The following is a 70,482-nucleotide window of genomic DNA, read 5'->3' on the forward strand; positions in this document are numbered from 1 at the left end:
TTAATTAATAATTAATACTAATTAACCATATTTTATGGTTATTATTTTGTGCTTTTGATTTTCTTCTCCATGTTCTTAAATGTTTGTGCTAATTTTAAATAAACATACTTTAAAAAAATTTACTTAATATTAATATCAATTATTTTTTTCATTTTAATTATATTCATATTTTAATGTTTGTGCTAATTTTAAATAAACATACTTTAAAAAAATTTACTTAATATTAATATCAATTATTTTTTTCATTTTAATTATATTCATATTTTAATTTATATGTAGCAAATAAGTCATCTCCACGTTTTTAAATGTTTGAGCTATTTTTTAAAAAAATACTATTAAATTTACTTAATATTAATATCAATTATTTTTTTCATTTTAATAACTTTCTTGGACTTTCATTTAAATTCTAAATTAAATTAATTATGTTAGTTATTGTTCTATTTCACCATCATTTGAATTCATTCAGTGAATTATTAAAAATAAATTTTAATATAATTAGATTTAAAAAAAACTTCAAAAAATTATATATATGAAGGACTCATGATAAAGTATGTGAGTGCTTTGAACAAAGAGTCATTCAAATAATTCTAAATTAAATATTGACAAATGAAAAATTAAAAAAATTAAAATAATCATTATTACTTTTAAATTAAATAAAACAATTTGAATTGAAAATAAAATTATATTTAATCAAAATTTTAAATTTATTTTGTCAAACTTCTGATATATCATTATTCCAAATTCTTATAATTTGTTTTGATCTATCTTTTTCCGAACAAAATGTTGTTTGATGGATTTGATCACGTTATGCAAAGATTAAAAATATTTTTACTATTAATTTATTTTTTAGTTATTTAGAATATGGGTTCACGTGCGGATGCACGTGCTTTTTTGCTAGTTTCTTGAAAAGGCTTAATGTTGGCATTCCCAATTGACAACACAATTGCCATTTGTGGTCCACACTTTGATGCATGATTGATAAATTTTTTTGAGTTCATTGCTTTCATTGAACACCAAAGAGTTATTTATTTATTAGGTTGAGTTACTTCCCTTTCTGTCTTTGCTCACCTCTAAATTTTAATTAGATTCTATACCTGGAAGAATAGTTGAAATAATTTTTAAACTAGCTAGATCCACTTAGTGCTTGGACTATAATTTTGGTCCCATCAGAGAAGTCAAAGGAAACAAAATGCCAAGAAGTTAATGAAATATTGTAACTTAGGAGAGGACCAATTATCTTGTTTAGCTTCATCTATTACATCCGACTTTCTTTCAGATCAATCTTGGAACTTACATCAAAGACGAGAACTCAGAGCTATCAGTTTTGGTGGATAGATCAGTAGGAGGATCTAGTATTGCTGATGGTGAATTGGAGATAATGCTCCACAGGTTCTACTCATTTTATCAGACTCCCGTGCTGTGATTTTTTACCGTTCCAAAATATTGAGATTGTCACAGGAATGAATCAAGGTGTTACTCTTACTTGTATGCTTACCTTTACTATTGTAACTTGAGATCATAGGAGATTGCTATATGACGATAGTAGAGGTGTTGCTGAGGCTCTAAATGAAACAGTCTGCGTCGAGGAGAAGTGCTTGGGTTTAACTGTAAGAGTACTGTCATGATGTTGAAAAAAGCTGAAGCATATAGTAGAATTTTGGTTGTAAATATTAACTAGCTACTATGAAGTTTAACCAATTACTGAATATCATTCTTAAAAAATTTAAGGTTAGTTTTCTGGTTTCACTTCAATCGAGAGTACATACTAAACCAGATCAAATTCTAAACTTCTTGCAGATCCAAGGGAAGTACTACGTCAGGATTGATCCACTTGGAGAGGGATCCAAGTGGCGCCGATCATTTGGACAGGAGATATATTCACCTTTTATTTTAGCTTTCTCCGAGCAGGTAACCTCAGAATCATTCTGTTCTTGTTTCTGTTGAGTCAATATTTATGACTATATTTCCTTTAACATATCGCAGGATGACGAGTGGACGAATTTCCCAACACCTACCTTTTCAGCAGTGGATCCTTCATACAGTCTTCCTAATAATGTTGCTATAATAACTCTCCAGGTAATTCTTCTCACAAATATGATGACTAAAGATTTTTTGTTTGTGTATATATGCCGGGGGCCCATTGGACACCACGATGGGTAGCGGGGCTTGACAAACAAGAAGTAGTGTGTAATATTTACCGTTAGTTGAACTCTTCTGGTGCTCAGGAGCTTGAAAATGGAAATGTTCTCTTTCGGTTGGCGCACTTGTACGAGGTTGTCATTCTTAAATCATTCAAGAATCTTTGTCATTCTCTCAACTCGACTATAGAAACTATTTTCTACGTTCGTCTCAGTTTTTCTTCCTTATTTTTGTTATCTTGTCATAGGTTGGAGAGGACAAGGACTTTTCGGTGATGGAAACCGTGGACTTGAAGAGAGTTTTTGCTAACAAGAAGGTGAGACAAACAACATGAACTTTATAACTCTTGTCAATTATTGTAATCAACCCCGTACAAACATTTAGCAGTTTGTATTGACTCTTATGACCTTATCAGATAAACGAAGTCAAGGAAATGAGTCTCTCAGCCAACCAAGAAAGAGAAGAAATGGAGAAAAAGAGGTTATCCTGGAAAGTGGAAGGCTCCAATATAAACCAAGGCACAGTATTGAGAGGGGGTCCTGTGGATCCTGTGAAGTTAGTGGTAGAACTTAGCCCAATGGAAATTCGAACATTCATAATTGAATTCAACTTGAATCTATCTGAAAATTGAGAGATAAGGTAAGTTGCTAAAGTTTTTGGCACATTTTGAACTCGTGAATCGATTTGATTATTACCATGTTTTATTCTAACTGAGCTCATATTTGAGGAAACACTCTCAGTTCCTGATCACCGAGGTTGTTCAATAAGAAGGCTTGGATAATGGGGTCACCTGTTCGAGCATCTAAATGTGAATATTGAAGGCTGCTAGCTACTGTTGCTGCTGCTGCTCGTCGGCTTAAAATGGGGTCTTTTTTCGGTAATGTTACTGTCTTAGTCAATTTCAGTGTTTTCCTTGATGTTCTCCTCGATGAACCGAAACTTAAAAATCAATGGGCTTGTGAATGATGATAAAATCAGCTCAAGATTTTATGTTAATGAAAACACTTTGATTTTGATGAGTATGCAAACTGTCTTGGTCGGCTGTTCCTAGTCCATGCAAAACTGGAACCCGTTGGCTACGAAAAAACAAAAATTCCCGATTTGTTGTTTTATGATTTATACAAATAAAACACTCGGAGATTTCAAGGATGGATTTGCTATCCTAAAAATGTTGTGTCTGATATCATCTGTGTGATAAAATATATCTCTGTATATCCCATAATGAATTGAAAGATCTTGACACATAAGATAACTTTGTATTTGTATGGCAAGACATGAAAAAGACCATAATTCCCCAACTGCAACCCAAAAAATCTAATCGAATTGATCAAACCAATAATTGCAGTACCCAACATTATTATAAAAAACTATCATGGGTCTCACGTCCTACAGACTCTACTCTAATGAGTTCTTGCAATCTGAATATAAAAATTGATAAATAATATGGCAGAGTATAATGTTCTATGATGATAGATTTTTTATTTGATAACCGAAAATGTAAAAGTACAATTTTTTAAAAAAAATTGTTAAAAAAAGCATAGCTGGAAAAAGTAGGTCTCTTGTGAGACGATCTTACAAATCTTTATCTATGAGACGGGTCAATTTTATCGGTATTCACAGTAAAAAGTAATAATTTTAGCATAAAAAGTAATACTTTTTCATGGATGACCCAAATAAGAGATCCGTCTCACAAAATACGATCCATGAGATCGTTTCACATAAGTTTTTGTTATCTGTAAAATTAATGAGCAGAAGAATTGAACAAGAAAGGATCAATGGATAAGGCTCGATGAAGAAACTTGCAACTGAAAACTCAATTCCATATCTACGTAATAGATTTTTTTAATAACTGATAAGCTACCTATTAATCCTCGTTCAACAAAATATTACTCGATCCAAATTGTTAGAAATATCCAATTCATGGCCTTATTGTTAAGCTAAATATTTATGGTTTCATCAAAAATTATAAATAGTTATGATACTTAAATTAAGAATTTCAAAATATATCCGATATAAATGTCACATTTTAATCGTGACGCCAGTATAAATGATTAGTTCATTTCCCAACATTTCCACTTCGGATGATCACATGAATGTTTATATAACTTATAGATAATTAGCATGAAGTACGTGCGATGCAGTAAGAACAATTATATAATAAAAATTATAAAATTTGATTTTATAAAAAAAAATTTGAATCATTTTGTTATTTATCTGGATTTAATCTCTTGTTATATTAGACGAATAAATTAATTAAGAACTTATATAAGTTACTTTCAAAATTGTTTCTCGAATTAATTTCAAGATGATGATTTTATGTTATATAATAAATTATAATGAGCATAATATTTAGAAAAAAATGAAATTAAGCAAATTTTAAAATATTATATTTCGAAACATAATGTATAAGGCATGATAATCTCAAAATCAATCAAATTATGAATTTTATCTTTAAATCTTTAATGCTTAAATCTTAAACATCTTAGTAGATGTTGCAAATACTAGCAAATTTTGTTTATTAAATTTATAAATTTGTCTGATATATAATTCTTTTTAAAAAATGCTATCAAAATCTTTAAATTTCTTATTATAGCAAAAGTATCTGAATTCTTCTAAGAGATTCATATGTTATGATATTATTAATATATTAATATTCATAATTGTTTATATAATTTTTTCTAAATAATTTATTAGACTCTTTACTTTCAATTCTTAAAAAACCATAAAATATATTAGCATTAAACTTCATATTATTATATCATTATATAATTATCTTGTTATTCTACTATTGCATATATCTTCTTATGATAATATAATTTATTAATTAATTAAAAATTACAATAAAAATATAATTACAACATTGCATTAAAATCATAAAATAATATGTAGAGAGACAATTAAAAAAATAAAAATATTTAAATGTAATATAAGTTACATTTTACTCTTGAAATGATATAAATTATTACAATCAGTGTATATTGTAGTGATAATTCATTAGCATTTGTTAGACTATTAATTATATATTAGGTGGGATAATTAGATTACTAACTAATTATATATTAAGTAGAATAAATATAAAATTTTGATACTTCATTTTGCCCTTACAACAATTATAATTTTACATATATATCTTTATTGAGTTTTTGGATTTGTATTGATAATGTGTTCATTTTTATCTTTTGACAATTGAAAAACATGACTCATTATCCACACTTTTATATAGATATAGATTTAAAAAATGTATTTTTATTATAAAAAATATATCTTTTTTTAATGTATCATTGTTATTACATTTCCTATAAATTATATAGAAAATTTTCATTCAATTAATCTAACAATACACAATTTAAGGAGATAATGGAAAATTTACAATGAAAAACTATCAATTTTTTTATAATTTTTTTTTAAAAAGTATAATATATAAATATATATTTTTTAAATGTTTTTAAATTTATTATTTTTAATGACAAATATATTTTTAAATTCAAAAAACTATTCTTTAATATTTTTTCTAAGAATTATATATCAAGAAAATGTTAGTTCTCTAATGTATTTTTATTATCAAGTATATATTCAATTTTTACGTAACATTATTTTCAAAATTTCTTATGTTACAATTTTCCATTAAAATAATAAAAACATTACTATGATCTTCGTGTATTTAATGAGTTTAAAAAATAAATGCATTAATTAAATGAATAAGCAATTAATTAACTTCTAAAAATTTAATATCTCATATTTGACACTAAATTTATATATTTTTTTCATAAATGCTCATACAATTGATACAAACAATACATAATTTTTGTTTAAATTATTAAAATCACAATTAAAAAAATTATCCATCGTCTACACTTTTACAAGTATACATAGATGGTTATCTAGAATGTGTATTTCTTAATTCTGCTACCAATTATAATATCGAAATTTTATCGATTTACCAGTTTAAACCCCCAAAGTTAAATTTAAACAAAAGGATTTTAAAACTGGAATGAAAATCATAAAAGTTATAGTGCTTCGCTGCACAATTCTTCGGACTACATCAACAAAAACCAGAAAATAGGGGGGAAAAAAGAAGAAACATAAACTAAACGATGGATCAACTTAAACGAGCTTATGGAAGGCGATAGACACGAAAATGGCTGATTAAGGCAAATCTTGGTTCTGCAAATGATCGTCACTCGAGAAGCGGAACATGGCTCAAAATCCGAACAACTTCTGAACTTCAAGACATCAAACAGACTCACACCACCCCATGAAAGCCAGCCGACTCCAAAAGTACGGCCTTGATTTGATCCGGATGCAGGTCTTGGCCTTCTTTGCATTGCTGACAAATTTGAAACAACAAAATGGAATGAGTGACAAACGAAATAAGTTAAAGCCTTTAACGAAAATATGGCTACCTCAGCTCGAAAAACATCCAACGCAAACCCATTGAAGCAGCTGATAACAGCTTGCTGAATGTCGAGCCCAAGATTGTCCATGGCCCTCATAGTTGAGAGAAGAAGGCCGGGTCTGCGGCCACAGAACATATGGATGTTCACAGCTCTCCCTTCTCTTAGCCTAACCTCAACCTGCCGTGGTTTTAGAATTGTGCGTCAGTATGCTAGTGCTTCATAATTAAATTATGTTACATGTATGCATAGAGCAACCCTTTTTCTCATTTCTCGATACTTCATGAATGATGAATCAGATCTAAATCACCCAAGAGCTAGAAAAGGAAAATTTTGAAATGCTTTGGAATCAACGTAACAAAGCAAACTATTCATATGTACCCTTGCTGGTTGTCCCGTTGGGCTGGAAAGCGGACTAGCAAATGCACTTGGGCAAAGTTCCTCCTTAATATGGGTGGGAAAGCCGGGAGTCGTAGGCGTCAAAGGGTAGAAGCTAGTTGATGGTGCCATTGAAGAGCTACCAGGGATGGACTCAAGTTCATTATGGAGATCATTTATCTTTTGCAAAATTTCCTTCAAGTATTCAATTGCATCCCCAAGTATCGAAGCCCTGTCCATCTACCAACCAAGAGTATCAAAAGTATGTCATAGTCATTAAGCTGGTGAAGGGAAATTTATGTTATCAAGATATTCCATGACCTCGAGATGTAAAAACGTTCATGTATTTCAATCAAGAATTTTCTCAAAGAATGTCATTAGAAACAATGTTAGGCATAAACCTCCATTTTACTGTCTTCTGTTTTTTTTCTTCAAGTACTCGTTACTTAAAAAAATCCTATAACGACATATTCGTGGCGACTCAAACCCAAGACTTGTGTTTCGAAAAACAACAGGTCTTTCGCTGGGCCTTTTGGTTGGTTAAAACAGTGAAAAAAAATTACCAATAAAGTAATTGACAGTTTATGGTACAACATTAATCTCATTCTTTCAATGAATAGGAGAATACACTGATTTTAAAGGCTTCTCAATATTAATGAAAGCACGAGCACCAGAACAAGAGAATTTTGAAATAGAACAGAAAGGATGGGGATAAATAATATAATGGAGATGGGACCTCATGTTGGTTTGTAGGGAAAATGTCCAAAAAATATAGAGGAAGATGTATAACGAAATTTACTTCAAATTAAATATCTTAATTGATATGTCAGTCAAGAAATAAATACTAATCCTTAACTCTTTCAATTTGTAGCACTCAAACGAGGACATCTCGTTTACTATCTGTGGTCCAAATTGAAATAAGCAATTTGAAATGAGCTCATAGATTCCATGTGACTGAATTAAATGCTATCATACAACTTTAATATGCATGCCTCTCAAGTAAGGAAGTGCCAATCAAAAATGGCTACTCCTCATTAATGATCAAACAACTGCAAGATACTAAATTAAGAGGAAATGAAACACAAACAACAAACGAAATCAAGAAACACGGAGAAAGAAAATGATATCAAGAACTAAAACTATGTTCTAATTCACGAGAAATTGGCTGGGAAGAATTATCATTACCTTGCTAATCTTTGGCACAACAGACCTCAACATGTAAAGCCTATCATTAAGCTTCTTCCGACGGCGCCTTTCGGCCATCAAATTCTTTGCAGGCATCCCTTTTTTCTTGCCCTTTTGATCCCCAACCGTGACTGTGCTATTAGCATGCGAGCTATTTCCGCCATTTTTGGAACCATCTTCGAGCTTATTCGTACGTGTATTCTCCCACAATTGATCATCAGAATCATAGTTCAAATTAGAACCATCAATGCTAACATCCTCAACATCATCCCCACTACTATTTTTCCTTTTCTTTTCACTAAAATCCCACTTCTTATCATATTCCTCCACATTAATAGCACTAGTTCGAAATTGATTTATACTACCACCCAAGTTCAAGGAACCTAAATTGCAGCCACTGTTATCGCCAAGATTCTTCCTAAGGGCAGCCCTCTTTTGAAAGAGTGTTGGCTGTGCTCTACTTGGGGAAAAATTACCGAGGGGTCCAAGAATCTTGGACCTGTTAAGTAACAAAGTATTCCCCTGCATTGAACCCTCCCCAAATCCAATCCCAACACCACTGCTCCCTTGCGGTAAATGAAGTAAATTATTAGCAGCAAATTGAACATTAGAGCTCAAATTCAGAGTACCCATTTGAGATTGAGCCCCCAAATTACCGAACCCGCCTCCCACAATTCCACAGCTTCTATTCAAAGCATGTTCAAGATACACACCACCCTCACAACCTGAATCAAAGGTTCCCTCTAAAGGGTTGTTGGGTATCAAAGATTTCGGATGCAAATAGTAGTTCAAGGGGTTATGGGACGGTTCAAGATTGTTGAAAACAGAAGCTGACGTTGGCGAACATGACGCAGAAGAATTAACTGCATTCAAGAGTAGCTGATTGTTATCAGCAGCTTCGAGGAAAGCCGCCGGATATGAAATGTCATGCATGGTGGCATGGTGGCTGCCACCGCCGCCGACGGCAGCTGCGGCGGCGGCGGCGTTTGTAGTGTACCATTCATCATTCTCAACTTCAAGTATGGATTTAAATGTAGAAAGCGCACCCATTTCCATATCTGGCTTATTTTCAAATCCGCCATTGTTGTTCTGAGCCCATGAAGTTGTTTGTTTCTCCTCTTTGTCAGCTTCAACCCAAACCATGCTGTTAACTCTAGACAACATAGTTTGTTTTCTGTTGTTTGTGTAAGAGAAATCTGCCAGTGAGTAAAGAAATAGAAAGCAAACACGGAAACAGAGACTAGGGGAGAGGAATTTATAGCCAAAGGGTGAAAAATTGAACGTTAAAGAAAAAGGAATGATGATGGTAGCAGAAACGAAAAGGAGATTGGCTTTTATCAGGAAAAAAACTAAAAAAGGGTGAATTTTTTAATAAAATTATTGTAGTAGTAGACTCGCTTATCTTCACTTTGTTTATATTATATTTTGTTATCGCAAAAACTTATTTGAGACGATCTTACGGATCATATTTTGTGAGACGAATATTTTATTTTGATCATCCATTAAAAAATATTACTTGTTATGCTAAATGTATTACTTTTTATTGTGAATATCGGTAGGATTTACCCGTCACACATATAAAAATTCGTAATATATAATTATTTTTTATATTTAATAAATTATTTACTTAATATATTCCTATATAATGTGTATAACTATATTCAATTTGTTTTCCTAATATCATTAAATAGAGTATTAGAAAATTTATCTCTGTTATTTGTTTTTCGAAAAAAAAATTATTTATTTAAAAAATAAATTGGATTATAAAAATATTATAAAATGAAATTAATATTTAAATATTCATATAAAAGTTTATTGCTTTTTATGGGGCTAAGTGTGACATAGGTTGTTGAGGCGATTTTTGGTTTTGCTTTTGTAAGTATGTAAAGCTAATGATTACAATTCTCTAAAGATGACAAAGGTTTAGATTTTTGGGGCTTCGAAGCAGCAGAAAAAATGCTTGAAGTGAGTATAAATGTGAATGAGCCTGGTCATGTATAATAAAATTTAAAAAAATTATTATATCGAAATAATTTTGTTTTGTATAAGATGATTAGTCGATTATCTCACTTTAAAACAAAAAATATGAGATTTATCAACAATATTTTTTTATATTACAGTGAAATGATCTACTAATCATCTTATACAAACATATCGGGAATAACTCTAGGTATAGCATATACTTTTCTCACCAAAAATTGAGTGGATTTTGCTACTAATTCAACATTTTAAATTTTTTTTAAAATTTTTATACTAAAATAGGACAGAATAGGATCCAAAATATTAGTCATAAAATGATACTTTGCCATTTTTGAGAATTTTTTGTATTAAATATTTTCTAACTCGTTTTCTTTAAAATGGTCATTCTAACTTCTTCTTTCAAAGATTATTGTATAATCATGCATCTCGAACCCTGGAAAGTTGGCAATAATATTTTTGACATATATTTTGGGATAAAAAGATTTACATAGTTCACAACAAACGTTTCATATATTTTATCGTTTTTAAATTTGTCGTTGTTGTAACTTCCTATTTGTGTCGTTTTTTACTTAAAAACGTGATTCGCTTTCGTCGGTGAGTTTTGGTTAATTGAAAAACTCGTGATTTAACATTATATTAACGTGAACGACTGACATAGTAGTTGATATATATTTTATAATATTTACTTAATTAATTTGAAATCACGTAAACAAAACTTTAAGTTGTATATGGATTGATAGATTTCAAATCCATGGATTTCAATTTTATTCGAATGTATTTTTTTTTTTTTAGATAACCAAGATCATGAACGTTAAATCGACATCATGTATTTTATGTAGTGTTTCATGTTTATTATGATGAATTTCAAATTCATACAACAATGATGTCATTTGAAATTCATTATACTTTGTATATTTAATGTGTTGATAGGTAAGATATGTATTTAAAATTTAATCTATTATTTCTTGTTAACACAATCCCATAGATTTGAAATTTATCTCCTCAAATGCAATCTAAAAGATGATGTTGTGTGGTTCCACTATTTCTTAACTAGGTTGATTATTAATAGATCAAAGAATTTGAGGATATATTTTTCCCAAACTTTATTGTTATAGAATAGTATTTTACTCATGTGATGCACATAGTATCAAAATCAGTAAGTATGAGCTTTTAAATAATTACTTAAAATTATTGACATAATAAATATATTTAAATAATATATAAATTTTTTTATATCATTTGATATCATATTCAAATAAATATAACAATCACACCGTCAAATTGAATTATTTTCATTGCATTCGATATATTGATTGAGTAAAACAGATACTAATAAAAAGAATAAAAAAATCATATATTATTTGTTTATCAAAATATAAATAATAAATAAATATTTTTCAAAAAATTTAAAAAAGCATTTATTAGTTAAAATTTTGATTAAAAAATTTAGTTACTTTTTTTTAACATTTTTAAAAATATTTATACTAAAGTTCTAATTAAATAATAATAATAATAATAATATTGATGTAGGAATAATTAACATAACAAAAATTCATGATGACATTCTAAACTAAAAGTTGAAAAACGTAATATTATATAAAATTTTTGTAACTTATTTAATATTTTAGAGAGTTAAGATGATATGATGGATTGGAGAATAGTCGTTGAGATACAATAGCTCGATTCTTGAAATATTGAATATCTATGAATTAAATCGAATTTGGTTTTCAAATCAAGTGGAAGACACTCAAAATAATCCGTCATCAAACTGATTAAACATTTTGTAAATCATTTAAAAGATAAGCAAATTTTGATTGAAGCATTTTATCAAATACTTGGTATGAAATATTTTAGCTATTGAAGAACAATAAAATATTTTAGGTATTGAAGAACACATAAAATACTTCAACAATACATCTTAAAAACAGTAGCAATAATTAAATGCAATAAATAAATAACTACAAATTTGTTTATTGGATATTCAGATATTAACAACTCCTACTCCACCACTTCTTCTCCTTGGGAATGATCAACTTCCACTAGAAGTCTTTGATTTATACAACTCTTTGTACGAACCCATTTCAACTTACGACTTATCTTTTGCCTAATTGAAACTCCTAACACACTCTTGATTGTAAGTCGCAACCTTATAATACGCATAATGTTTAACGTCTTTTATGTCAAGACCACAAATACAATCTTTAATGTATTTGTATGAAGACTCACTCAACTAAACTTTGAAATTCAACTCTAATGTATATGTGAGTGATTGTGTATGATGATTTAATCCACTACAGTGTGTGTATCTCTCAAATATATCCTCACATATTGGGTTTGTTCTCGTTCTAGCTAATTTCTTCATGTACGCTACCCACGCATGCTTTGAATCCCCTTTCAAAGCTTGCATTTGATCTTCAAGATGTTATAGTTATAGGCTCCAAGAATGATATATATATTAGACATAAAAATATGATTGATTGGAAAGATTTTGTATTGATCATTTCCACCTTACTGACCATGTTTCCCGAGCCAAAATGATTTTGACGTTCTTGTTCAGTTTTCCTCGTCTGCTCAACTGGCCATTCAGTTTTGCTCCACTGCTCAATTGGTCATTAAGTTTTGCTCAACTGAACCAAGCTGATGAGGTTTGCTGAAATCTTCTTTGCTAAACTTAGTCCGTACAGAACTCATATTTTCATCGTCATTCATTATCATCTTACACTCTGATTCAGACGTTGACTTGTGAATATGATTTGTAGATCATCGTCTTAAATTCATAAAATGAATCGTTTCATTTGGATAACTGAGCTGATTAGGCTGATCAAAATATCACAACTGCCCATGCCCAAATGATTGTTGTTTTCTTGAAATTAGTTTGGTCTTCCAACCATCATTTTGCCTAGATAACATCCGGTTTAGCCCAACTAACGTGAAATACAATATGTCCCAAATTGAGTTTCTGTCTAGAAATTTTGACCGCTGGTCATTTACATCCTTGAGTTAGTTAACCTTTCATTCTTTTCTCATCTATTTATTTTTCCTTTTATTTGTACTTTTTAAAAACATAATTAGAATTTAATTTTTTTATTAATTATTATATAACATTTATTTTTAATTATTTTCTTTAATTTTAGTTAATCTATATATTAAATTATTGTATAAGCAAATTCATACCGATACTATACCAAAATTTTCGGTATACCGAACCAAAAAAACCTTACATTTTAAAAAATTATAATTTATTGTTTTAAAATATTATATATTTAAAAATTTTTGTATATTTTTCCGATATTTCGGTATATATCAAAATTTTCAAATTGGATATCGTTACCGTACCGAAAAATTTGGTATTGTTACCGTACCGTATCGAAATCTTCGGTATACTTAAAATTCTGTAAATTCAATATTTTTTGTTATGGTAATCTTGGTATACCGAAAATTCGGTATTTTTCCCCACCCCTAACAGGGTTTGTATTGGCATGTGCTATATTATACAATTTTCTTTGAAAGAAGTGTCAATTTGATGAATTTCAAATTGAACTAGTTAATGAAGCTCAATTGTCTTCATTAGCACAAGTTTATAAAGGTGACGACTTTGATCAGTTATTTAATACTCAAAAACAACAACGAGCAAATGCTAATGCATGGAGGGATATCATAGCCAATGGAATGTAGAACGATGTTGATCAAATTGTCAGTAATGATTATATTTTTTTTATAAAAGACTACTCATTATTTTGAGTGTTCTTTTAATAAAATTTTATTATGAACTTATAAAAATATTATTTATTAATATGTTGAATTGACATAAAGAATTGAAATTTTGATTTCAATAAATTGGATAGTTCATTTGTCGTTTTTCACAAATTAAATTGATTTAACTTTTAAGTAAGTAAAATTAATTTACATTCATAAATAAAAAATAATAATTTAAAATTGAAGAGGTTATCTATGTTTAATAATTATTTTAAAAAAATTAATAAAAAATAAATCACAATTATAAACTACAAAATTCACATAATTCTATGAAAAAGTTTACAAAAGTCTACAAAAATCTTGAAAAAAAGTCTATAAGAGTCTATGAAATTTGTTTTACAATTCTATGAGATTCCATAAAAGTCAATAAAAATCTATCAACTCCACAAAAGTCCATCATTTAAAAAAAGTCATTAAAAATCTTTGAAAGTATAGAATGAATACACCTCCCTAAATGTACATCCAAATCTTTAGGTTGAATCAAAGACTTTTGTTGACATTTTATTGTGGTACCTTAGACTACAGTTCTTGTACTTAATAGAATTCCATAGAGTCATTAAAAGTCTATTGACATTTTGAATACCTATAGACTTTTGTAGAGTTTTTAAAAGTCAAGTATGAATACCACATGACTTTTTAAAACTCTACAAAAATTTACATTGAATACCACTAAACTTTTATGGAGTATATAAAAGTCTAGTTTGAATACCTCTAAACTTTTAAACTCCATAAAAGTCATTAAAAGTCTATAACCAATACACCCCCCTAAGTAAAATATATTATAAACACAATTACAAGTTTTTTATTATTAAAATCAAGATTGCCGTGTTTCTCAACTCAATCTTTTTTACGATCAAAAAACTTAGATAAACAATGATTTCAACTAATATATTTCTCATTTTTCTTCATATGACTGCAGCAGAACTTGGGAAAGAATTTTCGAAATATGTAAGCAAAACTCAAAAATTTGAGTGTAATATGATGTGTAAATTTTTAATGGGAGTTTCTTCTATTTATAGAGAAGTAACTGCTATCCAGATCCTGTATTTATTTCTCAAATTTTATACACTCAAAATTTCGAAATACACATATACATAATTGTATATATCCCATATCTCCTAATTTAAATTCTTGGATCATGACCTATTTATATATCATAAAAATCAAAATATTGTCATATTATCATCTTAAATTTTGAACTACTTGGATAAATGTAAGATTTAATTATCTCTCGCAACTTTATATAATCTTGATAATCTTAAATAAAAAAACTTGATAGCTTAATACGAATATTGATTACAAAAATAATACACAGGAGTTTGAATTTATGGGTTTTACATGTGTACTTTGGTTTTGGATTCAGGCCACAATTACATTGCATCCGAGCACTTGCTGCTGCGATTGCTTAGAGAAGGCGGAGGCGTGGCAGCACTGGTCCTCGATAGTTTTAGGTGCTGAACTGCTGATCCTAGTAATATCCGAACTCAGGCAACAAGATACCTACATGGGAGGAGTGCGGTACCAAACTACACCCTGCTGCTGGAAGGCAACATCATATCGAACGTATTACTCGAATATATATTTTTTTACTTATTGTGTATAACAAAAAATAAATAACTTAAATTTGTTGAATAAAAAATAAAAAATATATACTAATAAATAATTATTCTAATTAATTTTCAAGAAATCTTATTAAAAATACCTTTATAATATAGAATATCTAAATTTAATATCTGATTTAGCATCAAGGCACACGCACACGTCTCGTGTGTACATAAAATTTTTTTGTAATAATAAATTTTTGATACATAAATATTTTCCTCACAATAATATTGTTGATATATATTTTGAAAACATTTTTACATAGTTCACCACGAATCTTTTTGTTGGGTGCAATAATTGTCCTTGCTTGGTAGAGCGATCGAACCGTGGTGCTTGAGCAGCTGTGCATTTTAAAATATTTGAGTTGCACTATTACTACTAGCTATGACTTTTGGTTAAACGGTAAGCATTCGGTCCTACACTTTTATTTATTTTATCATTTTTAAATTTATACACATATATATACACATAAAAACAGAAATATATGGTAGTTATATTAGATAATAAAATTATATTAAAATCACAAATGTAAAAAATATATTTTTAAAAGATCAAAGGACACAAACCTATGTATTTGTATTATCTTAGCACGAGATCTTATTTTTTAAATGCCAAAAATATCAATGTCAAATTACAAAAACATCAAATTAAAGGAAGATAAAGTAATTTAAAGTGAAAAGAACTCATAATTAATTAATCAATTAATAATTGGAAGTGGCAATTAAGGATTGGATTAAAAGGAAATTACTAAATTTGGAATTTGGCCCAATATTACATGGTAGGGAGATCAAATTCAAGAATAAATACGATTTTTGTATTGAAGTCCAAACTCGGAAGCAACCATATTTTGTACTTCAACCATTTTTACTATATATTATGTTCCTCATATAATATATCCTACTATAATTCAACGACTACTGTCCCAATTCTCAAATATATCCAAAAAAATAATATTTTTGTATTACGGTAATAAGAAGATATTATATCAGGGCAAAAACTTATGTGAGATGGTCTCACGGATCGTATTTTGTGAAACAGATCTTTTATTTGGATCATCCATGAAAAAATATTATTTTTTATGCTAAGAGTATTACTTTTTATTGTGAATATCGATAGGATTGACCCGCCTCACAGATAAAGATTCGTGAGACCGTCTCACAAGAGACCTACTATTACATTAGATAGTTTTTTTATTTATATCATCCATGAAAAATATTACTTTTTATTGTCAAGATGAGCATAATTGACTCGTTTAATGAATAAAAATACGAGATGCAATTAGAATGAGATGGAAAATATAGGTCTCATGTTTATATTATATCATTTTTGGCCACATTTATATCGATTACACATCTGTCGAAAATTTATCACAAATCATATCGTATTGTCCACGGAATCCACAACAAACGTGAAAACAAAACTCTCTAATATTTTTTTCACACATTTTAAAGAAAAAATTTAAGTTTTTGTTATTTTGAAAGACCCCAAATTTGAGAATTCTTTTTTTAAAAAAAAAACAAATTTGATAATTTTACTCTTACAAACGAAAAAACCTTGTAGCACCTCATCTTTGAATAGCAGCAGCCAATGCAAATCGACAACACAGGGGTAAAATGGGCAAAATAAATTACAAAATAACGATTCCACCTAACACGTATTGTTCTGGACACTTGTACAAATTGGACAAATTTGCCCTCATCCAACAATTTTGATCGTACGGTTCTCGATGGTTTCTTTCAGCGAAAGATTCACCAGATGTGCGATTCGGTGCACCCGTTGTGTTGCGGCGTAACAAAATTAAGTTTTCGCGGGCGAATATTTGCTCTTGCGATTTTCATCCACAATATTCTCTTTCCAAATTTGTATTTTTTTCTATAAATTCTGCTGTTTCGCTGGGAATTTCTGCCCTTCACGGTTAATCGTTGGTCTTTTGGGAGCTAAATTCTTTGTAATTTATCCTTTTTATCGTTTTCCCTCTCCGATTCAATTTGTGAGTAAGCTTGCTTACATTTGTTCAGGTGAGGTTTATGTAGGATGATTGAAGTTTAATTAGTTTGGCTATATCGGTGTTGCTGCTCTTTGGGCTGCTCGATTTTTGGGTTTTTGTTTGTGAGCGAAAGCTCGTGATTTGAAGGTAGTGTTGTTTGTTAGATCGATTAATGTCTGGACTTTTGAAATCATTTTCTAAATAGTTGTTAACAGCGTTTGAATTTTACCCGATATCTAGGTTACTCTTATTGGAATAAATTTGTGAAGCTTTTTAACTATCTTGCGTAACTTTTGTTTCATGGTGTTTGTTTAGCCACTTTTAATATTGAATTGTGCTGTAATTGTTAGAATTTGTTGTGTTTACTGGGTATTGAGACTGTAAAAAAAAATTCTTTTTTGATTTATGACAGCCATATATAGAATTTTGGAACTTTTTAATATAAGAACACTTTAATATGCTTGATACCCATAGCGAGTTCAGTGAAGAGTTCAGGTGGCTCTTATGTCAATCGTGTCATCATTAAGACTAATAGTTTAGTTGGTGTTTTGTTAGTTTGGCATGAGACATTTTATGACATTAATGTTGGGGATGTAATCATGGTTCTACTTGTTCAATCTCTTAGATTTTCGTTTCTATTTGGAATGAGTCTGTCAGTTTGTCTTATTTTTGAACTTCACAGATAATACTTGTTTTCTAGTTTGAAATGCTCTATAGTTCTATTGCTAATGGTAGAGATTGTGCTGCGTTCAGATATGCTCTTACTTTTATTTTGATATGATTTTGTAGCCTTCGTGTTGGAAATGATAGTTTTGAATTAAATTCGGAATTTCATCAAGTTTCAGTTGCACTTCCACATTAAAAGGTTTATTGAATTTGCATGTCTCCCTTTAAATTTGTTAATGCACTGTGGAGCTAATTATGTGGTTGCCACATAGAAAATGAAAAAGCACTTGAATTATATGTCATGTTATAATTACTCTGTATCCCCCTCCCTGACATCATCTTGTTGTTTATGAAGTTGAACCGTTGGACATTGCTATGGTTGACAGATGGAAATTGAAACCAAAAAATGTCCCCTTTCTGTTGTATATGGACTTCTTTGCTGTGTATGTTATCTGTGATAAATTTTCCATGCTAGTAGAATCTAACAAGAGCATTTTGTGCGTCGATTAATCTATGTTTTTCACCTATGAAGTTTGGCTGTTTGATAATTGATGTTATAGCTGCACTCTGAATCTTTAAATTCTGGTTCTATCTTTCTAATGGCTAATAACGTGTTCGCAGATCTCTTAGAAGCAAACAATGGCACATGCTTTAGTTCAATTGACTAACTTACCTTCTTCAGTGGCCTTGGTAAATAATGTGAAGTTAAAGAGCTCTGGTAATACAAAACGGTCAGCTATAATGTTGTGCAGTTTACGAACTGCTCCTCTGACGTTTAGGAGTTTCTCGGGGTTGCGGGGAGTAAATTCCATAGACCTGATGGTGCAGAAAAATTCCGAGACACTCCAATCAAAGGTAATTCCATTGACCTCTAGGAAGCAAGGACGAAAAATACGAGTTGCACCACGAGCCATGTTTGAGCGGTTTACAGAAAAAGCGATAAAGGTCATTATGCTTGCACAAGAGGAGGCTAGGCGTCTTGGCCATAATTTTGTTGGAACTGAGCAGATTTTGTTGGGGCTTATTGGTGAGGGTACTGGAATTGCTGCCAAAGTTCTCAAGTCCATGGGGATAAATTTGAAAGATGCTCGTGTAGAGGTCGAGAAAGTAATTGGACGAGGCGGTGGTTTTGTTGCTGTTGAGATACCTTTTACTCCTCGTGCAAAGCGCGTGTTAGAACTCTCACTAGAGGAAGCTCGCCAGCTCGGTAAATTGTTTTATGGTCTCCTGTATGTGCTTTTTGACTTTTTGTCAGATTGTCATTGAACTGCTGTAGTGCCCATGTACCCATTGTTACATGTGCTTATTCTTATTCATTGATGCTTAGGGACCCTTTCAGCTATTTTAATATGCAATTTTCTATGATTTTGTAATGATATTTTCCATTGAGATTGGTTTAGTTAGATGTTTGCTTTGGTTTTGGATTCAGGCCACAATTACATCGGATCAGAGCACTTGTTGCTGGGATTGCCTAGAGAAGGAGAAGGCGTGGCAGCAAGTGTCCTTCAAAATTTAGGTGCTGATCCAAGTAATATTCGAACTCAGGCAAGCATTGCTACTTTTTCTTCCTTCTTGTTATTGTATGATTTTGCGGAATCTGAGGGAATGATTATAGGTTATAAGAATGGTTGGTGAGAGTGCAGAAGCAGTTGGTGCTGGTGTTGGAGGTGGAAGCTCGGGCAACAAGATGCCTACACTGGAGGAGTATGGTACCAATTTGACCAAGTTAGCTGAGGAGGTTTTTTTTTTCCCATTTTCACTATTAATTTTGGATTTTTGTGGAGGCATCTGACATGATTTGTGGTTTTTTTCCTTTTTAGGGTAAACTAGACCCTGTTGTTGGAAGGCAAAGTCAAATCGAACGTGTCATTCAAATCTTGGGGCGTCGAACCAAAAATAACCCTTGCCTCATTGGAGAACCTGGTGTTGGGAAAACAGCTATTGCAGAGGGCCTTGCTCAAAGAATAGCCAACGGGGATGTTCCAGAGACTACTGAAGGTAAAAAGGTAAGCTACCAATGGTGAAACGAACCGTACTATTTAACTACTTTAAATTTGCGGAAAAATAAAAATTTTCTTAAATAAGTAGAAATTATCAAACTTCGTTAATAAATATTTGCTCGTCTAAAATATTTACAATAAAACAACTACCAACAAGTTGCGATAAGTAAACGTTTAAAACATTGAAAACACCACTCCTTAAAATCATAATAATTGAACATGCATAAAATCTTAAAACATGGGCGGTCCTCGGATTTAGCCTCCCGCTCAGTCCAAGCCAGCTCACTGATCCCCACCCCTCGTCTCCTCAAATGCATCCTTACCTGCATCGATCAAGTCTAGTGAGTCTAAAGAATCAACATGTATAAACTGTGAGTAACGAGTAATACGTAATAAAATCACATGCAACTTTAAAATAGAGCGTACGTACTTGAAACTTGAACTTGCATACTTAAAAGCCTGAACGTAACATACTTGAAACTTGTGCATACATACATAAACATAGACGTGCCATCATCATAAGACTTTTCTTAAACATGCTTGCATACTGGTACATACTTGAACATTCATAAACTTCATCATTTTGCGTAGAGGCATGTTTCAAAGCAAGTGACACATACATAAATACGCCTGATCAGACTAAACCACAGTACTGGGCTAACAGGGAAGATCCACTGTCACATACATGAGATCCCCGTTCATGCTTTAACGGGTGGATTGGTCCCCGTTCATGCTTTAACGCTTCCCAATCCTGATCTAAACCCGTTCATGCTTTAACAGAGGTGGAGAGGTCCTCGGCCACGTTCATCGATCCAAACCCATTCATAATTTGGTCACGAGACATTTAGCATACCTAAAAAACTTAAAATATTTTCTTTTGCACGTCGAATATACTTACTTGGCGTTGAGGGATTCGTTGGATCTCGCTTGGGGCCGCTGCTGCAACATACTAACATGAGTTCAAACACTTATCTTTCATAACTTAGACGTAGGTACTCGTTCTCACCACCGAAGTAAATAAATGGCTTATGACATTCTAAATCTCTCGGAACTTGACCTCGTTTAATAATCGTACTAAGCCATTATATAGAACCCCAAAACAAATCCTATATTTTTACATAAATAAATTTTAACCATCGTACTAAACCATGATTTAGAACCCCGAAGGAAATTCTAAAAAAAAAAAAATTTGTTTTTTTTTTAAAGATGGGGGTACACGGACCCCGTGTAGGGGTCCGGGTAGGCACGAAAATTTCGTGTTTTTGAAGAAAAACGGACACGGACTCCGTGTCGGGGTCCGGGAAGGGGTCCGTGTAGCCTCTGGACGTGGAAATTCACTAACTTAATGATTCATTCTTCCAACCCAAGCCTAAGGATCATGAACCAACACCTCAAGACTCATCCTAGGATGCTATTACATTGATTCGAACCCGTACAAACACCCCAAACATCCCCAAGCATCGTCAAACAACTTCAATACACAATAACCCGTAATTCGACATCGTTTCACTTCCTACGACTTCTATTACATCCCAAGCCAATCCCGACCCAAACGAACCACCAAATAACACCTAAACACATCTCACAACATATCTAAATGTAGTAGCACAAGCCCGGCGGTACCCAACGAAGCCTGCAACAAATAACTTCAAGAACATGATGAACATCATTTTCATAAGATCAAAGGTTTGAGCAGTCACACGAAAATAACCATAACTCACTCGTTTCTTGTCCGAAAATTACGAATTTTATATCAAATCGAAGGTATCGAAAAGTTCTACGTTTTATATGTTGACAATATTTTCAGAAAACGAACCGAAATTTCACAGGAACCGAAATGACAGCAAAACGTTTTTTTGAGATCTAAAATACTTCAGAAATCGATTCAATGCATAATCGCTCAAACTTTGCTCATAATAATTAAACTTTTACGCATAACATACATCAAAATATCTACTATGACGAGATCGATGCATAAAACGAAAGATTATACATGCCTTTGGTCTTGAAACGTAGGAAATCTCGCAAATCTCGACGATCCGGACACGAGGAAGAAATTTGGAGCTTCTTGCTATTCTCTAATGGTAGAATAGATGGAAATGGAGCTCAAGAACACTTGAGGAGAGAAGGGAAATAAATGAGGGGAAATGGAGGAGAATTGATGGGAATGAATTTTCTTCCGGAGAAGACTTGGACAAAGTCTTGCAATTGGAGGCAAGTGGAATGGATTTAGGGTAATTTAGGAATAATTTAAATATATTGATTAGGTTTAAACTAATTAATCAATATATGGTGTAGTCCAAATAAAATTTAGACTACTCGAGGCTTGAAAACAAATACATAAAATATTCCTAAATTTACAAAAGTTGCACCACTAATTAAGGGAAAATAAAATATTAATTGTCATAGAATAAAATACTCCATAATTTAAAAATTCCTTTTAAACTTAAATAAATATTTTTTTTTAAATTTAAATAAATGCACGTGTTTTACGTGTACTGATTTTGGGTTCTACAAATGGTGACTTAGAAAAGAAACTGTTTAATCTTCTTGTTGGTGCTCTTCATATTTTTACTACACATGGGAGATAAGAGTGCTGAAAGTCAGTTGGGTTTCAAACTTACTGAAATAGCTTGAATCAAACACTTTGTTTGGTTTTGATTTAAGAAACCAATTTGCTTCTTCCTAAAGTAAAACCAAACATTATCTGCAATTTCATTCTCTCCCCATGAAATATTTCTCTGCTCATTTCTGCACTCCTTCCAAAAACCGCCTCATCATTATATTATTTTTTTAACGCAGCACGTAAGGTTAAAATTTCAAAATTTGCTCATAATAATCATTTACATAATGATCAAATCAGATATAATTTTATAATATTCACGGGATTATAGTTTCATGATCTAACATTTTAAGTAATATTGTCTACTTAGAAAACATTCCAACTGTACCTTTTTATCTCACAAATTCACACCACAAGATAATTTCCCTTAAATGACTTCCAAATCATAAAAATATTACCAAAAGCAACCAAATTTTATATATTTTTTCAGTCTTATATTTCAGAGGTCATTGAATATTTTGGAAGTAGAAGTTGTATGCACGTGATCATACAAAATCATTGTCATAAGAGTAGAGTATGTGATTTGTGTGATCTTCATTGAAGAACATGGATGATAGTTGGCACAGACCTGTCTGGTATTGCGCTTGTAGTTTTTATGCTCTTCATTGTTATTTATTGGTTGAATGGCAACTACTGGTATTGCACTTTTAAAAATTGGGTAACTATTAAAAATTTTCCCTATATTTTTGAGTGAGTGTTGTTTTCGGATCATTTCAGGTTATAACCCTGGATATGGGTCTTCTTGTTGCTGGTACAAAGTATCGTGGTGAATTTGAAGAACGGTTAAAGAAGCTTATGGAGGAAATTAAGCAGAGCGATGAAATTATACTTTTCATTGATGAGGTTCACACATTGATTGGAGCGGGAGCTGCTGAAGGGGCAATTGATGCCGCAAATATCTTGAAGCCTGCTTTAGCTCGGGGTGAATTACAGGTTAGTTGCATTTATGAAATAAGTTAAAAATGAGAAAATATGGCATGAAGATGCTCGTGACTGTGATGTTGCCACACTTTTAAAATCTTGAAAATCGTATCTATTTCTAGTTGCTTTTGAATTTTGATCTATTCACTGATGTTTATATCAATTTTTGAGGCAATGTTTACTGAGATTTTTACATTATACTGATGGAAGATGTATTGAAGATGAAGGTTTTTGTTGGTCCTTCTGAAAAATTATCTACGTTCTTAAAAGAATAATCCTTTTTTTACTTTCTCCGAGCTCGAAAAATATGCTCATCAGTGATTTATTTCTCATCGTTTTAGACATGGGTCACCTTTGGTTGGATGAATTCTATCATGTTGTGTAATGCCAAATACTAATGCATTGCAGTGTATTGGGGCTACAACACTAGATGAATACCGTAAGCACATTGAGAAGGATCCAGCTCTTGAAAGACGTTTCCAACCTGTTAGAGTACCAGAGCCCACTGTAGACGAAACCATACAGATTCTTAAAGGGCTTCGAGAACGCTATGAAATTCATCACAAGCTTCGTTACACTGATGAAGCTTTAGTTTCTGCTGCACAGCTTTCGCACCAGTACATCAGGTATTTAGGGCTGCACTATATGTTATTATTTACTAATTTACTCAATGACCGTTATAAGCCTGAAATGATTAATCACGTCCAAGGAAAATGATCCATATTTTATACATCATATGCAAAGTTGAGTTTGCCGATTCTTTGCATCCAGGCCTGTTGACTTTTGATCCCGAGAAAGATACAAAGCTCTGAGCCACCTGCTCATCTCTAATGCTATCTTTGCATATTTCAGTGACAGATTTTTACCTGATAAAGCCATTGACTTGATTGATGAAGCTGGTTCCAGGGTTCGACTTCGTCATGCACAGGTAGGACCATCTCTTAGCAGTGCCATAGTCCATTTCCCATTTATACTATGTTGATCCATTAATCTTCTGCAGCTCCCAGAGGAAGCCAGAGAGCTTGAGAAAGAGCTCAGGCAGATAACAAAGGAGAAAAATGAAGCTGTTAGGAGTCAAGATTTCGAAAAAAAGTAAATGAAAATTTTCTGATCCCTACTTGAATTTGATGTTGGGGTAGTTGAGATAAAGATCCCAATATTATTTCACTGTTAGTCTTCATATCCTGAGCATGTTCCATTTGTTCAATTTTTTAGGCTGGGGAGCTACGTGACCGAGAAATGGATCTCAAGGCACAGATATCCACTCTTATTGACAAAAACAAGGAAATTACCAAGGCAGAAAATGAGGCGGGGGACACTGGTCCTCTCGTGACAGAAGTTGACATTCAGCACATTGTCTCTTCTTGGACAGGCATCCCCGTCGAAAAAGTCTCAACTGATGAATCTGATCGCCTTCTCAAGATGGAGGAGACTCTCCATAAACGGGTCATCGGGCAGGATGAAGCTGTTAAAGCCATCAGCCGTGCTATCCGTCGTGCCCGTGTTGGGCTAAAAAATCCCAACCGTCCCATAGCTAGTTTCATCTTCTCTGGCCCCACTGGTGTAGGAAAATCAGAGCTAGCAAAGGCCCTGGCTGCCTACTACTTTGGATCTGAAGAAGCTATGATTCGGCTTGATATGAGTGAGTTTATGGAGAGACACACTGTCTCAAAGCTCATCGGGTCACCTCCTGGTTATGTTGGTTACACGGAAGGTGGACAGCTTACTGAGGCCGTTCGGCGTCGTCCTTACACAGTTGTGCTCTTTGACGAAATCGAAAAAGCTCACCCCGATGTCTTCAACATGATGCTTCAAATTCTCGAGGATGGGCGGTTGACCGACAGCAAAGGTAGAACAGTAGACTTCAAGAACACGCTCTTAATCATGACATCAAACGTTGGAAGTAATGTAATCGAGAAAGGTGGACGTCGTATAGGTTTCGATCTAGACTATGATGAGAAGGATAGTAGTTACAACCGGATCAAGAGCTTGGTGACGGAGGAGCTGAAACTGTACTTCAGACCTGAATTTTTGAACAGGTTAGATGAAATGATCGTATTCCGGCAGCTTACAAAGCTGGAGGTGAAGGAGATAGCTGATATCATGTTAAAGGAAGTCTTCGAGAGGCTTAAATCCAAAGGCATAGAACTTCAGGTGACTGATAGGTTCAGAGATAGGGTAGTTGAAGAAGGATACAACCCGAGCTACGGAGCCAGGCCTCTTAGACGAGCTATTATGAGACTTTTGGAAGATAGCATGGCTGAGAAAATGCTCGCCCATGAAATTAAAGAAGGCGACTCGGTCATAGTTGATGTTGATTCAGATGGCAATGTTATAGTTCTGAATGGCAGCAGCGGTGCTTCTCCAAAAATGTCCCCCTAACAGCTTGCCTTGTAGATTTTGCTCCTGTTCAACTACGCCATGCACCTACTCCCCCTGGATCTTCCTTATGCCAAGCCAAAGCAACCCTCCATGGATACACGAGGTTGTCGGTTCCATTTTTTCAACTGTCTACTAGATTCTAGTTATTACACTTTACGGTTTAGCCTTAGAAGCATTCTTTAAATTTGCATGAACATTATTCATGACTGATGGTGAAAGCCACGTCTCGTCCATTGCATCTGGCGGGGGGACACATTCAAACATTTGGATTAGTTTGTTCGTGAAGCTGTTGGTTCCATAGTTGAATGCTAGATAGATATGTAGACATGGTTATTTCTGAATAACATGAGTCAATAATCTCATGTAAAGCTACTTTTGATTTGTTTAGCACTTGTTGCGGACATGATGATGGAATCTAAGCTCATTTTTTTTAGTTTGCAGGATACATCCGGTAAAAGAAATATACAGAATTATATCGTTCATTTAAAAATCAATATGGAAACGAATCAAAACTAAAGATAAACTAATGAAAATAACTCGCGCTTGTATTTTATAGTAGTTGTGCATAAAATTAAAGAGAATAAACGAAACATATTTGACCTATATTCCACATCCACCAACTGAACACACATTCCTAGCTTAATGGTTCTCATAACATACAAAACACTAAACGTGTACACAATCACAAATTGTGGGTATCAAAAGGTTCATACCATTTTGTGAGATGAGATTTTAGAAGACTTGTCAAATATAAAACATTGATAATCCTACATGATCTTGATTGAGATCTCAGAATTTTGTTTGCTTTATTAGTACATGCTCAAAAGACAAAAACTTGTATGAGACGGTCTCATGAGACAGATATCTTATTTGGGTCATCCATGAAAAAATATTACTTTTTATTGTGCATTCGATAAGATTGACCCGTTTCACAGATAAAGATTCATGAGACCGTCTTACAAAAGACATAGTTTGCTAAAAGTATCGATAGATTCGATATTGTGGTGTTAATAAACAAATTCTTTTCAATAAAAAAAATCATTTGGTACCAGCTATAAAGACAAAAATAAATCGTGTAATAAAATAGGACAGAGACTGTGTGCATATACTTTTATTTCTTGATTACTTTGTTCGTTTTCTCTCCTTTGTAGGCCAACATATGGAAATATGGCAAAATCGATCCTAGGACAGGTGGAAATACCATAGATTCCCCATCGATTGAAAAATATATACATATTATATTAATTTTTCTAAGAAAATGCCATAAATGTTTCCTCTTGAATAATAAATAATAATTTAAATTTTTACGTAATTTTACAAAGAATGTACTTTGGTATTAAATAACGCCGATAATTAATTTCCTAAATTACCACTAGTTATACGTATAATCAACATCCACCTCAAACAAGCGTTCCACTATAATCAAAGCCAGATGCTACAAAACAACAAATTACATTATTGGGACTCAAAAGGCAAAACAACAGAAACTTCTCTTGAATGACTAAATGTTCCTTCTTTCATCATCACCTCTGGAACTATATGAGCTCCTAAATTCGTATAATTCATTCATTTCATTCTCGACTGGCTAAATTAAATATGATGCTCCGCGAAAAATGTCAGTAGCAGTTCAAGATGAAAACTGACCTAAAGGGGTATCAAGAGTTCCCGCAATACCAACAGTGTGATGTAGACTTATAACTTCTTCCACGTCCTGCTTAACGCATGACAATGGTCTTGTACATACATGCTGATACACAAGTATTTGCAAATATCTCTGCGTGTCATTGAAATTCAGCAGAAGATACATCAACTGTTGGAACAGGATGCCCGGGAAGATCTGAGCAGTCGAGGCTTTCTCGTAAAAGAGATGCCCTGCAGGGGTTCATAATAAGAAGTTGCTGCAAGTCCTTTGGAAGAACTTCAAATACAATTTGCAGATCTTTCTTCAATTTCATGCAAACATCTTCAGTATCTTCATTTGTTTTTCCATGCTACATTGGGAGATAATGAAATTAATTAGGAAATACATACAAGGAAATATGATGTACAAAAATGATAACAGCCACTAGCAATGTAATGTCAGAGAATAAGTACATTATCTCAAAAAAGTAATTTTAAAGTGTTGTTGGTTATGGGTAATTAGGTAAACACCTCTGTATACTCACCTCTGTATACTCACCTCTGTATACTCGTTAATCCTCTCTCTCCTTATATAGGAGATAACCGATAACTATATGCTTCAATTAGATCATTTTCACTTCTTTTCAAGGTTTTCTCTTGCATTCTTGCAAATATGCACCCCCATTTTTTTATAAAAACAATGGTTCACGTGAATAGGGAATTAGTTAATAACTGTTCATGTGAACTGTAAAATTGGAAGTGTTCATCCACGAACAGTAATAATTTTTCAATTTTTCTCCTCTGATGTTTCTTTTTGGTTTTCTACCACTTGATGTTTGATTTTCACCAAATCCCTTACTGGCACAACTGTAAAATTGAATAAACAAACCATCCCTTCATGGATATATCACTTTTTCATGTTTGTATCTTATTACGGTAATATATTTTCCTCGATTTTTAGAGTCTATGGATACGTATACTTTGTTCAAGATCTTCGACTAGTCTTGATAAGTTATCTCCTCAATCTATCAAGTATGCATTTTATGGATATTCTCATACCCAAGAGGGATATCATAATGATTCGAAGTCTTATCAATACTTTACATCCATAGATGTACTTGTCTTCGAGTCTCCTCCGTATTACTCGTCTAGTAGGGCACTTTCAATTGCATTTCAAATATCTGAACCATTCAAACCCATTCCAGAATACTATCAATTACATCCCACTTTTTGTGAAAAATCAAACAAGAGAAATGGGAGATGAGAACAAACGGAAAAAAATAAAGATTTAGCTTGAATACAATCTTCTAATGAAAACATCATAGAAGGAAAAGCAAAAGGACACAAGGCAGCACAGTATTTTGAAACAAGAGAAGGGACTGAGGAAAATATATGCACGAGATAAATCCTCTGCAAATCAACATATTCCCAAGTTAATATTTTTTTTTTAGAAATTACAGAAAGAAACATACCAGCATTTCTCCTTGGAGGTTTCTCTCAATCGCATTGAAGAAATCAACAATTTCCAATTCTGACATCCGAGCTATCAACTGGTTTATGTTGCTTTTAATTCTAGCTTGTCTCCACATTTTATACTGTTCTTGCTCAGCAACAGCACGTTTTCTACGGAACCATGGCAGAAAGTTGTGTCCTTTCAAGAAACGCCTGCATTAATGTAAAATAAATATACATTTTAGAAAATGATAAAAGTATATATCGACTAAACAAATTATTTATCTATGTACACATAAATGAAGGATATCAAGAGCAAAACTGACAATTTAGGACTGAGAAGTTAAGGATGAGGACAAGGCATCACCAGAAGCCATATACATTTTGAAACCCTTCATTTTAAAGATGTATGACGAGGACACAAAGAAGTGGACTAGAAGGGAAATAGATAAACAAAGAGCGATTGCATGATTGCCAAACATGAAAAATAATTCATTTCTGAAAGATGTAACATGAGGAGAAACACTTTGTGTGACAAACATTTCTTTTCGATGTAAAAATAACTTTGATGGAAAGAAGACTGGTTCCAAAACCGTTAAACAATGTTTCAGGTCTAGTTGTGGGGGATGAGTCTCCGCAGTATCAGAAACTTCACAAAACTTAGGTAAAAAGGGCACATGGGCAAAAACGTAGTAATTTTTCCATAGGGTTCATATGAGCGGCACAAAAGATAGTGGATGTCTGCATTTCTTGTGCAGAGAGCAACTTCGGAAAATATTGTTTAAGGAGATTATCTTTGAAGAAGGTGATCAGTGTCAAATATCCATTTGCTTCGGATGAGTTGATGATAAATTGTCCTGGCTGCGACGAGTATATTCAAAACTTAAAAAAGTGGAATAGACTAAAGACGAGAGAGAAACTATAAAGGAAACGTGCTAATTTTGGACAATTAGTTTGCATAAAACTATTTTCTCAGAAGGAAAAAAATGGCAATTTGAAGAAGTTCTAGTGAACTTCTTTGTGGATGAGTAGATAATGCCACAAGGCAGGGTGTTCTCTTCATGGATATTTTAAACGAAAATTGCAAAATTATCTATCAAGGGAAACCCTTCTCATAGCAGGAGGTGTAAATCTATCCATTATTCAGTACCTGTAGAGATCTAGCCAATTTGACCTCATTCTCTTCAGTAGAAACTTCCCAGGACCTCTTTCTGACAAAGTTGATAAGAATTCCTCAGTACTGAAAGATGGTAGAGAAGGTGGATCAGCATATGGAGATGAACCTTCAGAAGGAGTATTTGCTCTGAAATATGGACCAAAAGGGGCCAAAAAGTTCGTGGTCAGCTCCAAAAAATGGCGGCGTAATATATCATTGTTAACAACTGACATCGACTCCTCAACCCTTGGAGATAATCCAGCATCAACAAGTCTATTCAAGATAGAGGTATCTGGCTTTGTCACTGAAGCATAATTCGACCATACAGCTTCTTTGTGTTCTGTCATTAGACACAAAGGACCATCTCTTTTCAACTTTACTGCATTCAAGAAGTTTGCAGCAGTAAACTTCCTTACCGAAAGATGTCGGAAGTTCAATCGTTCTTCTTGAGCAGAGATTCCCCCATTTGAAGCCCTTGAATCAATGTTAAGACGACTAGAATGTGAAACAGGAGTTCCAACTGAAACTATGTGAGGCACATTACGCAGTGCTTTTAAGAAAAAGAGGTTTGTGACACCTAAAACCATTGGAGGAAAAGCGGCCCCCTCTGGGAGAGAGTTCAAAATGGAAAATTCAGAGTCGTGTATTGTAAAGTAAGGCCTGAAGTCAACACTGAAAAGTAATGGGGCAACCAAACTAACTAGACCAGCAACTGCTTCACAGCACTGGGGAGGGGTCGGTGCTATGATTAAAATGGGTTCCCCAATGAGTAACACTTCCCAGAGCTTCCAAAGATGCATCAAGAGTCCCCGGAATGTTCCAAAAAGATCGGAGTCATGAAATAAACCCTGTGGCACTGATAGATTTGAAGGGAGAAGGGGGGCCAGTGAGGACGCAGAGTCTTCAAAAATCCCACTATCAGATGGCAAACTGTGAGGAGGAGGAAGGTTCACTTTCAGTAACGCATTCCCAATAGGAAGCACCATGAGATTACCAGGTACAGGAGTAGGCCACATCGATACACAACTAGCAATGTGAGCCAGTGCTTTCTTTCCAATATCAAAGTACAAAGGGCCCATAATTTGTAGCAAAGGCCTAAACACACAAGAGTATGGACTGTGAGAAAGAATAACAACAGATTTTTGTTCACCTCCCCGCTTTAGCCTCTCATCATGTCTCTGCCTATTAAACACAAAACCATACAGGTATCTTGAGTTATAGTGATTTTTACCCTTTTGCGAATCCGCACACAATGGCCCTTGAAATATTAAGTTATTACATACTTCATTAGTCTTTGATGGACCAATGTTTGAAAGTGGAGGTTTTTCATGCCTCCTTATGCGGAAGAAGAAGATACAATCATGAATACTTGATCGGTTAAGGTTCTGTGAAACTGAATCTGGGAACGAACTAAAAGCAACTTGAAGCTCCTCATTTTGGGTAAGACAGCCAGGTGGACAACACTCCTCAATGAGCTGCCCCTGCTCGAGATCAAACCTAATGATACAAAAAGCAACTACCCATTGATGCAAAGCTTTTTCGTCAACTTCTGATGCAAGTTCCGACTTCACAGAAAATGACGGCGACCGGCTCATTTCCAGATACTTGACAATCACTCATTAATGAAATTAACTCAACATTGACCACCAGCACTGAGAAAATTGAAGGAAGAGGCCTTCCTGAAAACATGTAGAAAGGTTTTCACATCAACCAATTAACCAATAAAACTACATTGTATCTACAAAAATGAAGTAGATATTCACAAGGAAAAATCCATTAGCTTCACATATACCCCATACTTCATAAATGAGCATTCATCCATGATAACGAAGAAACAAATAAGAATCAATAGTATATTTTCCATTACAAATGTGAACTGCAGAAAATAATAACGACGACAATAATAATAATAAACATTCAACATTAAATACAAGTAATTAAACTTCCATATCTTTTCAGAAGAAGGAAATAAGGAAAACAGATAACACTTCCTCGTATAGTTAATTTGAATCCCAACTATGCAACCACATATGTAATGGAATGAACTCCGCGAATACAGTGGCAAGATCCAGTACAGTAGTTTCATGATAAATGGTACTAACCAGCTCTGAACTTTCAATAGAATAATGGTCCACAGTTGGGAATCCTATGCCGATCAAACATCAAAATGCCTGCCCCGGTGATCTAAACAGTAAAACATAAACATTTTGAAGTATTCTGATCTTAGACTTAGAAATCACTGTTTTCTCCAATCCCATGTGGGGAACCATTATATTAATAAAAGTGTAAATGATTATTAAACAAAACAGATTCATGTCAAAATTTCTCAAAGCAATGGTACAAATCAATCTCTCCCCTAAATTACTCTTAAACAGGAGACGATTGATGAAGAATAAGGCAAACGTGAAGGGAAACACTTCAAAAAAAATTGTCAAAATAAAAGCTTATTTTACCTGAAAATTATTTGTCAAAAAAATTTAATAAATATATATTTGTAAGGACGGTCATGGTGACTAATTTAATTACCTGGACTCGAAAATCCAAAAACTAGAATTTCTAGAAGCAGCTTGGATCTGCAAAATTGGCACAAACAATTAAATATTGACAGGCCATGGGAAGATAAAACTGTAGAATTATCTAATTACAAATAACTGTTCAAGACACAGATATCAATTTTAGGTATCATGGTAAACACGTTAACATTATTTCAATGATTTATTATATCATTCAATTTTTCATTTTATACACAGCCATCTTATCAGTGCGTCTTTTTTTACTTTTTCCTTGTGTCCATTCTGATTTCTAATTTAATAGTTTTCAAAAACTTAAGAGATTACAAGAAGACATAATAAATTAACTTAGGTTCATTTTACCTCCAATATGAGACAAATCGTATTTACCTGAAATTAATATTTTGACATGTTTAACATTCGGAATAGTTTAGATCATTGGTGAGTCGTTGGTGAAAAAGTAAACGAAATCCCACCAATCATCAGGCTCTTTTCATGCTATGGTTGCCTCTGTATCAGCTTCGGTTTACAAAACAAACAAATCATTCTGAAAGAAAAAAAATTACAATATATTAGATGATAATGGTGCATTTGTAATGCACCACATTACAAAGAATCAAACTAAGGAAATTAAGCAAATACGATAATGGTGCCCATTGAATACTAAATGAATCAAGCAAACACTACTTTTTTTTATCCAAATAAGCTAAAATCGAAAAAGAATATCACTACTAACTAGGCAAGGTTACATTTGAGTTGATGAACATGGCACATCAGCCCACTTGGCATCCAAACGCTCTATGCAGGAGTTCAAAATCCAATGCTGTCAGGTGGAGAAAAAATTTGTTAAATCAGTAAAAGCATAGAAGAGGTGACAAATGATTAATGGACCAACTCTCCTACTTGTAAAATTGTTGATTCCAACTCTTGCCGTTTCAATAATAAATAAACAGTGATACAGTTCAGCATATATGGCCTCTCTGTCAAAAGTCACTTTATCATAGACAACGTAAAAAAATTAACATCTTTTGTAATCTATCTAAAAAGTTTTCTTACAAAAAGGCATAGAGTATTTCCACATAAGATCTACCCCATTATGCTGACAGATGTAATATTTCTGGATCCCTCGTAATACAAGCAGCGTAAAAAAAAATTGTGTTTCAGTTAATCCAAATTAGGAAGCAGCATAAAAATGAAGCAGATTCTTGGTATTACCATTTCAATCATAATGCATCCTAATGGCATTTTGTGACGAACCTCCTACTTGTCATATGGGAAAAAGAAGAGGCTTAAAACCTATAAATGTTTTCATTAGAAAGAATTGGACACATATATCGTCAAATTTCTGCTGGTGAGAAAATAAAAGAGAAAAGTTATAATATGGTTGAAAAAGTGGAGCAAATTAAAATTCAACAAGATGAAATGCGTAAAAAGTTCAAAGTCATCAATAGATTTAGAAAGTTTCAGCAAAATACTAAGGAAAGAGGAATTAAATGTAAATGTTTCAGATTGGCCAACCATTCTGTACCCCATACAGGACCAGATAATAGTTTTGACATTTGAACTAAATGCACGATGACTTCTAACTTCAAGGATACTACCTACTTAAAAGGTATATAACGACAACTTCAACTGGTAAGGAAACCTTCAAGGATCCTACCTACTTAAAAGGTATATCATGACAACTTCAACTGGTAAGGAAACCTCACCCTTTATTTATTTTTATTTTTGAAGGACAAAATTAACCGATATGGTTCTTTCCATCTTACCCATTTGACAGAAAATTTTGATTAACTTGGACTTTCAGATCTTAAAATTCCCTCAACATTCCTTATATTTATAGCCACCAAAAGAACACCTTTCTCTCATGCGCAAAAAAAATAAATTGTCCTGCTTACGATCCAACAAACAGTTAACCTCTCTCAACCTTATTTTCTGGTGGTAGCATAATAACAGTTAAAGGTCAAAACTAATATGTTATTGAGACAAACTACAAAAACATACTCGGTTCAAAGTGTATAAGAAATACTGAATGTGCCATGTTCAACAACATTGTACATTTAAAGTTATTATTAATTTGCCGACCTCAATTTGTTTTGTATAAAAAATTTCTAAAATGATATTTATTGGCATGAAACACTCAAAGTTACCATAAACATGCGTGTATCAACAAAAAGACGATACTTTAGTTGATCGAAGCCATTAGCACATAGAAATAATTAACCACAGTATTCTCAAAAAAACTGATGTGCGAATCAGAAACCCATTTCACCTTTTCTATTTTCCCACGGGAACAAATATGAGTAAAACGGAGATAGCTAAAGAGTATCGAGAAATTATACAGGATTAGATGCGTGAATTGTGGTTCTGAGCTTTGCCACACTAGGTTCCTAAACTTCCAAACATCTGTCGATCTCATCCACAATCTTCACATAAGAACCTTCACGAACTACAAGAAGTGACAACAAACCATGTCCGGAAATCGTAAAATTTACATGAATCCAAAACCCAGAGGAAAAAAATTGAATAAAGAAGAAGGAAACGCTAAAGATTTGTAATTTTTCGATTTGTCTTCATACTAGCGATTAGTTCACAATGCAAAACACTAAAAATCCAAAATTCGTTTATGAGAATTCCTACCCATTTATTATATGGATGACAAAGCAGGATTAAAAGTCTTCTACGCCTTCATCTGAAGATTGTTCAGCGTTTGGCTAAGCAGATTGAACTGCGGAATTGACGAATTTGGATGGAAGTGAAAGCGTAGTTAAATGCATAGATCTGTGTTTGATGGAAACTGGCAGTTTCGAAAAAAGGCCAATGGATTGGAGTGGAAAAATTTGGGAATTAAATAAAATCATATTATGATAGATTACATTTATCGAATTGTAGTTTGACCCAAAGTTAAAAGCATACATTTACATCGGTCAATATATATTTTGTGAGATGATCTCACGGATATTTATTCGTGAAACGAATTAATACTGCATATATTTACAATAAAAACTAATAATTTTAGCATAAAAAGTCATATTTTTCATGAACAACTCAAATAAAAGATATGTATCACAAAATTAATCCATGAGATTGTTTCACAAATTTTTATTTATGCACGCAAGTACTAAATATTGATAAATGTAATACATGTAGTGGGTATAATTCGTTGAACTAGTCATTAGATTCATACATTATGTTATCATAATATGTGATATCTCCACAAGTGTGTATAACTAGTATAATATATATAAGTAAATATAACTCGCTAAACCAGCCATTAGACACATATGTTATGTTAGAATAACATGTATATCTTTATATGTACATGTACATAACATTGATAGGTAAAATATATATAGAGAATTTGTCTTGCTAATAGCGGTTAAACACGTTACATATATATTACGTTAGCATTACATATACAACATGTTATGTTAGAATAACATGTTGTATATCTTTATATGTACATGTACATGACATTGATAAGTAAAATATATATAGTGAATGTGTCTTTCTAACAGCGGTTAAACACGTTACATATATATTACGTTAGCATGACATGTAATACTTTTAATAAATGTTACGTGTTTAATATTGATAAGTGTAATATATATATATATATATATTGATTTTGTTTATCATATCGATATTTCTTCCATTGCATTTGTTGGTTGACTAAGAACCTAAAATGGATATGAGCATCAGGATGAAAATTAAATCGGTAGGTGTATCTGTAGGTTAACTAAGAGCTACATATCCCGCCTCCAATGGAGGGTTTTTTTTAAAAAAAATTTAAACATTTTAATTTCAAAAATAAAGTGGATAATAGAGTTTTGCAAAATTAAGCTAAAATACCATCATCAATGACCGACATTGTAATATATTTTGCAGCATCTGTATATATTAAAATTGCAGCGTTCAAGCTGTCATGTGCAGTTACACATGGTAGAAGCGTCTTTGCCAAATATTTTTTTTATTCATTATTATTATTTTTTAATTGAACTTAATATATATCTTATTAGTAAAATAGGAAGACTATATGTAAAAAAAATAGAATTGGAAGTTAAGTTTAATATTTGAAAAATAGATCATTTAAATGGTGAGTTAATCAACCAATTTTTTTAAAAAAATTCTTTATTTGTAAAATATTAATTAATTTATCTTTTAAAAAAATATTTATTTAAATATGTGTTGCTTTAGATTTGGAAAAAATGTATATATCTATCCATCCACTTACTTTTTTTTATTATTACAAGTAATATGAGTAATAAAAAAATAATAATAGTTCAAATATGAAAATTCTTGAGTTTTTCGTACACAAAATTTTTGAATTTGTACTTTTTTTTAAAAAAAATATTTTATTTTTTAAAATTTACGTTGATTTAGTTTTCAAAAAAAATAAAAAGTGTATGTATGTCGATCAACTTATTTTTTATTTTTAAAAATTAATGAATTTGAGCTTCAATTTCCATTTTTTGTATGTAGGTTAATTGAAAGATAAATCACTTTTTACTTTTTATCTTTCAAATTAGTTCATTTACAAAAATAAAGTTGGAGTTCAAATTCATTAATTTTTAAAAATAAAAAATAAGTGGATCAAGACAAACATAACTTTTTTTTGAAAACTAAATCAAAGTGTATTTAAATAAATAAAATATTTTGTTTTAAAAAATAAAAAGAGCACAAATTCAAAAATTTTGCTTATGAAAATTCAATAATTTTCATATTTCAATTATTTTTTTAATAATAAATAAGTGAATGGATATGCATATACATTTTGTCGAAAATAAACCAACACATCTTTAACTAATTTTTTTAAAAAAAATAAGTTCAATTTTTTAAAAAGATAAATTATTTAATATTTTATTTTAAAAAAAAATTGGTTGACTAACTCACCATTTAAAAATGATCTATTTTCCAAAAGTTTCAACTCTATTTTTTGCATTTAGTCATTCCTATTTTACTAATAAGATATTTGCCAGCCGCATATGATATATGTGGCTGGGACGCTATAGTTTTACATTGTTCTCTGCTATTAGTGGCGGACACTGATTGATTGTGGCGTTTTGCCTTAAATTTACAAAACCATACCATCTATTTTATTTTTAAAAAATTAATTTCTTTTTTTTAAAAAAAAAAAAAAACCCCCACAATGGAACTAAGAATTGGAGACCATGGAAAGTGTATGGATTGGTCCCTGATTGGTTCGTGCTCCTTCTGAGAAATCATTCGAGAGAAATTAGAAATTTTAGAAAATAATCCTTATTTTCCTAAAACTCAATTTCTACAACTTTTAAAGGGGAATAAATTCTATTTTCTCTAGTATAAATAGGGCATATTCATTTATTCAGTGAGGGTAATCAACCGCAGTGATTTTGAAGAAGTTAATCTGAGTTACATCGTCTTGACTGAACTTATTTAAAATAGTTTATAATTTCTTATATATAAGTCGTTTTATGCGTTTATAAGTTGTGTGGTTTTATTTTAAACATATTTGGATAAAATAAGAAAATGAACTTTAATTATATATGTTGATGCATTTGGTTATATATTATTTAATATTTGGATAAATATTTACTTGAGATTCGATATTTAATTAACCAGCACAAATGGGACGAAGCCTATTAAGCCTCAAAAGTACTCTCTATGAAGTATGAATAGTTCACGACAGCACGTTTATAAGATATGCTCTCAGGAACACTCATTCTGATGTTCAGGCATTCCTCTCTTTGGGATGTTCACTTCCAAAACATTGTTGGATTAAAGGTGGGCTTTTAGGCTTATGGGCTTTCCATGTGAGTGAATGGAAATTTGGAAAGGTGGGTTTGTCCCACATTGAAAAAATGAAGTGGTATAGATAAGTTTATATTGTGTTACACTTTATGGAGGTGTAACAATGATTGCCTCAAGAGGCTCTCTCTCACGCACACAGGCGCAGGGGGTGCAAATCATGGGCCCGATTTGCAGTGAAAAAAGGCTTGACTTGTGTGCAAGCGTACGAGCGCGACTTTGGCCTTTTGTGTATGGCTTATATAGGTATGTATAAATAGGAGATGTGCCAAGGCTAGAAAAAGAGACCGGAAAAATCCACTTTCTCCTACTGCTACAGTTCTTCTGCTTCTTCTGCTACAGTACTTCTGTTCTGCTACAGTACTTCTACTGCAGTACTGTTTCTGCTTCTGCTGCTACAGTACTGCTTCTGCTCTGTTCACTGATAAAGTTCAAGTACTGCTTTTATTCTCTAGCATAGTGCTTTGTGCTGCAACTCTGCTGGTTTGCCCGTTGTATCCTGGGAAACAGACGTCCGCTGAATCCTCGGAGCACATACCGGAGGGGGAGAATCTGTTTTAAGGAAACTGTACAAGCTACAGGCCTCGGTTTGATTTAATTAAGCATTATACTACTGATTTCATTCACTATAGTGATTTGCTGGTTTTTCACATAGCTATCTGTCCTGTTTTTCCATATATTTTGAACAACAAACTTAAAACAGATTTACTCATTACGTGGTTAAAGTTCAGATATGGCTACTGAATCCAGCGTGCAAAGGGAAACTGATCATGTTGTCCCTACTGTGCCTGCTCAAGTTGTCCCATGTGCTGCTGCGGTTACTGTCCCTGCCAGCCACGGTGAAAAGCCTGAGAAGTTCACTGGTGTGGATTTCAAGAGGTGGCAGCAGAAAATGTTGTTTTATTTGACAACACTGAACTTGGCTAGATTCCTATTCGAGGATGCTCCTAACCTGAAAGAGGGCGAGGGAGATGTTGAATCCGTCAGTGCACTGGAGGCTTGAAATCATTATGATTTCCTATGCCAAAATTATGTGCGGAATGGATTGGCAGACTCGTTGTACAATGTGTACTGGAAAAGAAGACAACCAAAGAGCTATGAGAATCACTTGACAGAAAGTACAAAACCGAGGATGCCGGGGCCAAGAAGTTTCTTGTAGGCCGCTTTCTGGATTTTAAAATGGTGGATTTTAAGCTGGTTATCAGTCAAGTTCAAGAAATCCAAGTGATTCTTCACGAGATTCACGTCGAGGGGATGACGTTGAGCGAATCTTTCCAAGTGGCTGCTATAGTTGAGAAGCTACCACCAGCTTGGAAGGATTTCAAAAACTACTTGAAACACAAGCGAAAGGAGATGAATGTTGAAGAGCTCATTGTTCGACTTCGCATCGATGAAGACAATAAGAGTTCGGAAAGACGATTGTTTTATCCTGTTGCCGCTAAGGCAAATGTAGTCGAGCGTGATCAAAGATCGAAAAAGAAAAATTTCTTCTCCTCCAACAAAAGGTTGAACATGGGACCCAAGGGAGGCATTTCGAAGAAAAAGTTCTCTGGAAAATGCTATAACTATGATGGCATGGGTCACAAGGCATCTGAATGTAAGAAGTCAAAGAGAAACCGAGAGGTGAATATGAATCACCATTTGCTGAGTTTTGTGATCAACACGGTATCAAACATGAAAGAACTGCACCTTATTCTCCTCAGAAAAATGGCATTGCAGAGAGAAAGAATCGCACATTGAAAGAAATGATGAATGCGTTGTTATTAAGTTCTGGTTTACCTCAGAACATGTGGGGGGGGGGAAGCTGTTCTAACAGCAAATTACCTTTTAAATAAGGTGCCCCAAAAAAACAAGATAAAAGTCCATACGAGTTATGGAAAGGTAGAAGTCCATCCTACCAATACTTGCGAGTGTGGGGGTGTCTTGCCAAGGTAGCAGTACCCACTCAAAAGAAAGTAAAGATAGGACCAAAAACTGTCGATTGCATTTTCATTGGATATGCTCAAAACAGTAGCGCATATCGTTTTCTTGTACATGAATCTCAAATACCTGATATTCACAAGAATACGATAATGGAATCAAGAAATACTTCGTTCTTTGAACACATGTTTCCATGCAAATCTAAGGAAAAACCAAGTTTATCCAAAAGATTATAGGAGACAATTGAAAAGGAACAAGAGCTTGATCAAGATATTGAACTTAGACGTAGCAAGAGAGTTAGGACTGAGAAATTCTTTGATCCGGATTTCATCACTTTCATGATGGAAAGTGAACCTCAAAACTTCAAGGAAGCAATGAGTTCATCTGATGGACCTCTATGGAAAGAGGCTATAAATTCCGAAATGGAATCCATTTTACAAAACCATACGTGGGAATTAGTAAATCTTCCTCCAGGAAGCAAACCACTAGGCTGTAAATGGGTTTTCAAAAGGAAAATGAAATCAGATGGAGCTATAGATAAGTATAAAGCTAGATTGGTAATTAAGGTTATCATCAACGTGAAGGGCTTGATTACTTTGACACATATTCTCCTGTATCGAGAATAACTTCTATTCGCGTGATACTTGCGATTGCTGCCTTGCGGAATCTTGAAGTACACCAAATGGACGTAAAGACATCTTTTCTAAATAGAGATTTAGAAGTGGAAATTTACATGGAACAACCTGAGGGATTTTCTGCGACTGAGCAAGAAAATAAGATTTGTAAATTGGTGAAGTCTCTATATGGCTTAAAACAAGCACCAAAGCAATGACACGAAAAATTTGATAAAGCCATGATAGAAAGTGGATTTAAATTCAGTGAATATGACAAATGTGTACATAAAAACCACTGAAAATGGATATGTCATTTTATGTCTTTACGTAGATGACATACTTATCATTGATAATAATGATAAGATGATCAAATTCACCAAGAAGTTATTGAACTCAAGATTTGACATGAAAGATTTGGGCTTAGCCGATGTAATTCTTGGAATTAAAATTCATAGAACATCAGAAGGGTTAGTTCTAAGTCAGTCACATTATGTTGACAAAATACTTGAGAAATTCAATAAGGATGACTCTGCATTGGCTAGAACCTCGATAGATATCAGTCAGCATCTATCAAAGAATCGAGGTGAGAGCATGTCTCAATTAGAGTACTCTCGAGTCATTGGAAGTCTGATGTACTTAATGAGTTGTACAAGACCAGACATAGCTTATGCAGTGAGCAAATTGAGTAGATTCACGAGTAATCCAGGAGTTGAACACTGGAAAGCAATTATCATATTGCTAAGATACTTAAGATACACTCGTGATCATGTGCTGCATTATACCAGATATCCTGCTATTATTGAAGGATACAGTGATGCAAATTGGATATCTGATATGAAAGACTCAAAATCTATAAGTGGATTTGTATTCACTTTTGGAGGTACAGCAATTGCATGGAAATCTTCTAAACAAACTGTAATAGCCAGATCCATAATGGAATCTGAGTTTATAGCTCTTGACAAGAGTGCTGAAGAGGCTGAATGGCTGCGTCACTTCTTAGAAGATATTCCAGGATGGGAAAAACCAGTGCCGGCTATATGCATATATTGTGATAGCCAATATGCGATTGGAAGGGCACAAATAAAATGTATAATGGTAAGTCTAGGCATATACGTCGTAGACATAATACCATTAGACAACTACTCTCAACTGGAGTTATCTCTGTTGACTATGTAAAGTCAAAGGATAATATAGCAGATCCACTGACCAAGGGGTTAAACAGAGAGTTAGTTGCGAAATCGTCAAGGGGAATGAGGCTTAAGCCTATAGAATAAATTGGTGCGAAGGAAAACACAACTTACGCTGACTGGAGATCCCAAGAACTAGGTTTAATGGGACAACCTAATCGCACTAATTTGGAGAAGCACTGTGGGGGTTATCTATAATCCATTCCTATTATGAAACAGTGAATCTTGAGGATAAGCTTACGACTTTTAATGATTCTGATAACAATCAATATAGAATCACCAATGTGAGAGAGAAGTGGGGCCACTTCGAAGGAATTGCAGGGCTCAATTCTAGACCCTCTTGCAGAACCAGACGTGTGTTCATGGTAAAAAAAAAACACAATCATGAGAACTTAATACTATCAGGGAGAGTCTTGTGTGAAGTATATCACAATTCACACAAACGGATGTACAGTTCAAAGACATCACGTCTACTGTCAACCAGTGAATTAATATGCTTTCACAAAGGAAGGTTCAAAGGGTAACACCTACCTATCCTATGCAAGACTTAACTGTTGAACTTTATCAGTGGAATCCTTTCGTATAACTTTAAATTCTCATTCACGTGGGGGATTGTTGGATTAAAGGTGGGCTTTTAGGCTTATGGGCTTTCCATGTGAGTGAATGAAATTTGGAAAGGTGGGTTTGTCCCACAATAAAAAAATGAAGTGGTATAGATAAGTTTATATTGTGTTATACTTTATGAAAGTGTAACAATGATTGGTCAAGAGGCTCTCTCTCGCGCACACAGGCGCAGGGGGGTGCAAATCATGGGCCCGATTTGCAGTGGAAAAAGGCTTGACTTGTGTGCAAGCGTACGAGCGCGACATGTGTGCGTCGAATGTCGGACTGATCAAGTCAAAAAATCGCCTAGCAGTCTATGCCATCTTTTGTTAATTTTTTTTTCAGTTGAGACCTTTCACATGCCCTTGAGACATTTCGCATGGCATGACTGTTGGTGCTTCATCTCCCCAACTGTTGATGCTTCATCTACCATCTTAAAGGCATCTTTATGACAACCTTTGGTCTTTCGTATGGCTTGTATAGGTATGTATAAATAGGAGATGTGCCAAGGCCAGAAAAAGAGATCGGAAAAATCCACTTTCTCCTACTGCTACAGTTCTTCTGCTTCTTCTGCTACAGTAGTACTTCTTCTACAGTACTGCTGCTCATTCTGCTACAGTACTTCTGTTCTGCTACAGTACTGCTGCTCGTTCTGCTACAGTATTGTTGCTCGTTCTGCTGCAGTACTTCTGCTTGTTCTGCTGCAGTGCTGTTTCTGCTTCTGCTGCTACAGTACTGCTTCTGCTTGTTCTGCTTCTGCTCCGTTCACTGATAAAGTTCAGGTACTGCTTTTGTTCGCTAGCATAGTGCTTTGTGCTGCAACTCTGCTGGTTTGCCCGTTGTATCCTGGGAAACAGACGTCCGCTGAGTCCTCGGAGCACATACCGGAGGGGGCGAATCTGTTTTAAGAAAATTGTACAAGCTACAGGCCTCGATTTGATTTAATTAAGCATTATACTACTGTTTTCACTCACTATACTGATTTGGTGGTTTTTCAAATAGCTATCTGTCCTGTTTTTCCATATATTTTGAACAACAAAGTTTTCGTTCTACCGTTGATTCGTGACACAAGTAACAACCCTCCAAGTTAGCTCTCTGGATTTGCCATAGTCGTCATCTGTTCACTGGATTCGACGTACTCAGACATTTCTAAATCGAGTAATATCATCTATTTCGCACCTTCAAACTAAAAAAATATGGATATATTTGGTATTACATATTTGATAGGTTGACAAGTACCTCGGAAATATTAATATTCAGATAATACGCTAATGCAATTAACTCCAAATCGTGTCCTATCATCCTATGACACGAATTATGTAATAGTGTAATAATTAAGTAGTGGGTATCATGCGACTATTGTGGGAAGAATGTTGTCTAGCCAAATTATGAAGCAATGTTAGGTTGTTTACGTATTTTCACAAGGAAGAGTGACTTCCAAGAAAGGTAATTTTAGCCTTATACTTTAAGGGCTATTGTGTATCCACTATACATTGCTCCCATTGAATCAAATTCTCTCTTTCACTTTTGCTCCCATTGGATTCCAATATTGAAAAATGAGTCCTAGAGCCCTTTGTGTCTCTATTTTCTTTGCCTTTATTGCATTCTTGGCATCCACAAATTTCTTGGAACAAAACATACAATCCATCAATGACCTTGTCCATTTTCCCTCTAAAACGTTATCCCACATGCCCTTGATTTCGGTTCTACTTCACCGTTCTCATCACCATTCGCATCATCGACGACATCGCAAACATACCGACCAAAACAATAACACGAAGGTGGTTTGCGACGATTTTCCGCCCGATTTCCCCCCTCCGGACACCAACACGACTTCGATTCTCTGTGTCGACCACAATGGTTGTTGCAACTTCACCACGGTCCAAGCAGCGGTCGACGCAGTTAACGTTTCGAGCCTAAGAAGGACTATAATTTGGATCAATAATGGAATTTACTTGTAATCCTAATTAAGTAACACAAACCTTTTTTCCTGCTTGTATATTTATTTTATGGATGCATGTGTGAAGCAACTTCTTGTGTGATTAAAATGCAGTGAGAAAATTATAGTTCCAAGAACCAAACCTAACCTCACTTTCCAAGGGCAAGGGTATACATCAACCGCAATTGTATGGAATGACACAGCCAATTCTTCTCATGGAACCTTCTACAGCGGATCAGTTCAAGTCTTTGCAGCCAATTTTATTGCCAAAAATATAAGTTTCATGGTATGCCAACTTCTATCAAGAATTTTGTAATAATTATATGTAGCCCATAAAAAGATTCATGGTTTTGAATGGATCAGAATGTGGCTCCGATTCCAGGGCCAGGAGCGGTCGGAGCGCAAGCCGTGGCCATCAGGGTTTCCGGAGACAAGTCAGCTTTCTGGGGCTGCGGTTTTTTCGGAGCCCAGGATACTTTACACGACGACAGGGGTCGCCATTACTTCAAGGAATGCTATATTCAAGGTTCAATCGACTTCATCTTTGGAAATGCTAAGTCATTCTATGAGGTATTATTAGTTACTATTTCAATGCATCAACTAGCTTCTCTATTTATTCACTTTCAGTATGGAACAAAGAATTAGTATATGAAGAGAGTCACAACTTCAAATTAACAATAAGAATTAGAGTAGGTTTTTTGTGAGACGATCTCACGAATCTTTGTTTGTGAGATATGTCAACTCTACCGATATTCACAATAAAAAGTAATACTCTTAGCATAAAAAGTAATACTTATTCATAGATGACCCAAATAAGATATCCGTATCACAAAATACGACATGTGAGACCGTAATTACGTCAAAATATAACTTATATTCCAAATTTATTTAAATTTTATGTTTTACGAAAATATATCATTGATGTAATAAAAATATATATCGTTCATGTTTTACATTTTAAAAAAAAATAGAAAACAGATCAAGAATTAGTTTTATTCTTATTTTATATGGCTATATATAATAAAACTATACATGTTTTATGTATAGAATTGCCATATAACATCCATAGCCACCCCAGTACCAGCCGGCACGAGGAACATAAACGGGGCGGTGACGGCTCATGGCCGGGCCTCGAAGGAAGAAAACAGTGGCTTCGCATTCGTGAACTGCAGCATAGGAGGGACTGGAAGAATATGGCTCGGCCGAGCTTGGAGGCCTTTCTCCACTGTTGTGTTTTCATTAACAAATATGTCTGATATTATTGCTCCTGAGGGGTGGAATGATTTCAATGACCCAGCAAGAGACCAGTAAGTTTCCTATAATGTGTACCTCATATCTTCTTTATGATAAAAGTATAGAATGATAGATTGAAATCTTATGTTCGAGACTCAAGAACAACAACAACAACAAAAACGACGATCACGACTTTGTTTTTGGACATAATTTACAGGACTCTGTTTTATGCGGAGTACAATAACACGGGCGATGGAGCAAATACAACACTGAGGGCTCCTTATGTTCAAAGACTGAACGACACACAAGCTTCTCCATTTCTAAATCTTTCCTTCATTGATGCTGATCAGTGGTTACAACCTTATGCCTGAACAAGTCTTTACAAAATTTTATATTCTTTTTTATCCCCTTGCCCAAATTTAACCATTACGTTGTTTTATCCTTATAAATTATTCATCATCAATAAAGCTTCTTAAAATAAAAATCAAAGAATTTTGATGGAAAACTCCCACACTAGATAAGGTGATGGTCAATAAATAGTGCATCAGGATGCTTTTTGGCACATCCAACGGTGCATAGGGTACGTTGAATTTTTCTCCCGACATAGCATAGAAAAACTGATGAGCCTAGATGGGTGGTACTTAGTAGTCCATCTAAACTTCAAAAACGAGATGCTAGAACTCGTGTCACAACGGTTCAAGACCATGAAACCATGTTAAGCGGTGAAATTTGATAAGATAATAGCTATATGCTGTGTATTGCATAAAGTTAAGTCTCGTTTATATCATATACCGGAACATCAGTTTTCATTGTCCAAACTAATCATCAAAACATTGTCCAAACTAACCAGAACAAAGCTTCTCAAGCGCCAAATTTTCGTCACCACCAACGCTCTCCAAAGCATTCCGTACCAATGTTTCAGGGAACCCCATCTCCACAAGTTTTTTCACCTGTATAAAAGATTGGGATCTGTAGCTTCAAAAGGTGTCAAGTAATGAAAATAATAATCTGGGATAATTGCCAGAGAAATTAGGCCTGTCTTCCGTTACACGTTCATTTTTCTTCATGCTTCTTGAATATTTTTAGGTGTGATAAAGAAAAGGGTGGACGTCCAAATTCTTTGAATGCAGCTAACCTTCTCCTCGACATCAAGAGATGATGTCATGGCAAATGCTTCAGTCCAGTAACGAGCGGTGCCCAAAAAAGTGTGATGTTCTTTAAGATACTGAAGAATATATAAAAATAACTAATCAACGACTGGTTGATAGCAGTAAGACAACAAATCCTGGGAAAAAAATTTAAAATGGGAAGGGTAAGAAAAATCCATGCAGAGAAAAACACCTGTCGTGCTACCACAGCATCTTGAGGATCATCAGGTTCAGGAGCAGAGAGCAATGCTTGTATAGAAAGAAGAGCAGTTTTTAAAGTCAGAGCTGGGCTCCATTGATCTTTCAGGATATCCAGGCATATTGCACCACTTTGACTGCTTATATTAGGATGCCTTTGATTGGAAAAGAAGACAGAGAAATACTAGAAATATAAATAATTTATTGAAGCATACGAAAAAGAAAGTTTGTTACAGCAACGAAGAAAGAAAACTCAATACCAACAGAAAACGGAGCAATATATTAAGAGCAACATAAGAAGAAAGATGAGACATTAGCTTGTAAGATAGGATGCCTTATTTTCTGTCTCCGCTAATTTAAAATGAAAAGGCTAATTTGTAAAATATTGTTGTAAAAGGCAACTGTGGAAAATATGAAAAAACACAAAGAAATGAGGCTGTCAAGATGATAATCCCTTCCTTAGCAACGTGTAACTTCCAAGTACGATGACAAATTTTTAGCAGTTTCGTAAACGGCCCATAAAATCCAGAAGCTTAGCTCCCATCTTTCACATAAAACTCGCCAGTGCCTTAACAGTGTTATATCAGCACGAAATGAAGGAAAACTACAGAAGTTACATATGTGATGAGGCGGCAGTTCAACAGAACACATTTTCTCAACGTACCATACTTTTGTGACGAACTTCATCTTGGGAGGCTCGAATGGGTATCCATCTGCAAGGAAGAAAAATGTTAGTAAATGTCATCCAAGATAAATAGCTATTGATAGTGGATACTATATATTACTAAATATGCCCACCTGTAATAAAGATCAAATCCCTTCGTTGAAAAGAAAGAAAAAATTAGTATCAAAACTTCATTGCTACTCAGTACTCACTGACAGAAATAAGGCATCAAAAACATAATGAGCTCTTAGGCTTGTATAAATTTACGCAGTTCCATCTTTTTTCATAATTCCAAAAGACCTTATAAAATCATTGGTTTTTGTTGGCAGGCCGGTTCCCTTCAATGCTCCTTAAGACCACTTTTTAGACCCAAATATTAACTGCGTAAGCAATCATAAGGAAGCCTCTTTTCTGGGATCAGAACCGGCTTACTTCTCTCTTTCAGAAAAACATAGAAGGATCAACAAGTAGTAATAAAGAACCAATTAAGTGTTATAAAAGTTTGCATAACTAAACATTAGTATAATTAATGCTTAAATTTATATATATATATATATATATGAACCCATCTATTCCTCGATATCCGTCAACTCATGCAAAGTAATATGATTTCATTCAGATATCTGATTTGAAACTTGCAGTCATAAATTTTTTTTATTTCACGCAGATTATAACATGAGTCGCCAGGTGAGATTATCATGCATTAACTTAAATCAACTCCCTAATTTAAAAGCTCTAATAATCTTCAACCATCTAGGGATCATATTAGCTGTATCCTGATACTGAGCAACTAAGACGCACAGAAGTCACAATAATCATAAAAACAAATAAAAGAAATATTGTCGTGTTAAGATTGGAACTTGAACCTAACTCAACCCCAAAAGCTAGCTCAAGAGGGGAAGATTGTCCAAGACCATATATAAAACTCCCACGTATTTTATACAACCGATGTGGGACAACTAACACACCCCCTCACGCCCAGGAATGAACATCTAGAGCGTGAAATTTACGGATGACCCAATTATGGACAGAATGGATGACACAACTATGGGCAGTCCAACACATAACGGTGGAATCCGGGCACTGATACCATGTTAAGATTGGAAGTTGGACCTAACTCAACCCCAAAAGCTACTAAAGGGGAAGGATTGCCCAAGACCATATATACAACTCCCACGTATTTTATCCAACCGATGTGGGACAACTAACACGTCGTATTATCTGTCGAAAGGAGAATGCACAAATCCACCAAATCTCGCCTTGCAAAATGACATTATATATCTTATTTCTGAAAAATAAGTGACAAGAGAGAGGTGAGTCTCATAATCTTGTCAGGTGATGGATGTATTAGCGCCAGGTGATGAGTTTGGGTGTCGACTAAGCTGATTGGACCTCGCTAGTAATGTAAGCGCTAGATTTTATCACAGCAAATCGAATCCAACTTGAAGAACTTGATGCAAGGTATCAAGAATACATTCTAATCCAAAAAGATCCAACTTATACGATACACAAAACCAGAAGTAACTCGTTTTGTTACTCAAAAAGAACAGAAGAATTTTTATTTTGCACCCAAGAACAAGAAAGGCACAATAACCCGCCAGTAAAACCTTCCAGAATTTAACGTGTTGGCAGAAATTATGATATTAACGAAATAACCTTGTTAACTTTCTTTTTAAAGAAATAATTTGCGACAAGACCCAAAAGCAAGAAAACTTTCTTTTTAAAATAAAAAAAAAAGTATCAAAATTAAGCTAAAAAAGAAAAGCACAAGAAAAACATCCTCGGAAACCCAATCTACGCGAAACCCTCAAGCATCTAAGCCCATTTGAACCATTTGAAGATGATATGAATGTAAACCAATTATTACCAGCCAAAATGATATCGATCTTGAAAGTTCCGCCTTCGTAAGGAGTGCCAATAGGACCAGGGATTGTGCCAAGCAAGTGGGCAAGATTAGCTTCACTCTTTGGAACCACCTTAATCCCAGACACCTCAAAATCTCGATTGCACTCTTGCAATTCCTTCTGCACTCTAGCAAAATCCACCATATTTAAGCTTCGATAATTCCCTGGCTACAACTATGGGAATTTTTGGGCAGAGAGAAAGTGGAATACTTCGTTCAGGAGTCGGGCCTCTCTCACCCAGGCAGACGCGTAGAACTGTTTCCTTTACTCAAAATCTTTTCGTAAAGGTAATGAACCGTTCGGTGCGTGTGTGTATTATATACAAACTAAAGCAGTTACATATTTGTATATATAATATATGCACCATATACATATTATATGTTGGTAGAGTTCAAGCTAGGTCGGAAATCCAATTATTCATGTTTTGTCACGTTAGATTAACTATATCTATGTTTTGAGATATAGACAATTCAATACGTGATTTGATTCCTATCTTAAGGCTAGCATACTCTACGTATTTATGAACATCCATATTGGGATTTGTTATTACAATGGTTTTGATTTTTCAATCAACGAGAGACCAAAAACACGAACAAACAGACGAGAGTGTGTCGATAATTTTCTCGCTAAAACTCTTTTATTGCTCAATTCACGACTAAATCAAATGTTTGATTGCATGGATGCGTGCGAAACAATGGCTTAAGTTTTTCTCTACCGGTTTGGGCAATATAGGTATGTATGATTTTTTGTTGTATATATATATATATATCTATTTGCGCTTCTAACTGCTAATTATTTTTTTCGGATGCACGTCATGAGATTTACAGAATATATGTGTCTTACCGGTCGAAGACATTTGTCTCTCCTAGGTCGAAGTCGACAAGGAAAAAAAGTTCGTTCTTTGTTGCTCGTGCACTTTCTGTACGGATTCAGATCTTGACATGTGTCAATTTCGTCGCCTGGAGATATATATATGTTCTCTCCGCTTACAAGTTGCTTTGAAATAATTATAAGATTGCGGTATAATCGATCCAAGATTGCGGTATAATCATGGATCGATTTAAGATGCACATTTATTTTCCCCAACTATCTCTACTCTCTTTGGCTTAGCCTACGCTTCAAGTTCTTACAAACACACAATTATTTGTTTTTTGGGGGAAGACATAAAACAGCATATATTATTGCATGTGTGTGTCGTGTCTTTTGATCCCTAGTTTCGGAACTATTTGAAACGTGTTAGCAAAAAAAAAATATATATAGGGTATTGTCTGTCCAAAATTTAGTTTGCATTATTTTCTGACGAGTGACGACATATAATGTAAATTAATGATTTGGTGAATATTATTCTTATTAATTACAACGAATGATCATTACAGGTATGTATATACTTGGTGATGATGTACAATAATCCTATTCCAAAGTCTATGATTAAGCTAAATCATATACAGATAAGGAAAGAAATATTAGAGAATCAATTTCTAATATGGACTACGTATTATGTGGCTATTCTACAGCTCAACTTCCTTTAATATATAACTTGTAGTTTTTTTTTATTATTATTAAGATGTGATATTTTATTATAATTGAGTTTCGAATCAACAGTTTCGTCTCAAAACTGGCATCATTGCGTATGAGTACAAATCGTCATATAATTTGTATTTTATTTTAATTATAGAAAAAGTGATACGGTTGCGGTGTAACGACAACATCTTGTTGGGATGTGGCTTTGAATGGCTTCCATCAAAGGATGTGGGAATTTATTTATTTATCTTGTTGGGAGTAATAAAATAATATGATCGTGAAAATTTTCCTCGTGGAATATTGTTTTAAGAACCGAGTTTAGAAATTTGTAGACAAATAAAGTTCTCCCAACCAGAAATAAAATATAATTATTAAATTTATTTTAAATTTTAAGCTTTTATGAAATTTAATTTCAAAATTGAAAAGTTTGAACAGAAAAATTGTGATGCGTGTCAAACACAAAATCGTGTTAAAATTATGAAATAATCAGACTTCTATACAATCAGGCGTTGTGGATCCTGATGTGGTTTTTATTTCTAACTCTTTCGGTAAGTTATAAAGCTAAGAATTTAGACAAAGAATACGATGAAATATGAATAATAAATTCGTGAACATCTAATGTAATTATGTTATTACGAATCCCAATAAAGTTTTTAAAACTAAAATTCTTGTTTGAGTTAGAGCTCAAAGCAAGGATAAAAAGAACCAAACGGGTAAATGTATCTATCCAGTTTAAATGGATTTTGATCTTCTACTGTGTTGAAAACACAGCACCAATTGCTGTATACTTTTTACATGAATCTGACAACTTTTTAAATTTACCTCATATGGTTTGATGTCCACAAGATGATCAAGTGATCATCTCGTGTAAAAAATGCATAGCACTAAATGTTGTGTTTTCAACACAGTAGATGATCCAAATTCAACGTAGACCCGACCGTAGATGAAGTATATCTTATTAGGGAATTCAGTTTAGTTTTCTCTAATGGTTTTGTTTTATTTTTGTTCATTCATCCAAGCAATTTAATCAACCTTTCACGTTCGCTGGTCATATATCGTGGATCAACTTCACATCAAGCCCTTGAATCACCCAATTCTTCAGACTTAATTGGGTCTAACCTGGTGGGCATTACATGTTAATCGGGCTTACAAGATTTAGTCTAACAGAAACAATTAATTATTTAATTTAGTAACTATTTTATTTTAACAACAAAATGAAGGTAGGAAATTATCCAGATATATGAGAGAGGTCACCTACCTCACACGCATACATATACTCACATACTAATACTGTAATTTACAAGCGACGAACAATTCCTAAACTCAACCAGTATGTCAACATATCTTCGGTCCCGCCTAATACATTTGGTTGTAGCTTTCCAAGCTTGTATATGACATATTTAAGTGCATTTTCCACGAAGAAATCAGTTGCGCTTCTGAAAATAGTTTTGCTCCTCAAGTTTCTCGACTAGAGCCGCCTTCTCTGGTTCAGTCAACGCGTTGAAAATGAAAACAGATTTATCTCCAATGTCGTCCTGCGAAAGAACACTTCTTTATTTACATATCCGATGAAGCTAGTAGCTCTATAGGGAAAACAGTCCACCCTATGTACCTTGATCGGCTGAGTGAACTTTCTGCCAGCAAACACCACAAAGAGCGCCATCCAAAAGCCCAAAATGGTCAATTTTGTGCCATCGTCCATCAAACCACTCTGAAATTAAATGTCAGTTTGCCATTGAAAGTGGTATAAAAACATTGTTGGGAAACCAAAACTATACAAATATCAAGACTCAAGTGATCCCATTTGATCATACAACTATTTATGTGTGGTGCTTATAGTGCACAATGATCGCAATGTGATGCATGACGCGTTGAATAGTTTAAAAGATAAGAGATTTACAGTTACTGCCAGCTAAGTGGCAACTGTTTTGATCCTAGATATTGGCAAAAAAAAAAGAAAGAAAAAAGTAGCATTATGCAGTACCAAGTGCCCCAGCAGAAGCGCTGGAATAACGAAAGTGAGCACACTTGCTTCCAGCTTTCCATAGCAGAGTCCTACATAGGTTATTGATTTGTTAATAAGATAAGAAACACAACACAAAATGATTGAGATCTTAAAAAAACTGAGGAAACTAACCTTCTTTGAACACAAGACCGGTTAGCGCAGCAAAGAGTGGGCCAACAAACCATACAGCAGCTGGATTCTCCACAACGTACTGTACTAAAGTCGTACCCGATGGCTGAGCCAAAAGAGCATATGTTGCCACAGATCCCAAAGCACCAATCAACCACAAGGCTTGCAGTGCCTGCTTAATCTCTTTGACATATATGTGAATCAAGTACAAAGACATCCCCAATCCACAGCCTCCCAAACAATAAAACAAATCCAAATTTCTTGAAATCAAATCATGCACGGTTCCTGGATCGTGGAAAAATGCTGTTGAAGATGCAATTACAAAAGAAGTGGCAGCTGTCACGAGTCCCGTCCTATACAAAATCACTTCTTGGATATCAGTAGACTCGACTGTCCATGGTCCATAGGCACCTTGATACAAAATGTCACTCGGTGTCGCAGATGATTCGGATGAGCTCCCACCCTCTCCCACTGCTCCAAGTTCTGTCTTCGACCTGCTGCCTGAATTTTGGCAGAGGACTGCTGAAATTTTTCAGAGGAAAGCCGTGAGATTTGAAAAAGAAATCGAAACTGAGATGTTTATCATGATTATAATCACCAATCACCAATCACCTAGCTACGACTAATTGTTTATCAGCAGTTGACTATATTTTCACAATCTAATTTCCATTGTTCAACTCATGGGCATTGTGCAATGCAAGATTCAGTAACAGATCCAGTGAAAGTCATTACTGCATAAATTGCTTATTTAACTTCACAAAATAAGGCAGTCCGTCTGGCAATGGAAACCTCTGTCTTTTAAAGAGTCATAGTCTATTGTGCTTTCATCACTTGCTTTTCTAAAACAACAGCACATACATTAACAAGTACCAATCTTTTAGCTTAAATAATAACACACGTTACCGCTTGGTTCAAATGATGAAACTATCAAATATATGGATAACATGATGATTTATAAATCTAATTCTTTCGAAGAATTCGTGTCGAAGGTCGGATGTCTTCGCAGCAAACAGTGGCTAAATTTAAAAGAGCAGAAAGGATTTTCATTCATTCTGAACAAGAAAGCGATAAAATACACATTCCACATGAAAACCTTAGTGGTAGTACGAGGAAGGACATTACCATTACCGTCGGGATATTCAACCCTTCCGAAGCGACGAATAATCACCGGCGAGAACCCATTTGAAGATATCACTTGTCTCCGTCCATTTAGCGAACTCGGCAGCGGGATTCCAAATCCCACCTTCTTCAATTAAGTAAACAAAACATTAAACTCCCAAGAAAGATCTAATAAGTAACGAGCAATCAGAAATACGATAAAGAAGATTGAAGAAATACTCTCACCAGGAATTTCAATGGGTAGCTTCGGCAGACAGTCCGCACGCATGAGGACGGAGAAATCGGTGGCCACGGAGGTTTCCGGCCACTGGAGCTGGTCAGAAAATGTTGGCAGGGTAATCCAACAGCTGAAGTTGAAGCCATTATTCCTCGACCTGTAATGAATGATATCTCAGAGGGGTCTCTGTGAAAAGAGATAAGACTATAGATTACATGAAAATATCTACTTCCCGACCGAGGAAAAAGAAAAAAATAATTATAAGATCGAATACTCGAAAAATCGGATCGGTTCAGTTTACGATAAAACTCAAGGTTAATATCGGTTAATGAGATCCTATTTACGTGAGCACTACCCTCACTTCATTTCGGGTAAGATCTTGCCATACATAAAATTTCAAAAAAAAAGTGGGTACTCTACATGCATGGGTAAATCTTGGCCATCCATCCTATCATGGGGACAATACCCACATGAGTAGGATGAAATAAACCGTTTATATCATATAACTCAATTGAGACATCGTCAAATAAACTGAACTTCTTTTAATGGGCAAGAACTAAATTTGCTCCTTAAATTACTGTTATTATGTTTATCAATGAGATAAAATTCATCGTATAAGATATAATTATGATAAGAAGAAGAAGAGCTACAAGAAAAATACTCCTCACTGCTATTATAATAGCTACATGTACGAGAAATGACCATACATTAAGAGAAAATTGTTCGAATTTGGCAACTACACCGACAAATAATAGAGCAGCGCCCAACTTAACAAATGAATAATTGAACAAAATTAATAATTTCAAACTAAATCAAACTATTAATAATTAAAAATCAAACCAAACATTGGCATCGATTCGACTTGATTTGAATTATAAATTTTATTTTCTATCCAAATAAATTGTTTATAATTTTAAACATAATTTAAATGTTCTATATCAGTTATTATAAATAGATAAATATCAATATACATGTAACTATTAAAAACTTTAACCCTGTAATGTATGGCAATAGCATCACTAATTTCCTCTCAAACAATGTAATTTCTCAAAATGAAAAAGTTCAGCTTTAAAATACTTCATCTGTTATTATAATTTCTTTTTTAAAAAAATGAGATATTTTCATCTCTATTTACATTCAACTTTATTTTAAATTATTAGAACTTTTAAAAATTTTAGAAGTAGCATCTATTATCAATTTTTCATGACACTTATTACATGATATAAACTAAAAATCAAACAATATATATAATTTAAAATATTATATAATTATGAATTGGTTAGGATTGGATAATTTTATTCAAAACTTTGAACCAAATCAATTTTTTTGGTTTGGTTAATTTTGAAAGTGATAAAAATCTTGATCGACTAAAAACCAATTTAAACTCATAGTCCTATTCAGTTATCTCTTTGACTTCTTACATTCAGATGCCTTGTGACCCATCCCATCACAGTTATAGCATTTTCGGAGAACTTTTTCTTCGAAATGCCTCCCTTGAGTCCCATGTTCAACCTTTTGTTCGAGGAGGAAAATGTTCTCTTTTTCGAGCTTTGACCATGCTCGACAACATTTGTCTTAGCCGCAACAGGAGAAAACAATCGTCTTTCCAAGCTCTTGTTGTCTTCCTCGATAACAATGAGCTCTTCAACATTCATCTTCTTTCGCTTGTGCTTCAAGTAATTTTTGAAATCCTTCCAAGCTGGTGGTAGCTTCTCAACAATAGCAGCCACTTGGAATGATTCGCTTAACGTCATCCCCTTGGCGTGAATCTCGTGAAGAATCACTTGGAGTTCTTGAACTTGGCTGATAATCGGCTTAGAATCCACCATTTTAAAATCCAGAAAGCGGCCTACAAGAAATTTCTTGGCCCCGGCATCCTCGGTTTTGTACTTTCTGTCAAGGGATTCCCATAACTCTTTGGCTGTCTTCTTTTCGCAGTACACATTGTACAGCGAGTCTGCCAATACATTCAGCACATAATTTCGGCATAGGAAATCAGAATTGATTCCAAGCCTCCAGTGCACTGACGTATTCAACATCTCCCTCACCCTCTTTCAGGTTAGGAGCATCCTCGAATAGGAATCTGGCCAGGTTCAGTGTTGTCAAGTAAAACAACATTTTCTGTTGCCACCTCTTGAAGTCAACACTAGTAAACTTCTCAGGCTTTTCACTGTGACTCGCTGGGATAGCAACTGCAGCAGCACGTGGGGTAACATGAGGGACAACTTGAGCCACAGTAGGGACAACATAACAAGTTTCCCTTTGCACGCTGGTTTCAGTAGTCATATCTGAAACAAACCACGTAATGAGTAATATGTTTTAAGTTTGTTATATAAACTTGCTAAAAACAGTAGCGAAGAAACGAACTTGTAGAGATAAAGCAATAATCGAAACAAGTGTGGTGTTTACAGTATGACTATTGTGTAAAAGAAAACAAAACCAAACCGAGACCTGTAGCATGTAAAGTTTCCTTAAAACAGATTCGTCCCTTCCTGTATGTGCTTCGAGGATCGTCTTGGACGTCTGTTTCCCAGGATACAACGGAACAACCAGCAGTGACTTAGCACGAGACACTACTACGGCGAACTGAAAACGTACCTTTACTTTATCACCGAGAGTTAACGGAGGCCAAATGAATACTTGAAAGAGAAAAGATTATCATGTACATGATATGAGGAAATGAACCCACCATATATAAGCCCCAAAATGCACACCAAGAGTCATGGAAGATTAATTGAATTTTCCCATTAACTCAAGAATATGAAGAACCAAAGGTCTTCAAGTAACTCAAGAATGTGGAGAGTCAAAAGACACTCCACAATAATGAGCCACAACCAACTCAAGAATGTGGAGAGCCAAAAGACACTCCCACGTTCATGAGTCATAACTTTCATTCAAACTCTAAATTTTATTAAAATTTCCAACAACTTTGGCATTGATTCGACTTGATTTGAATGATAAATTTTATTTTCTATCCAAATAAATTGTTTATTATTTTTAACATAATTTAAATGTTTTATATCAGTTATTATAAATAGATAGATATCAATATACATGTTACTATTAAAAACTTTAACCTTGTAATGTATGGCAATAACATCACTAATTTCCTCTCAAACAATGTAATTTCTCAAAATGAAAAAGTTCAGCTTTAAAATACTTCATCTGTTATCGTAATTTTTTTTTTAAAAAAAATGAGATATTTTCATCTCTATTTACATTCAACTTTATTTTAAATTATTCGAACTTTTAAAAATTTTAGAAGTAGCATCTATTATCAATTTTTCATGACACTTATTACATGATATAAACTAAAAATCAAACAATATATATAATTTAAAATATTATATAATTATGCATTGGTTAGGATTGGATAATTTTATTCAAAACTTTGAACCAAATAAATTTTTTTGGTTTGGTTAATTTTGAAAGTGATAAAAATCTTGATCGACTAAAAACCAATTTAAACTCATAGTCCGATTTAGTTATCTGATTTGGTTTGATTTGGTTTGGTTTTTTGTTCGCCCCTACCTAGATCTAGACACTGACAACTGTTAATAATTGCTGGTTAGAAGGGTCGGAAAAGCTCGACCTTCGGCTGTAAACTTCCCAGACACTTTCGGTTAAGAAAAATAAAAGTATAGTTAGAAAATTGAGGAAGAAATTATACAAAGTGCTTGAATATTTTTTTATCCATAGCTTAATAATAATAATAATAATAATAATAATAAACTAAATTGAATATTAAGTAATGAAATATATTTATTTGTATAGAGATAGAAGCAGCGGAAAGTCTGCTCAATTTTACAGCCAGAATCGCACATTGAATCCGCGATTCACGTTAAATCGTCCAATGCCCGTGAACTTCCGAAGTCGCAATTTCGAAGTAAGTTGTGAATTTTCTCTCTTCTACATTTCTCACACCCAGATTATTCTATCAATCTCTTGGGGCTTTTTATTTCTAGAATTTGAACACACAGTTATACATTTCTTCTTCGAAATGATTAATGTCAGTGTGCTCTTATATTTTGATGGTCATGTTATTATCGAGAATAGTTCGATCGAATATAGTATCCCTCTATTAGACCGATATAGATATTACAATCTGATACTTTGTTGGAGTTTGTTCAAATTATGAATAAAATGTTAAACATCAATCAAATAAATATTACTAACAAATTGTAGACGAATTATTCATTCATGGATAAATCATCTTAGAATGAAGTACAAATCAACATTGTTGATGACGACGCTCTAGACTTTATAATGCATGTCTCAATATGCATACGTATTTATATGTGGAAACAGATATAGTTAACCATTGTATTGATTTTGATGAACCTGAATTATATGTTTTACATGTCTCAGATCCAAGGTTCATACGATGAAATAGTCACTTATTATTCTTACCACATACGTCTGTGAACGAGTGTAACTAAACACATTTTTTAATGTCTATATCTGTCAATAATAATAAATATTCAAAAAAAAACACATTATGTATTAGATAATCAAAATATGTTATACATATATGTAGGATATATAAATGTCCAAATATTATAAAATTTCCTATTCGCGTTGGATTGCATAAATCGTGATACAGTAGCACTAAAACTGCATTCCCCCAACAGTAAGATTTCGCTCGACTAATATCCCATATGAGTTACAAAAATATTAGTTTAGCTGTCATTCCTTGATAATCAGGAAACATTATTACTTCAATGATGCATCAGTGCTACACAATGACTATATTTTACTACTTTACCTACTAACTATCATCATCAACATGTGAAGACTTGCAATGATAGTGTAAATCGGTCATAAATAAATGATCACCTTTAAAATACGATGTTGATGACGTAAATCCCAAAAACTCTATACATAGGTGTTGTCATTGTTCAACTGTGTGTGAATCATTTACTCTGGTCACTGACTCACCATCAACCGTCACCTCAAATAATTGAAACATCTTGTAATGTGAACATTGCTTCACCACATCTAAAATGAAATATGTGTATCACATATCTTCATTGCTCAACAAGAATATTAATCAAATGGTTATCAAAAACTATATTGTACAAATGCCATAGAACCTTATATAATTTAAGTTTGTTAGAACATGGTTGTGTAAATGCTTCTCTGCATACAATATTTAAATAAAAATGTCTTCCAAAACTCCGAACTGTTGATATGTCTTTTGTGAGTACGATACAATGAGATAGATATTCTTGGTATCGATTTGCTGACATCCAAAACAATCAGTAAAATAATAAATTGATATAACAAATACTATTATATATATATATATATATATGAAGTTGGTGAAAAATCCCCAATCAAAATATTTCTTTGGGTTCACTCCCTACCCACAAAATTGTGGTACTATGTCATACAAAATGTGGTACACTTCATGTGGAAATGTGGTACTAAAAAAGTACCCAGAGACTGAACACAAAAAAAATCGACGGCTGAGAACTGAAGGCCAATTCCCCGTATATATAAACGCCTGCTAGGTTTTGCGGACCCTGAAATGTTTTTCTTCACGGATGGAGTTTTGCAATAATTATCGAAAAAACCAGAAAAGATATGGTAGTTTTGAAATATTTTTTTATAAAAGTATTAATAAAAAGTCACACACACATATATATATATATATAATATCCAATCAAGTACAACAAAGCTTTCCATCTCATTAATATGACTTTATTATTAAATTTATATGTTAGAGGTTCAATTTCTATATTTCACGTCTACACGTTTTTTTAAAATTTTAAAATATAAAAAAACCCTGTAAACTAAATGATGAATCACAACCGACCGACCTAATATATGGGTTTGTTACGATTTAGGTCCATCAAACCGGGTCAATGGGTAGTCGGCTCATTGACTCGGTTACGTTATCGAGCCATGCTCCAATTAAAATATATCTATTTGTTTATATATATATTTTTAAAAATATATAATTATTATGGTTTAAAAATAATTAATTTTCATATTTTGTTTTCTTCTTTTTTTTTTAAAAAAAAATACATCTCCAACCTGAATTTTAATAAGTAATAAAATAGTATAATATATGTTTTGTGTAACGTGCTCGAATGAACATGCGCGTTCAGTTAGCAGTTACTATCGAAATATAGAGTCCCGTAAAAATTGTATTCAATTCTTCATATGAAAAATAGATAAATTATGTCCATTTATTTTGGTGATATTTGTATTCCAAATTATAATTTTGAATAAATTATCACATGTGCTTCTAGTTTGCAGGGGTGTTCATCGGTCGGTTCGGTTATGTTTTCGATTTTTTATTTCGGTTTTTTCGGTTTTCGGTTTTAGGAATATATATTCCGATATTCGAACCATTTTTCGTCGGTTCGGTTCGGTTTTCTACCAAAACGGTTCGGTTATTTCGGTCGGTTAATTCGGTTTTAATATAATTATTTAAATTAATAGTATAAATATATTATAAAATATTATATGTTAACTTTTTACATGTTTTCTTAGTGAAATATTTAAATATAATGTCTAAATTAATTAAACAAACAAAATATTGTCTAAATTAATTAAACAAACAACAATCACCTAAAAATTGTTCAAAATAGTTCTTCGTTCACCAAATATCATATCAAAATATATAATATCAATAAAAATATAAAAAAAATTTATTAATTTATTGAAATTTCGGTTTTTTCGGTTTTTTCGATTTTGACATATATAATCCGAAACCAAACCAAATAAACTTCGGTTTTAATATTTATATCCGAATTACTAAATTCGGCTTTCGGTTCGGTTCTATTTTCGGTTTTTTCGGTTTGGATTTTCGGTTTTTTCGGTTTTATCCGAAGTTTGAACACCCCGTAAAAATTGTATTCAATTCTTCATATAAAAAATAGATAAATTATGTCCATTTATTTTGGTGATATTTGTATTCCAAATTATAATTTTGAACAAACTATCACGTGTGCTTCTAGTAGAACACATGGACATTAATAAAAGAGTCTATATTGTCACCGGCTTCTTAGTCCAAAACGTCAAGAGCGTCGATGTAGAACAAGTCCCGAGTTCGATAATCAGAATCTCCTAAAAATTATATAAGTAAGAAAAAGAGAAGGTTATTATGATTATTATATTTCTTACATTTCAAATTATCTGATAATATAAATCTTTTTAAAATCTAAATATTTAATCTTTGGGTGGTTTTTTTTAAAAAATATTGAAGTCTTTTTCTGATCTTTTCTTCCAATTCAATAGTAAACCAGAGATGACTAATTTATTTTTGGTATGATACGAACCGTTAATTTCTTCAATGTTAGAGTGGTGTTTTTTTGGTCTTAATTGATTTCTTCGTGATTTTGGTCGTTTATATTATTAAATTTCGATCTTATTAATATATATTTCGTTTTTGAAATTTTTTAGTCATTTTCTTCGAGTGTTGACGTGACACTACATACGTAAACATCATGTTTTCATCACATCAGCTACGTGTTGGAAAATTGATTTAATTTTTTTAAAAAAATAGTAAACGAAAATTGAAATTTGACAAGCATGAAAAAACCAAAATCACTAAAAAATTAATATATAGAACCAAAAAGAAGTAATTTTCTGAATATTTATTTTCAAATTTTAAAGAAAGGTTAGACTGTTAGAGTGGAAGCTCTGACCCGACCAAAAAATATTAAAAATCTTTTTTTTTTTTTTGGCGATTATCTAGATCATATTTTGAAGAGAATTTAAATTATTGATTAAATGTTTTTTTATTTTATTTTAGTAATATATTTATTAAATCCCAAAGGTTGAAACTTGTCCTGATACAATGCCTAATTTGGATTATATTTTCTTGTAAATCTGGTTGTTAATAAATGCCTCTTCTTTTCATATACCTTGCTGTTGTGGAATAGTAAAAATATATATGTCAATTGGACGGGTATGGGGCGGATTTTGCTAAACCCAAGATCCTCTCCATGAAAAAAAACTTTGACCCATTACCAGCCCCATCCCGATTAAATATTTTTCGGACCCACCCCACCTCGAATACGAAACGGGGCCGGGTAGACCCGTGAGACCCGAATTTTTTTAAAATAAAAAAGTAATCTTTTCTTTCCACATGAATGAATTTTGAAACAGACAAGCCTCTAAATACAACATTGTGGAAAATTAATTCTTGTCTTCGACCACACTTAATAATAACAAACAAAATATTTTCACGACATAAAGAAATACATAAAAAAAGAGTTACTGGCTCTCCAAAAAAATATTGACATCCCCAAAAATAAGTCATGACATAATTTAAACAGATCAATATAAAATCAGCGATTAGGCAATATTTCAGGCACATTCTTCGGGATCATTTTCCTCATCATCAAGAATGGTAGGACAAGTTGGTAAACTACTTGAATAATTAACTTCAAAATTAAATAGAGAAAGTACATTAAAAATAAAACTGTAATTTCAAATTGTAAAAAAATATAATTTAAAGAGAGAAAGTACAGTAAAAAAATTAAAATGAAAGTACAATAATAAAATAAAATTGTGATTTATACATTTCACCTCACCCCACAATCATCTTCGCGAGCACATCAATACCTCAAAAGTCGTTGGATTAAATCTACTAAGATGATGACCAACTATTTTTCCACCATTGCTAAAAAAAGATTCAAATGCAACAATTGACATAAGAATAGCTAAGATCGTTATGGTTGAGGATGATCTACTAAAAAAATGAAAATTAATAAAACTAAAACCATAGATTATTTATTTTCACATATATGGGGCGGGTATGGGGCGGGTATTATAGGACCCATGACCCGCCCCATATCCCGGTGGGTCTGAAAAATTACACCCGAGACCCGCCCCATGACCCATTTAGTATGCCCAAACCCACTCCATACACGCGGGTCCATTGCGGGTATGGGTAAAACCCGGACCCATTGACATCCCTAAGTAAAAACTTGTGTGAGACGGTCTCGTAGGTCGTATTTTGTGAGACATATATCTTATTTAAGTTATTCATGAAAAAATATTATTTTTTATGCTAAAAATATTACTTTTTATTGTGAATATCGGTATGGTTGACATGTCTCACATATAAAGATTCGTGAGACCGTATCACAAGAGACCTACTCTTGTGGAATTATAGAATCTTGGAATATTGATTTTTTTAGGCAAAAAATTATGTGAGACGGTCTCACATGTCGTATTTTGTGGGACGTGTCTCTTATTTGGGTCATCCATGAAAAAATATTACTTTTTACGCTACGAGTATTATTTTTTATTGTGAATATCGGTAGGATTGACCCGTCTCACAAATAAAAATTTGTGAGACCGTCTCACAAGATACTTACTCTATTTTTTATAATGTAATTTTAGAATTTTTCCCTTTGTTTTTTGAAAGCCTTTACACTTTGATGACTTTTTAAAAAAAATTATTAGCTCGAGTATAATATTTTATCTTTATACATAAAGATTGACTCATATAATTTTTTATTTTTTGAGGGATTTTGCATTTCGCCTCTTTTTCGAACATACTGGTACAAGTGGATTTCATTCACTACGCATTTCTCTTCAGATGATTTGGGGTTTTTTTTTTAAAAATAAAATCTTTGGGAAAATGAAGAATAAGATATAGATATTTATGTGTTAGGTTTGAAATAGATATGTATGTTTTAGGTTTGTGTTTTGTAGGAATGAATATTTGTTGTTTTACCAAAAATTATATCTGGTTGTAACGATATAACTCAAATATTTTAAACCGTATAACAACTAGAGCAACATTTTTCGATCGTTCTTCTAACATGAACAATTATTGCATCCAACAATATATATCTCAATAATAATTGCACTCCTTGCAACTAATAGGAGTTGAACCCATGACCTTGGCTCTGGTACCAATTTTAGGACCGAACATTTGCTGCTTTATCAAAAGTTATAGCTGATGGTAATAGTGAAACTCAAATTTTTTAAATCGTACAACAGCTCAAGCAATTACATTTCGATAGTTCTATCCAGGAGAGACAATTATTTCACCAAACAATTGATCAAGATCCCGTCAATGAGCCCAAACATAAATTAGGATTTAACGTTCGTATCAGAAATATTTAGTTTCATTTCCCTCGACCTTCGTCCTATGTTTTTTCCATTGACAAAAACTTGTGTGAAACGGTCTCACGGGTCGTATTTTGTGAGACGGATATCTTATTTGGGTCATCCATGAAAAAATATTAATATTTATGCTAATAGTACTACTTTTTATTGTGAATATCGGTATGATTGACTCGTCTCACAAATAAAGATTCGTGAGACCGTCTCACAAGAGACTTACTATTTTCCATTTAAGCTAAGTGATCTTAGAAACCCAAAATTGTTAACATTGAATAAATTTAAATAGATTTTCAAAACAAAGATTGAAAGAGTCATTATGTAAGCAGATTAACAGAGGATTCAAAAATAAATTAGAACTATATATTATTTATGATGTACCAAGTACCCTTTAATTATATTAAACGATTTCTTAAAATCTAATAATATTTCTTAAAACGTTTAATAATATTAAACGATACAGACATTTAAGAATAAAAATGTACTTTAATTATATATATATATATATATATATATATATATATATATATATATATTCTATAAATATCCTTATATTCCTACTTAATTATCATAAATTTCCAACTCTACTTTTAATTCTTCATTCTACTATCAAATCTATGTATATTCTCTGATTCAACTTTCAAATCTTCACACATATTAATATTGTTCTTATTTTAGAAATCATAATTTTCAATGTATATTATATATTTTTCTCCAAAATCCATTTTCTTAACATCTCTAATTACCTATAAATTCAAAGAATTTCGAGTAACGTAAATTCACTTATACTTTTAAACTTAATTAATAAATGGTATATAATTTCATTTAAATTCAAAAGAATTTTGAGTAACTTATCATTTAATAATTGCCTCTTATATTTTAAAAGTTATATGAAATACAATTTAATTGTAAATAGTTTGTTTAATTTTAAAACATAAAGGTTGAAATTAAAACAAATTTGACATAATGCCTATTGCCTACTCGTCATATAAATATTTATTCAAATAAAATTCTCATTATTTGAATGTTTTCGAACAAATAAAGCCATATTTCCATTTTATTTTATTTTAAAAAAATCATATTTCCATTTTATTTTATTTTTTTTAAAAAAGTCATATTTCCAATTGTTAATCCCACGGGACAAATTCTATTCACCAAACAGAAGTAAATCCTAATTTTTTTTGTATTTAAAAAAAAAAAAACAAGAGGAAGCGAATTCAACATTGAATCAGATTATATGGGAACTGTTCTAAATTATGAGTAAATCTTTGCATTAATCTCTCTACCGTCTTGCTGGTCTTGCCACTGACAGTTAATCAATCCTATTCAATTCCGAAACCACCTTTTTTTTCTCGATCTTGAACAATTCTTCACGAACTTAACCCTCTTCCCGATATAAATAACCCCAAACCCTCCACCATTTTCACTTATTGTATCGCCCATTTCCAATTTTCTGCTCTCAAGCCACGAAAGATTCAAGAAACCCTCGTAAGTAATGGCAGGAACTGTTAGCCCACCTCTGAAAACCCACAAATTCTTCTTTTTGACGCAGATTTCCCTCAGAATTCTGGCTTTTGCAGCGTCCTTGGCCGCTGCATGGATGATGCTCACAAACAAGCAAAATGCTCTGGTTTACGGCATCTGGGTTACTGCCAGTTACAGCTACTCTTCCGCTTTCAAGTGAGATCTTGTTTAAGGGATTTTTTATTTACAGAGTTTCGGTTGATTAACTTCTGTACTTTTATGGGCAATTTGATTTGATTACGTACACCACTGTTTTGTTTTCAGGTTCTTTGCGTACGCGAATCTCATAGCTTGCGCATTCTCCGTCGTGTCTCTCTTTCTCGCTTCCATCTTTCGCTACACAGCGATAAATCCGACGAGTTACTTCGCCATGTTCATTCACGATCTGGTGAATATATAATCAACTATTAACCATTTTGTGAGCACTAATGATAACCCAACATTAAATTTGGTGGAACTTTTTTACAGATTATCACTGTTTTATTGATGGCCGGCTGCGCGGCGGCCACGGCGATCGGTTTCGTGGGGAAATACGGAGTCAGCCAGGCGGGTTGGTTGCCATTGTGTGATCATTTCCCTCCGTTCTGCAACAGAGGCTCGGCCGCAACCATGCTTTCTTATGCTAGCGTCTTTTTATACATGGTTCTTACCATAATTTCTGCGAACAAATCGCGTCAGATACAAGTTTGATCGCAGAGGAAGACGAAGAAGATGATGAAAAAACAGAACGTGGGAATATTTTTTTCCTTTTATTTTTTATGTTGTGATGTGGAACTTGAACTTCTTGTGGTGTGTCTGGTTGTGTTCGTTGTGCACACGAGGTCGTATAATAGAGTTGATGGTTTTATGATACTGTGTGAAAAAGACGACAATACATATGGATGGGCGCCTATATGTTTATGTTGTTATAAGGTACTTAAAAAAATTATGCATATTTTAAATATATTGATACGGCTGGTGTAAATTAAGTGAGCTCGGTGTACAATCTACCGAGCAGAGAAGTGTATTTTCTTTGTAAAGATTTTTAATTTGATGGGTGAGTCTGGCCTGGCCTGATGGTATGAGCGCGGGTGATCTGGTCTGGCATGGTGGGATGGGCTTGACCTGATGCGATGAGCTAGGGTAAGACGATTTGCACACACTCAACAAGAAAATGTCAATGGGGCGCCGGAAGAGTTTCCGACGTGACAACTTCGATGCTCAAGTCAGTACATGGTTCACTAAGTAGAGAGATAATTTATTGAATGCAATATCACATGTCTCAAATGAATGTGAAAACAGACTACGCCAAAAACGCTATACGACAACGGATAAAAATCCGTTGTCGTATGTGTTTTAAAACTGTTGAAACTGAGGGTGTTGTTGAAAGTGCGTTCAATGACAACAGATAAAATTCGTTGTGGTAGCTACTATTTGCGATGATTTACCAAAAACCGTCACTAATTAGCGACGGATTTTACCGTCTCAAACCGTCGCTAAAATTAGCGACGGACATGATAAAAAACTGTTGCTAATTAGCGATGGTAAATTAGCGACGGTTTTTCATGATGTACGTCGCTATGTTTTTCAGTAAAATAAAAAATTACTTTTAATAATGTAATAAATCTAAAAAAAACCTTATAATCAGACTATGCTAACAATATTTATGATCTTAACTAATACTTAAAATTTTTTCAAAAATTGAAACGAAAAAATTTACCCTAAATCGAAACTAAAATAGTTTAAGAGAGAAAAATTTTAAGTGTTGTGAAGTGATGTGGAGGAAAGTAGACTGAAAATGCGGATATTTATAGACAATTTGTGACAGTTTTTGCTGAAATACGGTAATTTGATAAACAGTCGCTATTAGAGACGTTTTATGGAGACACCGTCGCAATTAGTGACAGTTAAGCAAAAACTGTCGCTACTTATTAAAATGTCGCTAATTTAAAAATTGCGATGGTTTTCCAAAACCGTAGCTAATTTAAAAATTTAGCGACGGTTTTGAAATTGTCGCTATTGTAAAAAAACTGTTGTTGTTTGTCCAAAAAACACGCTAATCAATGACGGTTAGCGAAAAACTGTTGTCGTAGGTTTCACTAAAAATTGTTGTTAAAAAGAATACGACAACGGTTTTAGCGAAAAAGCGTTGTCGTAGGTGCGTTGTTGATTGTGTTTTTTTCTTGTAGTGACATGTGTATTTATTGGGGGAGAAGATCGCCTCAATTATGGTGTCTGGAAATTGTTCCTGCTTAGACATCTGCACATGCCATGTTCTCTGACGGCTGCTTATGCCCTTTCCTCTGACAACTGCACATGCCCTGTCTTTTGTAAGTAAGCATGGCAACCCATACTGTTATGATCATGTCATTGGCACCGATTGTCAAAATAATGATTTCGAGGCATGTTGACCCATACTGACGGGCTCGTCGCCTTGCGATATGCCCAAGTAGGATGGAGCCAAATAGGAAAGAACTCGATCTGGAAAGATCTTTGCTGGTGATTGAGTGAGATGAACCCTGGTTGGGTAACCTGAACCTTGGTCGCGTGAGATGACCTTGGTCGGGCGAGATGAACAATAGTCGAGAGAGATGAACTCTGGTCGGGTGACCAGGGTTGGGCGAGATGAACTCTGGTCGGTTGACGTGAACCTGGTTAAGGAAGATGAACCCTGTCCAGGTGAGATAAACTCGGCCGAGCGAGATACCGTGGTCGGGTGACCTGAACCATGGATAACTTCTACATGGGTTGTACTCAGTTTATCGAGAGCAACCTAGAATCTGGTCATGCTCTGGTCTTCCTTTCTTGCCTGAATCCAAGGATGACCGGGGCTTTTCCAAGGCATCACCATATATGCATGAAGCTCTGAAAAGTAATGAATTTGATTTTTCAATGTGAAATCAACTTAAAAGATGTAAGTTTTAAAAGGAAATTTTCTAAAAATCAAAATTTATCAGCATATTCATAGTGTATATCGAGAAAAAACTCAATTTGATCTCTATTGTTCAACAAAATCACAATTCAATTCATTTTCTTTCAACTATTCCAAATTAGTTTCTTATCTTTCAAAAAATTTGTCCAAAATGGTCCTCAAGCATAAACATTTTCAAAATATACCCAAATTATCCTTGATTATATTTTATTAAGAAATTATTTTGTTGGGCCAAAAAATAGTATCAGATCCTAGATAAAAATTATTCTAAACAAACAAAATTATTATTACTGTGTAGTTAAATGTTTGGAGAGGAGATTTTCTCAAAAATGAGTAGGTCTTTTGTGAGACGGTCTCACGAATCTTTATCTGTGAGACATGTCAACCATACCGATATTCACAATAAAAAATAATATTTTTTCATGGATAACCCAAATAAGAGATCTGTCTCACTAAATACGACCTGTGAGACCATCTCACACAAGTTTTTGCCCTAAAAAGTTATAGATATAAGCCTAGGTTCCAGATTAAATATTCACAAGACTTATTCCAATACTTTAGAAGTCTTTTTCCAATATTTTAGAGAGATCCAAAAGACAGTTCAAAACTATATCAATTAGCTATACTATGTACCAAGTAAAATTGAATAAATCTTTGAAAAACAAGAAAAAATTATTGAAACACTAAAGAATATTCAAATAAGAATCCAAAATTTAGAATAACAACTCAGTTTTAGTAAAAAGATATCGGAAGGAAGGTTACCACCATCTTTTGGTATTGAACCTTTATTACATCAAAGAGAGAATGCCAAAGTGATACAAAAACCTTTAACTGACGACGAGAAAATGACCAATCTCATCAAACCTCATAAAAGACAATAATTTGATGACAATTATAGAGTGGACTGGTCTGGATGATCTACAAGACCTGGCAAATTATTTTGCAAATCTTAAGCTTGTAGATCCGAAAATGAACAAAATTGGAGTAGTGAGCAACCTTTAGTTAGTAGAATACAA

The 70,482-nt window shown here is 33.4% G+C and overlaps 8 protein-coding genes across 30 annotated transcripts in view; 4 read left to right on the plus strand and 4 right to left on the minus strand.

The window, feature by feature from the left end:
- Nucleotides 1-3,161, plus strand: part of LOC142540885 (putative alpha-mannosidase At5g13980) — a 9,176-nt gene extending 6,015 nt beyond the window's left edge. For both annotated transcript variants that reach the window (XM_075647322.1, XM_075647323.1), the window contains 8 exons: nt 1,277-1,389; nt 1,523-1,607; nt 1,798-1,908; nt 1,984-2,076; nt 2,226-2,273; nt 2,387-2,455; nt 2,555-2,778; nt 2,867-3,161. In XM_075647322.1, coding sequence (XP_075503437.1) covers nt 1,277-1,389; nt 1,523-1,607; nt 1,798-1,908; nt 1,984-2,076; nt 2,226-2,273; nt 2,387-2,455; nt 2,555-2,770 — 735 coding nt within the window. In that variant the 3' untranslated portion in view covers nt 2,771-2,778; nt 2,867-3,161. The remainder of the gene's footprint in view (nt 1-1,276; nt 1,390-1,522; nt 1,608-1,797; nt 1,909-1,983; nt 2,077-2,225; nt 2,274-2,386; nt 2,456-2,554; nt 2,779-2,866) is intronic.
- Nucleotides 3,162-6,131: 2,970 nt separating this feature from the next.
- Nucleotides 6,132-9,431, minus strand: LOC142540889 (transcription factor ICE1-like). Its single transcript, XM_075647339.1, has 4 exons — nt 8,097-9,431; nt 6,915-7,151; nt 6,543-6,713; nt 6,132-6,466 (listed from the first exon to the last, which is right to left on the minus strand). Exons 1-4 carry the CDS (start codon nt 9,258-9,260, stop codon nt 6,383-6,385), a joined length of 1,656 nt encoding a protein of 551 aa, XP_075503454.1. The 5' UTR covers nt 9,261-9,431; the 3' UTR covers nt 6,132-6,382.
- A 7,812-nt stretch (nt 9,432-17,243) lies between these two features.
- LOC142540886 (ATP-dependent Clp protease ATP-binding subunit ClpA homolog CD4B, chloroplastic-like) lies at nt 17,244-26,458 on the plus strand. 3 transcript variants are annotated; one of them, XM_075647326.1, is made up of 11 exons: nt 17,266-17,382; nt 17,468-17,568; nt 18,709-19,294; nt 19,517-19,632; nt 19,703-19,825; nt 19,908-20,093; nt 23,428-23,643; nt 24,040-24,257; nt 24,484-24,559; nt 24,632-24,719; nt 24,845-26,458. In XM_075647326.1, the coding sequence occupies exons 3-11, from the start codon at nt 18,727-18,729 to the stop codon at nt 26,011-26,013; spliced, it is 2,760 nt and encodes a 919-aa protein (XP_075503441.1). In that variant the 5' UTR covers nt 17,266-17,382; nt 17,468-17,568; nt 18,709-18,726; the 3' UTR covers nt 26,014-26,458. The 3 variants fall into 3 exon arrangements, with proteins under 3 accessions (XP_075503439.1, XP_075503440.1, XP_075503441.1); XM_075647324.1 differs by lacking the exon at nt 17,468-17,568 and having other exon boundaries at nt 17,244-17,452; XM_075647325.1 differs by lacking the exon at nt 17,468-17,568 and having other exon boundaries at nt 17,244-17,424.
- Nucleotides 26,459-27,413: 955 nt separating this feature from the next.
- LOC142540887 (uncharacterized) lies at nt 27,414-35,596 on the minus strand. Of its 12 annotated transcripts, none has more exons than XM_075647330.1 (9): nt 35,392-35,596; nt 35,094-35,200; nt 33,501-33,574; nt 33,142-33,298; nt 32,768-32,814; nt 32,344-32,425; nt 30,236-31,920; nt 29,106-29,298; nt 27,414-28,004 (listed from the first exon to the last, which is right to left on the minus strand). In XM_075647330.1, the coding sequence occupies exons 7-9, from the start codon at nt 31,834-31,836 to the stop codon at nt 27,795-27,797; spliced, it is 2,004 nt and encodes a 667-aa protein (XP_075503445.1). In that variant the 5' UTR covers nt 31,837-31,920; nt 32,344-32,425; nt 32,768-32,814; nt 33,142-33,298; nt 33,501-33,574; nt 35,094-35,200; nt 35,392-35,596; the 3' UTR covers nt 27,414-27,794. The 12 variants fall into 12 exon arrangements, with proteins under 12 accessions (XP_075503445.1, XP_075503444.1, XP_075503450.1 ...); XM_075647329.1 differs by lacking the exon at nt 32,344-32,425 and adding an exon at nt 33,967-34,011; XM_075647335.1 differs by lacking the exon at nt 32,344-32,425 and having other exon boundaries at nt 33,142-33,270.
- Nucleotides 35,597-44,382: 8,786 nt separating this feature from the next.
- LOC142540890 (putative pectinesterase 8) lies at nt 44,383-46,543 on the plus strand. The gene is made up of 5 exons (XM_075647340.1): nt 44,383-44,819; nt 44,916-45,087; nt 45,165-45,371; nt 45,849-46,108; nt 46,252-46,543. Exons 1-5 carry the CDS (start codon nt 44,419-44,421, stop codon nt 46,403-46,405), a joined length of 1,194 nt encoding a protein of 397 aa, XP_075503455.1. The 5' UTR covers nt 44,383-44,418; the 3' UTR covers nt 46,406-46,543.
- Nucleotides 46,544-46,749: 206 nt separating this feature from the next.
- Nucleotides 46,750-50,264, minus strand: LOC142540891 (ubiquitin-conjugating enzyme E2 27-like). The gene is made up of 6 exons (XM_075647341.1): nt 50,138-50,264; nt 49,912-50,097; nt 48,045-48,093; nt 47,376-47,535; nt 47,170-47,259; nt 46,750-46,984 (listed from the first exon to the last, which is right to left on the minus strand). Exons 2-6 carry the CDS (start codon nt 50,090-50,092, stop codon nt 46,877-46,879), a joined length of 588 nt encoding a protein of 195 aa, XP_075503456.1. The 5' UTR covers nt 50,093-50,097; nt 50,138-50,264; the 3' UTR covers nt 46,750-46,876.
- Nucleotides 50,265-52,646: 2,382 nt separating this feature from the next.
- Nucleotides 52,647-55,165, minus strand: LOC142540892 (uncharacterized). 9 transcript variants are annotated; one of them, XM_075647351.1, is made up of 6 exons: nt 54,948-55,165; nt 54,726-54,849; nt 53,607-54,125; nt 53,498-53,524; nt 53,082-53,180; nt 52,647-53,004 (listed from the first exon to the last, which is right to left on the minus strand). In XM_075647351.1, exons 1-6 carry the CDS (start codon nt 55,083-55,085, stop codon nt 52,988-52,990), a joined length of 924 nt encoding a protein of 307 aa, XP_075503466.1. In that variant the 5' UTR covers nt 55,086-55,165; the 3' UTR covers nt 52,647-52,987. The 9 variants fall into 9 exon arrangements, with proteins under 9 accessions (XP_075503466.1, XP_075503461.1, XP_075503465.1 ...); XM_075647346.1 differs by having other exon boundaries at nt 53,454-53,524; nt 53,607-54,122; nt 54,726-54,846; nt 54,948-55,162; XM_075647350.1 differs by having other exon boundaries at nt 53,454-53,524; nt 53,607-54,122; nt 54,732-54,846; nt 54,948-55,161.
- An 11,230-nt stretch (nt 55,166-66,395) lies between these two features.
- LOC142539051 (CASP-like protein 1F1) lies at nt 66,396-67,595 on the plus strand. The gene is made up of 3 exons (XM_075644345.1): nt 66,396-66,711; nt 66,820-66,943; nt 67,024-67,595. Exons 1-3 carry the CDS (start codon nt 66,527-66,529, stop codon nt 67,243-67,245), a joined length of 531 nt encoding a protein of 176 aa, XP_075500460.1. The 5' UTR covers nt 66,396-66,526; the 3' UTR covers nt 67,246-67,595.
- Nucleotides 67,596-70,482: the final 2,887 nt, after the last annotated feature.

This window comes from Primulina tabacum, chromosome 3 (assembly GCF_025594145.1).
Source record: "Primulina tabacum isolate GXHZ01 chromosome 3, ASM2559414v2, whole genome shotgun sequence".
Taxonomy (NCBI): Eukaryota; Viridiplantae; Streptophyta; class Magnoliopsida; order Lamiales; family Gesneriaceae; genus Primulina; species Primulina tabacum.

Coding starts and splice junctions, on each gene's coding strand:
- LOC142539051 (XM_075644345.1), top strand. CDS start 66,527: ATGGCAGGAACTGTTAGCCCACCTCTGAAAACCCACAAATTCTTCTTT. Junction 66,712..66,819: donor AGCTACTCTTCCGCTTTCAA/GTGAGATCTTGT, acceptor TTTTGTTTTCAG/GTTCTTTGCGTACGCGAATC. Junction 66,944..67,023: donor CCATGTTCATTCACGATCTG/GTGAATATATAA, acceptor ACTTTTTTACAG/ATTATCACTGTTTTATTGAT.
- LOC142540892 (XM_075647342.1), bottom strand. CDS start 55,085: ATGGCTTCAACTTCAGCTGTTGGATTACCCTGCCAACATTTTCTGACC. Junction 53,525..53,606: donor CGGTCTTGTGTTCAAAGAAG/GTTAGTTTCCTC, acceptor TAACCTATGTAG/GACTCTGCTATGGAAAGCTG. Junction 53,005..53,081: donor AGTTCACTCAGCCGATCAAG/GTACATAGGGTG, acceptor GTTCTTTCGCAG/GACGACATTGGAGATAAATC.
- LOC142540887 (XM_075647336.1), bottom strand. CDS start 31,836: ATGAGCCGGTCGCCGTCATTTTCTGTGAAGTCGGAACTTGCATCAGAA. Junction 29,299..30,235: donor AATTGGCTAGATCTCTACAG/GTACTGAATAAT, acceptor ACATTAATGCAG/GCGTTTCTTGAAAGGACACA. Junction 28,005..29,105: donor ACCTCCAAGGAGAAATGCTG/GTATGTTTCTTT, acceptor CTCCCAATGTAG/CATGGAAAAACAAATGAAGA.
- LOC142540891 (XM_075647341.1), bottom strand. CDS start 50,092: ATGGTGGATTTTGCTAGAGTGCAGAAGGAATTGCAAGAGTGCAATCGA. Junction 48,094..49,911: donor GATCGATATCATTTTGGCTG/GTAATAATTGGT, acceptor TCTTCCTTGCAG/ATGGATACCCATTCGAGCCT. Junction 47,260..47,375: donor ATGCTGTGGTAGCACGACAG/GTGTTTTTCTCT, acceptor TATATTCTTCAG/TATCTTAAAGAACATCACAC.
- LOC142540890 (XM_075647340.1), top strand. CDS start 44,419: ATGAGTCCTAGAGCCCTTTGTGTCTCTATTTTCTTTGCCTTTATTGCA. Junction 45,088..45,164: donor CCAAAAATATAAGTTTCATG/GTATGCCAACTT, acceptor TGAATGGATCAG/AATGTGGCTCCGATTCCAGG. Junction 45,372..45,848: donor ATGCTAAGTCATTCTATGAG/GTATTATTAGTT, acceptor TTTTATGTATAG/AATTGCCATATAACATCCAT.
- LOC142540889 (XM_075647339.1), bottom strand. CDS start 9,260: ATGTTGTCTAGAGTTAACAGCATGGTTTGGGTTGAAGCTGACAAAGAG. Junction 7,152..8,096: donor TTGTGCCAAAGATTAGCAAG/GTAATGATAATT, acceptor CTTGGTTGGTAG/ATGGACAGGGCTTCGATACT. Junction 6,714..6,914: donor CAACGGGACAACCAGCAAGG/GTACATATGAAT, acceptor AAACCACGGCAG/GTTGAGGTTAGGCTAAGAGA.
- LOC142540886 (XM_075647324.1), top strand. CDS start 18,727: ATGGCACATGCTTTAGTTCAATTGACTAACTTACCTTCTTCAGTGGCC. Junction 19,295..19,516: donor AGAGGAAGCTCGCCAGCTCG/GTAAATTGTTTT, acceptor TTTTGGATTCAG/GCCACAATTACATCGGATCA. Junction 23,644..24,039: donor TAGCTCGGGGTGAATTACAG/GTTAGTTGCATT, acceptor AATGCATTGCAG/TGTATTGGGGCTACAACACT.